General features: G+C 55.1%; 21 protein-coding genes across 21 annotated transcripts in view; 8 read left to right on the top strand and 13 right to left on the bottom strand.

The window, feature by feature from the left end:
* Positions 1-1,015, bottom strand: part of J7T54_002663 (uncharacterized protein) — a gene marked incomplete at both ends in the record, with an annotated part of 1,207 nt that extends 192 nt beyond the window's left edge. The window contains 2 exons of the mRNA XM_051509306.1: positions 1-837; positions 899-1,015. The exon at positions 1-837 is cut by the window's left edge and continues 192 nt beyond it. Coding sequence (XP_051359689.1) covers positions 1-837; positions 899-1,015 — 954 coding nt within the window. The remainder of the gene's footprint in view (positions 838-898) is intronic.
* Positions 1,016-1,936: 921 nt separating this feature from the next.
* Positions 1,937-2,341, top strand: J7T54_002662 (uncharacterized protein; the record flags this gene model as incomplete). The annotated part of the gene is made up of 3 exons (XM_051509304.1): positions 1,937-1,950; positions 2,000-2,104; positions 2,176-2,341. The coding sequence occupies 3 exons, from the start codon at positions 1,937-1,939 to the stop codon at positions 2,339-2,341; spliced, it is 285 nt and encodes a 94-aa protein (XP_051359688.1).
* A 405-nt stretch (positions 2,342-2,746) lies between these two features.
* Positions 2,747-4,069, bottom strand: J7T54_002661 (uncharacterized protein; the record flags this gene model as incomplete). The annotated part of the gene is made up of 1 exon (XM_051509303.1): positions 2,747-4,069. The coding sequence occupies one exon, from the start codon at positions 4,067-4,069 to the stop codon at positions 2,747-2,749; it is 1,323 nt and encodes a 440-aa protein (XP_051359687.1).
* A 1,381-nt stretch (positions 4,070-5,450) lies between these two features.
* On the bottom strand, positions 5,451-7,641 carry J7T54_002660 (regulator of chromosome condensation (RCC1); the record flags this gene model as incomplete). Its single annotated transcript, XM_051509302.1, has 2 exons — positions 5,451-6,423; positions 6,500-7,641. The coding sequence occupies 2 exons, from the start codon at positions 7,639-7,641 to the stop codon at positions 5,451-5,453; spliced, it is 2,115 nt and encodes a 704-aa protein (XP_051359686.1).
* Positions 7,642-8,717: 1,076 nt separating this feature from the next.
* Positions 8,718-10,444, top strand: J7T54_002659 (uncharacterized protein; the record flags this gene model as incomplete). The annotated part of the gene is made up of 2 exons (XM_051509301.1): positions 8,718-8,934; positions 8,988-10,444. 2 exons carry the CDS (start codon positions 8,718-8,720, stop codon positions 10,442-10,444), a joined length of 1,674 nt encoding a protein of 557 aa, XP_051359685.1.
* An 808-nt stretch (positions 10,445-11,252) lies between these two features.
* On the bottom strand, positions 11,253-15,078 carry J7T54_002658 (uncharacterized protein; the record flags this gene model as incomplete). Its single annotated transcript, XM_051509300.1, has 4 exons — positions 11,253-11,932; positions 12,338-14,372; positions 14,428-14,523; positions 14,584-15,078. The coding sequence occupies 4 exons, from the start codon at positions 15,076-15,078 to the stop codon at positions 11,253-11,255; spliced, it is 3,306 nt and encodes a 1,101-aa protein (XP_051359684.1).
* Positions 15,079-17,368: 2,290 nt separating this feature from the next.
* Positions 17,369-18,301, top strand: J7T54_002657 (uncharacterized protein; the record flags this gene model as incomplete). The annotated part of the gene is made up of 1 exon (XM_051509299.1): positions 17,369-18,301. The coding sequence occupies one exon, from the start codon at positions 17,369-17,371 to the stop codon at positions 18,299-18,301; it is 933 nt and encodes a 310-aa protein (XP_051359683.1).
* A 463-nt stretch (positions 18,302-18,764) lies between these two features.
* J7T54_002656 (Histone-lysine N-methyltransferase) lies at positions 18,765-21,600 on the bottom strand (the record flags this gene model as incomplete). Its single annotated transcript, XM_051509298.1, has 3 exons — positions 18,765-19,493; positions 19,544-21,144; positions 21,207-21,600. The coding sequence occupies 3 exons, from the start codon at positions 21,598-21,600 to the stop codon at positions 18,765-18,767; spliced, it is 2,724 nt and encodes a 907-aa protein (XP_051359682.1).
* Positions 21,601-26,895: 5,295 nt separating this feature from the next.
* Positions 26,896-28,468, bottom strand: J7T54_002655 (4-aminobutyrate aminotransferase-like protein; the record flags this gene model as incomplete). Its single annotated transcript, XM_051509297.1, has 2 exons — positions 26,896-28,105; positions 28,161-28,468. The coding sequence occupies 2 exons, from the start codon at positions 28,466-28,468 to the stop codon at positions 26,896-26,898; spliced, it is 1,518 nt and encodes a 505-aa protein (XP_051359681.1).
* Positions 28,469-29,818: 1,350 nt separating this feature from the next.
* Positions 29,819-32,651, bottom strand: J7T54_002654 (H(+)/Cl(-) exchange transporter-like protein; the record flags this gene model as incomplete). Its single annotated transcript, XM_051509296.1, has 6 exons — positions 29,819-29,881; positions 29,934-30,044; positions 30,099-30,476; positions 30,523-30,649; positions 30,752-32,384; positions 32,435-32,651. 6 exons carry the CDS (start codon positions 32,649-32,651, stop codon positions 29,819-29,821), a joined length of 2,529 nt encoding a protein of 842 aa, XP_051359680.1.
* Positions 32,652-34,011: 1,360 nt separating this feature from the next.
* Positions 34,012-35,856, top strand: J7T54_002653 (U3 small nucleolar RNA-associated protein 3; the record flags this gene model as incomplete). The annotated part of the gene is made up of 1 exon (XM_051509295.1): positions 34,012-35,856. The coding sequence occupies one exon, from the start codon at positions 34,012-34,014 to the stop codon at positions 35,854-35,856; it is 1,845 nt and encodes a 614-aa protein (XP_051359679.1).
* Positions 35,857-36,562: 706 nt separating this feature from the next.
* On the top strand, positions 36,563-38,893 carry J7T54_002652 (Conserved oligomeric Golgi complex subunit-like protein; the record flags this gene model as incomplete). Its single annotated transcript, XM_051509293.1, has 1 exon — positions 36,563-38,893. The coding sequence occupies one exon, from the start codon at positions 36,563-36,565 to the stop codon at positions 38,891-38,893; it is 2,331 nt and encodes a 776-aa protein (XP_051359678.1).
* Positions 38,894-38,928: 35 nt separating this feature from the next.
* Positions 38,929-39,833, bottom strand: J7T54_002651 (trans-enoyl-CoA isomerase-like protein; the record flags this gene model as incomplete). Its single annotated transcript, XM_051509292.1, has 2 exons — positions 38,929-39,559; positions 39,640-39,833. The coding sequence occupies 2 exons, from the start codon at positions 39,831-39,833 to the stop codon at positions 38,929-38,931; spliced, it is 825 nt and encodes a 274-aa protein (XP_051359677.1).
* Positions 39,834-40,178: 345 nt separating this feature from the next.
* J7T54_002650 (RNA polymerase I associated factor) lies at positions 40,179-41,594 on the bottom strand (the record flags this gene model as incomplete). The annotated part of the gene is made up of 3 exons (XM_051509291.1): positions 40,179-41,039; positions 41,145-41,348; positions 41,511-41,594. The coding sequence occupies 3 exons, from the start codon at positions 41,592-41,594 to the stop codon at positions 40,179-40,181; spliced, it is 1,149 nt and encodes a 382-aa protein (XP_051359676.1).
* A 3,826-nt stretch (positions 41,595-45,420) lies between these two features.
* Positions 45,421-46,401, top strand: J7T54_002649 (uncharacterized protein; the record flags this gene model as incomplete). Its single annotated transcript, XM_051509290.1, has 1 exon — positions 45,421-46,401. One exon carries the CDS (start codon positions 45,421-45,423, stop codon positions 46,399-46,401), a length of 981 nt encoding a protein of 326 aa, XP_051359675.1.
* A 1,507-nt stretch (positions 46,402-47,908) lies between these two features.
* Positions 47,909-50,772, bottom strand: J7T54_002648 (Serine/threonine-protein kinase ATG1; the record flags this gene model as incomplete). Its single annotated transcript, XM_051509289.1, has 5 exons — positions 47,909-47,976; positions 48,107-49,377; positions 49,681-50,092; positions 50,183-50,594; positions 50,644-50,772. 5 exons carry the CDS (start codon positions 50,770-50,772, stop codon positions 47,909-47,911), a joined length of 2,292 nt encoding a protein of 763 aa, XP_051359674.1.
* Positions 50,773-53,470: 2,698 nt separating this feature from the next.
* Positions 53,471-54,863, bottom strand: J7T54_002647 (Ornithine aminotransferase-like protein; the record flags this gene model as incomplete). Its single annotated transcript, XM_051509288.1, has 2 exons — positions 53,471-54,271; positions 54,363-54,863. 2 exons carry the CDS (start codon positions 54,861-54,863, stop codon positions 53,471-53,473), a joined length of 1,302 nt encoding a protein of 433 aa, XP_051359673.1.
* A 799-nt stretch (positions 54,864-55,662) lies between these two features.
* On the top strand, positions 55,663-57,528 carry J7T54_002646 (GPI mannosyltransferase-like protein; the record flags this gene model as incomplete). Its single annotated transcript, XM_051509287.1, has 3 exons — positions 55,663-55,836; positions 55,896-56,123; positions 56,191-57,528. 3 exons carry the CDS (start codon positions 55,663-55,665, stop codon positions 57,526-57,528), a joined length of 1,740 nt encoding a protein of 579 aa, XP_051359672.1.
* A 374-nt stretch (positions 57,529-57,902) lies between these two features.
* Positions 57,903-60,608, bottom strand: J7T54_002645 (Rho-GTPase-activating protein-like protein; the record flags this gene model as incomplete). The annotated part of the gene is made up of 3 exons (XM_051509286.1): positions 57,903-60,109; positions 60,180-60,314; positions 60,458-60,608. The coding sequence occupies 3 exons, from the start codon at positions 60,606-60,608 to the stop codon at positions 57,903-57,905; spliced, it is 2,493 nt and encodes an 830-aa protein (XP_051359671.1).
* A 1,950-nt stretch (positions 60,609-62,558) lies between these two features.
* Positions 62,559-62,951, top strand: J7T54_002644 (uncharacterized protein; the record flags this gene model as incomplete). Its single annotated transcript, XM_051509285.1, has 3 exons — positions 62,559-62,566; positions 62,621-62,690; positions 62,754-62,951. 3 exons carry the CDS (start codon positions 62,559-62,561, stop codon positions 62,949-62,951), a joined length of 276 nt encoding a protein of 91 aa, XP_051359670.1.
* Positions 62,952-63,342: 391 nt separating this feature from the next.
* The window catches only part of J7T54_002643 (Nucleoporin-like protein), a gene marked incomplete at both ends in the record, with an annotated part of 5,530 nt that continues 2,629 nt past the window's right edge, over positions 63,343-66,243 (bottom strand). Inside the window, 4 exons of the mRNA XM_051509284.1 lie at positions 63,343-64,275; positions 64,345-64,617; positions 64,745-65,420; positions 65,943-66,134. Of these exons, the coding sequence (XP_051359669.1) occupies positions 63,343-64,275; positions 64,345-64,617; positions 64,745-65,420; positions 65,943-66,134 (2,074 nt within the window). The remainder of the gene's footprint in view (positions 64,276-64,344; positions 64,618-64,744; positions 65,421-65,942; positions 66,135-66,243) is intronic.

The following is a 66,243-nucleotide window of genomic DNA, read 5'->3' as shown; positions in this document are numbered from 1 at the left end:
GGACTGGTGCATCATGGAGGCCGTGAGGAGGTGGGATTCGGGGACTGAGAGACCCCAGACCTTGCCAATGTGATCGTTGGCGATCTCGCCGTTGAAGATCTTGTCGCGGATCTGGAAAAACACCTTGCCCGTGAGCAGGGAGTCGGAGCCAGCCTGGTGAGCGTTGCCGACACGTTTCACTTTGAGTGTCTCGGCGATATTCTCCAGGCCCGACTTGTGCTCAAACTTCTGCAGAATCTCGGCAATTGCTTGGTCATGCGGTGTCAGCATACCAGAGGCATGGAGGCGTATGGCGTGCTTCATGAGGTGTTTGACGTCGTATGTGCTCGGGAAGTAGAGTTTCATCTTATGGTCAAAGTCCACTTCGTCGTTCGGCAAAGGCGTGCAAATAAGCAGTTTGGTGAGATAACCAAAATCGTAACCACCGTGGAAGGATATCCACTTGACGTCGTCAAAGCACACTAAACCAGAAGGAATAAGCAGTGCCGCAAAGTCGTGGGGGTCGATGCCGTCCCTCGCCAACTGCGCAAAGTCGATGCCGGCTTGCTGTAGGGACTCGATTGATTTCTCGTTGTACATGTCGTCGTTTAGGCTGAATTTGAAGTTGAACTGCCAGGAGCAGGGCATGGGTTGGTTCTGCTTGCGGGCAGCCCCGACATCCAAATCACTGGGTCCAGGTCGCGCAGGTGGTGGTTCGCCGTCTTCGTTAAACAAAGTCAGTCCGATCTGGATGACTTTCAGCATATCGACATTCGTCCGGAGACATTGGTAGTGATAATCGCTCTTTCCACGAAACGCCCCCATCGGCCTAGCAACGATTCCTGGAAATTCTGTGTCCTACAGTGGGTTAGCGAGGTGATTCGACTCCCATACACACGTTTCCTTCCAAGAAGCTCACCATTGCGATGTACGGGTACTTATCCACCAGGTCCCGTAGATTGGCCATCTCCTCTCTCAGGTTGTGAGCCCACACCTCCCGTATCCTTCCCCGGTTAGGATGTTGCCTGAGCGGCATAGGTTGATGATCCGCTAGGCCGTGATGTGCTTGCGCTGCATGGTGCTGTGGTTGTAGTGATCCTGCTCCTGATCCATGGGCAAAGCCCATCCGCGCACTCTGACTGCCGAACCCTGTTTCCGGGAACGCTGCCGTGGGCCCATTTAGGCCGCCAGCACCGAAAGCATTTCCGTTTGTGACGGAGAACCCCATCTGCGCATGATATTGGTTCGCGCCAAGCGGCCCTCCTTGCGGCTGACCATGACTTGGGAAGTTGTGCTGAGGGAAAGGCCCTTGGCCACCGAAGGCCCTCATACCGGGTGGCATGCGAGGAGCAATGGCTGTCGAGTCGAGTTGATGCCGAAGCTTGGGTGGGATGGGCTCGTTTCGGTCCTTGAAGTAGATAGGTCGTTGCTTGTTTAGTCACTCGTTTTATCTCTTTGCTGGGGGCACCGTCGCAAATTCAGATCATGGGTGTCTCTTTTGAAGGTGGTCCGCCTGCCGTCGCGCATTGAGGTCGCAAGTGTGGTTGATGCTGGACAGCCGGGGTGCCTCGTGATTCTCCAAAGTGCCACGCTATACACCGGAGATGAAAAGCGTGGGCGGCGGTGTGCAGTCGTTGATGCTTAGGAGCGGTTGAGGCAACTCCTTCGAAATGGCAATCTTGTTCGTGTTGGTCTTTGCTGAGAGTGCGATGGTTGGACAACTGTCGGAAAGCAAGGTCACGTCGGGTTGCACTTGAATCGATGGAGGCTCTTGGACAGCCATGGGCCCGCTGCAGGGAGGATCGTCGTGCGGTCACGTCTGGAGGTGTCGGAAAGCGGGGTCACTATGTTCCGACCTCAGCATAGGCCGATTCTCCAACGACGCCTCAATCGCCCATTGAAGCCGTCACAGCAACATATTGACAATTGCCGTCCGCAATAGCTTCAGTACGGCAGAATGCTTCCCACAAGGTTTGATCCATTTACCTGGCGTCAATTGACGCGACTGCTAACATGTCAGGATACTACGGGCGGCTCAGGGCTCCAAGCCCAACATTACGGGCTTCAACATGCGTCAGTTCAAGGCGTCCTCCGGGCAACCGAAATACGACCCTTGGGAGCGCACGTACGTCCTCGCTTCCTCCGCCAATGCAATGACGGTCGATCTGGGCGAAGAGAGAGCTAATGGGTGCGCAGTGAGGCTTGGCGGTACGAGGGTACTTTCACCCGCTGGAACCGATTCAAGGGTGGCCTTCCTGGCCTGGGCACGGCGTCAGTCGCTTTCGCCGGATATTGCGCATACGAATACTTCTTCCTCGATGACAAGCACCACGGCGAGGGACATGGCGAGGGCCACCACTAGGCCAAGATAAGGTCGGAAGGGTTGAGCATGTCAGCGGCTGTACATATACCACGCTCGCCATGAAAGTGGCATTTTCTTGTGTCGAACAGATCAATGCAACTATCCAATGAAGAACGCCCCGAAATTCGCCAATGTTTCTTCACCCTCGGGGGGGGCGGGGGGGTGGTTCATCTCCCTTTTCACGTTGTCTGCAAGAGGTCGCAGCAGGGACGGCTAATAGTTTGGCGTGACCGTCTAAAGACAATGTACAACGCAATTTATTGTGTGCCAATTCGAAACTCCGAGCCTGCCTAATACAGACAGAACGATGCTAAATAACAGACCATCCGCGACGCCCGTCCGACCTGATCAAAGCACCTGGCAGGTCCAAGCAAAACAGACCAAACCTAACGAAGTGGTCCTTGGCTACCGCCCAACGCCATTCACAACATCCAGCGCCCCCTCAACAACCCCCTCCAACTCCTCAACTCGCCCTTTCAGCCCCTTGTTCTCGTCCTTCAACAGGTTCACCGTGTCCCAGGCAACACTTGCGTCCCGCCCCTCACAATTTTGACAACTATTCACCGTTTTGACAACCTCGGCTGATTTGCCCCCAAAGAACTTCTGAAAGGTATTCATTTGCGTTGCCTTGGGCGTTGTCCGCGGCGATAGCGCCGCGGGCAGAGGGACAGGCTGATCCGCGGGGGTCCTGGCCTGCGATGTGAGGTCGGCAATGCTCACTTCGTTTATGCTCGTGGCGATTGTGGGACTGCGAGACCGGGCTGAGAAGAGACTAGCCTCCTCGACGCTCTCCTCATCAGTATCGTCGATGTCGCCGCTCCGTCGCCATTGGTACCGTTTCTGGTCCTCTTCGACTTGGAGATCCTCGGACATGCCCGATAAGCTTGGCGGGCTCCCACTCTGCTTCTGTTCCTGCTGCTGCTGCTCTAGACGGAGCCTCTTCTCATGCGAAAGCTCCGTCATGAGGGACAGCATCATCTCCTCCTGCTCGCTTGCTTTGCGCGCCATATCTTCCAGTTGCATCTTCAGATGGTGCAATTTCGTATCCGCCTCTTCCTGCTCGTCGGCCTGTGCCCCACGCTCGGCCTTCATCTCGTAGTAAGCTATCGTGCGCTGCTGATATGCGCCCTGGAATTTTTCAAGAAGACCAGCCGCGTTCTGCTGCAAGTTTTTGTATGCGGCGGGAGAGAAGGTATCGTTTTGCCCAGAGGGATACAATGCCGCCTGGATATCAAGATTCATGAGTTCGTCCTGTGCAGGGACTGCCACTAGCGAGGCGTGCGTAGGTGCAGGACTACCCTTGAACATGGACGACGTGAATGCCGCGAAGCGTGAGCTCGCTGCGGCGGGTTTTGGCGTTGCTGGCGATGGCGTGTCCATCATATCGGCCCCCTGGAGACTCCCGCTCCTCCAAGGCGTCGTTCTGCTTGAATCACCGGTGAAAGACATGGCGCCTCCGACCTTGGTGTTTGTAAAGTCAAGCCTTCCCCTACAAGTGGGCGATCGACTCGCGCTTGGCACAATGTCCTCGGTCGCAACAGATATTGAATTTCGTAGGGGTGACTGGATCTTGGGCGAGCCGGTCTCTGTGACGGTGCAGGTGGATAGCCTTGGTCTCTCTTTTGTGCCCTTGGGATTTCGCGTGTCGTTGCGCGTTTGTTGGGTGTTGTCGAGGTCCGGCGGCCCCTGGACAGGAGTAGACGTGGATACCGGGGGGCTCGCTAACATGATTGTGGAGTTGCCCGGGGTTTTATTAGGCTGCTGCGTTTTTTATCGATCCGCATGAATTGACGATCTGACTCTTGCCCTGTCCAGGTTGCTTGAAACGTCGAACTCCCGCTCGTTGGCGGTTTGGGTGGCCGTTTCCGTCAGATGCGATAGACCGTTGTCTCTGACGGATGCAGATGTTGTCTTGAACGACCGCAATAAAGTCTGTTGCGCGCGGTGGTCGAAACAGCGCGCACAACAGTATCTTTGGTGCCAGTGATTGCGTCTTCTAGTCAACGTGCAAGAGTAGCCAAGTTGCGACTCGTCGTTGACGGAGTGTATTTGTCGTTGAGCTCGCGTTTCGTCGCACCCTCGTCCCGATGTTTCAAGCCTGGCCCGCAACAGGCACGCGATAGAGATGTTGGCAGGAATGGCCCCTCATTCATGGCGCAAGGACTGCCGTGATTCGCTCTTTCCCTTGCAAGCAGATATGTACGCACCTGGTGACTTCTTCAGAGACGTGCAGCATTGTCTTCGCTTCGCTTCGCTTCGCCAGCGACACAGTCCATCCTACCTGAACATCTTGACCAGAGTGAGGGGCCTCTTTGGCTGCGGATGTGCCGGTTCACGCGATGCGACCACCCTAATGCAGTCTAGCCTGATCAATAATGGCGTGGCGCACCCTTCAGGAGAGCCTCCCGTCCAACGACAAGGATTGGACCCTGTGGAATGCGGAACCAATCACCTACCGAAAAATATTATGCTTGCAGCTGGATGCAATCATGCAAAAGAGTTGCCAAGTAGGACTAGCATGCACAGTTGTGGAAAATGTGCATTTGACGGACGAGACTCCTACGCTTTGCTATCGTGAACTGCATGAAGTGATCCGCATCCCAGCTACGTGGCTACAAAATACAGAAAGCCTGCGCAAACTCATTGATGCCCGGCCCTGAATTTTTCTATCGCGTCATAGTAGACGTTATTCAAGACAGAACGGGCGCTAATTATTGGGTGTACATTCCAAGCCCGGCCCCGGGTCTCGTCCGCCTTACGAGAGACTACCTTACCCTACAATCCAATAGAGAGGATCGTCAGCAATTGTGTTTTCTATTTTCTCGCACAGGTATCTGTCGTTGGTTGGGATCGGACTCACTGTATCGAGTGATCAAGGGTAAATTGCTTTTTGAACGATGAGTCCGTATTGTAGCATCACGGAAATTAGTCAAGGAAGCCCAGCGCCGCCTTTGCTCACTCTGATACCAGAGGGGCAGTAGTTGCTATTTCCGAGCGTAGAGCATCCCTTAACACCATCAAAGAAGAAACGCTCATTCAAGTACATGTTGATTCGTATACAAATTATGCTCCCTTTGCACCGCGAATACCCCCGTTTGTCATCATGCTCTCATCGTAGCTGTATCGAAGGGAAGAACCGAGGGCCCGCGAATCCCTTCGCGGTGATGGATTGAATATCAATGTTACAGGAAGGCTCCGTATGCGAATTCCACAGCTTGAGCAGAATGAATCTGCCCGAAACAGGGGGATCGAACCGGATTGTACATGTGCTCTTCCGCCCGTCCATCAGGAAGCGTGCGTGTGGTACGAGCAACTCGCCTGCTGGACTAGACAATTCGTCGCTGGCACCATCGGAGTCCAGGTTCAGTACTTCACGTAACGTGCGGAGCTCCGCCTGCAACACGCTATCGCGCCCGGCGCGATGATTCGAGCTCGTACGCGCCTCGGCATCATTCGCGTCGTCATCCGCTCGAGATCCTGGCAGCTCTCTTTGCAGCACCCTGGTACGCTGTGTGGTGCCGTCCTGTGTTCTATCGTTCTGCTGCGAGGCACTGACTCCGGCCCGCGCAGCGGCTCGGGCGTTTTGTTCGTTTTGCAGCAATCTCGAGAACGTGGGAGTCGGTTCATCCTCGATCAGAGCCAAACCAGCACCTGGCTCATCCAGATCCTCGAGCCGGACTCCAAACGCACTAGGCCGGATCTCAGACCTATCGATCTGCTGTCCGACATACGTGGGCAGCCTCCTGAACCGCGAGCGCGGGTCCGAGCCTAAGAAGACGTTGTCATCGCTACACTCTGTAGTCGCCACAATGTCATTCCGGGGGGCGTCGAACTCTGTCGGCATCTTGGGTGTCCGATATCCACTCTCGTTTGATTGGTAATGTGGTGCTCTCCTGATCCTTGTACTTGTCGTGCCGCCTTCATCCCGTTGCGTGGTCGCGATCGTTCTGCGCAAATGGCCTCGCTCGTCCTCATCGCGGCCCAAAGATCTCAAAGGGGCGTCGTATTCGATCTGGTACTGTGTGGTGCGCTTCAGATCATCGTCATTGTCGCCTGCGACAAAGATCATTCCCTCCCGAACACTAAAGTTCCGTCAGGACCATGCTATAGATACGTGACAGGCGGAAGCAGACTTACGGATGTGAATAATTAACAGACCTGGGTCCCTTGATGATGAGCTCTTGCAGGGAGAAGGGACATGATCCGCGATGCTGCAGCACAATATTGCACCGACTGCCCTTGGTGCAATAGACCGAGGAGTCGTTTTTGAGGATGTTGGTGGCCGAGTACATGGATTCGTCGGAAAACATGCCACCGTCGCAGCTGACCATTTCCATGCGCAACTCACCAGGCTCCACCTGCCCACGACGTCCACATCGCATGGGGGCATGGCTGTTGTCGCCCTCATCCGCCAGAACTTTCCGACGCTTCTGGCGATGGGAATCCATATCGGGAGTCTGCGAGGGCTGACGCGTCGGAGGGCCCGAATCACTCGGTGTCGAGTCGTCGTCCTGTAGGCTCTGACGCTCACGGACGGCATCGCCAAATGCTCTGCTAAAGTGTGATAGCATTCCCTGTTGCGTAAGAGCTCTCATCTCGTTGTGATGTTGAGCAGGAGCAAGGGGATGGTTCCGCGTGTGCTCCAAACGACGACGACTCTCGTCCACACGCTGTTGGCTCTCTTCAACTTGGCGCCGCAGTGCCGTCAACAGAGCCCGCGATGGCTCATCGAAGTTGGAGTCGGCTGTCCGCAGGGGACTCTCCAAGTGGCGACGACTCTCTTCCACGCGCCGCTGACTCTCGTCAACCTGGTGTTGAAGAGCCGTCCACAGAGACCGCCTTTGGTCGCCATAGTCTGCTGGCCGCGGGCGGTTCTGGGGATCGTCGTGGTGGGCACTCAGAGTGGGGGCCCACGGCAGACGCCGGAATTCGTTGACCGCCGTTGCCGTCGACTCCAGCGGTTGAGATGAGCTTGTCCCGCGGAGCGTCCTGTACATCCCGACGTAAGGTGCGCCGTAGGAGAGATTCTGGTGGTCTGGAATATCGGGGAGATTGTCGAGGAGGCTGAATCGACTCGATCGCCGCCACGACGCAGACTGCGCCGCATCGCCCGGAAGCTCGCCACCAGGTGGTTGGCGCCCTCTGCTGTTCAGGCGCTCGTGCAACTCGAGATTCGAGCCACTCGGCCAGCCACGCATATTGTTGATCTCGCTGAGTCTCCGTCTCCTCGCGCGCAGTCGACGGCTGGAATTGACCGAGCGGCTTCCATCGTTGGTATCTGAATCTTGTCTATCCGCCATGGCATCTGTCCCGAGGTAGCAGTTCGTTGTAGTTGGCCGAGAGGGCGGCCTCTCTATGCTTGACGGATGAGGTAGCCGCCAGGGCAAGCGCTCACCCCTCCGCAGAAGAGGATATGTTTTTCGGTATCACAGGGGCGCGTGGGCGACGTGTCTGTCGAGGATGTTGTCGTGTCGTTCGCGAAGAGATTGGCGTCGCTGAGGTCGGTCGAGAATCTGCTGGAGACGTGCAAAGTGCGGTTATCTGTAGATGGAAGATTGGCGATCTCGCGAAGAAGCAAAAACACACGGGGAGAGCGTGAACACAGGATGCTCTGGATATAATATGATATGTAAGGCGAAAGACCACAATGACATGAAGGCGAGGGCAGCGGTCTGGCCTAATTAATTAGAGGGGCGCCTGTCCAGGTTGGGGGGTCCAATGACTCCAGTCCGTCACTGGATATTTTAGCGATTAGTGGAAGCGCACAACACAGTTGGAGCATGCCCTCCGCAACAGCCTTCGCTTCACTGACCCGAGACCTCTATATCACAAGCCATGCCCTGATCCAGTCATTGATGCAGCGAGAACTCTCACAGCCTCCTCCACGACTCTGGTCGCATTCGCGCCAGCGTGGATCATTCATTGCCCTGTGACGTTGCAGACCAATAATTAATTACCTTAGCAGGAGATCTCGGAGCTAGTCCCGATCAAGACTAGCTTGCTCCAGCGTTGTCTTGATTCATTCACTTGGGCTTCACTCACTCACTCGCTCACTCAACTCATTCACGCACGCGATACTTACCGCTCTGCTCTGAGGGTTGAAGCGTATGGGAACGACAAGAAACGAGATCACCCATAGGTTACGCCATCATAAGCACGACACAACCACGATTGCGCCGGTCCCGACTGGAACTGAGGCTGCTTGGCCCTTCCTTGACTTCGAGTTGTTGGTAGCCAACAAGAAAAGGCGTGGACATTATCGCGCCCAGTCCAGTCTTCGCCTCTGTCACAAAGAGGCCACCTCTGGATCATGGATCCAGCACAGTCTGAGCAGCAGCAAGCTGCGCAGCCAGCTCACCTCCCCCCACAACAACCAATGGACGGCAACGGCATCAACCACCAACAGAGCATGGCCATACCTGAGATGGGCAACCAATTCCTGAACCAGGTCCCCACCAATGGCATGTCGAACGGCCAGCACTTTATGCCTGATCCCTCTGCGTCCGCTATGCCTATGCCCGGGGCCGAGCTCATGATGCCGCTCATGCTCGCCAATGGACAAGCGCAGGTCCCACCGAGCAGCCTCAGCGCTGGTATGTGGCCGCTGGTACACAATAATTTCTCACGTGGCTGACCAGCTTGATAGATGAAGTCGCGCTCTACGATCGCCAGATCCGCCTCTGGGGTGTCGCCGCCCAGGCCAAGATACAGTCGGCCAATATCCTCCTCATCACCATCAAAGCCCTGGCCACCGAAATAGCCAAGAACCTCGTGCTTGCAGGCGTCGGCTCCCTCACCATTCTCGACGACGCGCCCGTCTCGGAATCCGATCTTGGTGCGCAGTTCTTCCTCGCCGAAGCGGCGGGCGACGACCCGTCCTCAATCCTCGGTCAGAACCGCGCACAGGTCGCCACGCCGGCCATCCAGAAGATGAACCCCAGGGTGCGCGTCCAGGCCGACCCGGCCGGCGTCAAGGTCAAGGGACCGAGCTACTTTGCCCAATTTGACGTCGTCATCGCCACAGACCTCGACCTCGACACGATGAACCTCATCAACACGGCGACCCGCCTAAACGGGCGCGCCTTTTATGCCGCCTCCACACATGGCATGTACGGCTTCATCTTCAGCGATCTCATTGAGCACCAGTTTGTCATTGAGCGTGATCTCGGCAACGTGCCCACCGAGTGCCCCAAGCAGGAGACCCGCACCCGCTCCGTCGTCGACGTTCAGACCAAGAAAGAAGGCACGCGCACCATCGAGTGCGTGACCAAGCGCGAGCTCTACTCGACGTGGTTCCTCGCCAGCGACCTCGCCACCCTTTCAGACGACTATATCAAGTCGAAACGTCGTCTGCGCGGCGTCTCGCCCACCCTGTCCTGCCTCCGGGCGCTGTGGGAGTTTATGCAGATCAATGGGGGCCGCATACCAGGCAATAGGGATGACTTGAAGCTCTTCACCCAGATCGCGACACAGAAACACAAGGCTCTGTCTCTGCCCTCGGAGACGCTCACCCCAGAGTTCCTGCGCAGCTTCCTGCAGAATCTGGGCAGCGAGATCGCCCCCGTGACGGCCATCCTCGGCGGACAGCTCGCCCAGGACGTCATCAACGTCCTGGGGCAGAAGGAGCAGCCCATTCAGAACATGGTCATCTTTGACGGCACGACCATGGAGGCCCTCGTGTATCCACTACACCCTGAGGGAGTCATCGGCGCCGCTTTGTTGAGCCTGGGCGGCGGTGACGACGCGATGGCGCCCAATGGCGCGGGTATGATGATGCCCCCGGGCGGGGACATGTCGGCCATGGGCATGGGGTATGATCCGTCAATGGGCGGCATGGGCATGATGAACAACGGGATAGGTGGCATGGCGCCGCCGCCAACCCAGCAGCAGATGAATGAACTTCATCTCCAGCACGGACAACAGCAACAGCAACAGCCGCCGCAGCAACAACAGCAGGAGGCAAACGCGCGACCGCAAACGCAGATGGAGAGCAAACCAGACGAGTCCAATGTCGCTGCGTCGGGCTCAGGGGCTCCGGCAACCACCGGGCCGGATAGTGCTGCTGACAAGGCAGCCGGGGACGCAGCGTCGCGAGGCAGCTAGGCACGGTGAAAATAGGGGGTTGCAACGATACCAAGAAGACATTGTACAGTATCTAGGTAGCGCAATAGGGAAAGGCGTTCAGAGTTAATCTGTGCCACATGCACACATATGCACACACATGCACACACATGCACACACACACACACGATACACCTCTCGTTGTTCCTTGTCAGAATGTGCAAGTACGGTGAGTCAATTATTGCATTCGTTATATTTTCAGTGTCCTCCATATCGTGACCGCCCCATCGCTCACTAGCATGGTATAATACTGAAGCACGTGCAGTCATGCAAGAGGGGGATAGACATACATCATCAAAAAGACGCAAGTGGAATAAAGAAAAAGAAAAAAAAAAACTACCGTATGCGACCCAGTACGCCCATGTGAACCACGTGCTTTTCATATAATGTCGAAATAAATCAGGAAACCTTGAAACGCCTGGGATGAATGCTCCATGGTGATGAAATGAGAAGGTGGATGCTCGCAATCCACTCACTGCAAATGTGCAGTATTTAAATGTGCATTCCTCTTGACGAGAGATGCTTCGGCTCATTCCTTGATTCTTCTGGCCTTTCGAGGCCGGAGTTGTCGATCAGAAGGCGGTGGGCAAGTCGGCTTTTCCGCAATGGTACAGACTGCACCCTTGACGATCTCCTTGTCCGCACCCTCGCTTTGTATGGTATCGTGCCTTGTGCGGTCCGCCTCAGGGGAGCTGTCAATGACAATGACATCCCGCTTCTGAGGATCGAGCTGTCGAGGCGCTCCGGTCTTGGCTTGTTGCTCGTCTCGAGTAGAGGAACCGCCCTTCCTCTAGCGGGAGTCTTCCCTCTCGGGCATGCCTGCATCCTTGGGATCCCCCTTGGTGTCCCCCCGCGCCCGGCGACGGTGCTGGTTGACGTTCCAACCCCGGATTTGCGTGGGGCCCGAGCTAGGCAGGGCGGGAGCCGAGCCACCGGACGAATCCTTGTGGTCGTATGGTATCGTCTTGAGCTCCGGCTTGCTGGGCCAGCTACGGTGCGGGGGCAACGGCGCGGGCTGCAGCTTGCGATATTTCGGATCGAGCGTCGGGTTGCCACCAAAATTGGGGGGCGGTCCTCCCGACGACGTGGATCGATGACGGAAGATACCGTCTCTCGAGGATTGCTCGTGCGGATTGTGACCCATCTGTGACCCGTTCATCGGGATGTCGCTGCTGAAGACCGGCGAGCCGCTCGGGCGTGCATAACCCTGGGAAGGGGAGCCCATCATGCTCGACAGGGGTGGCTGCCCTGAAATTGTACGCTCAGTTGGCCTCGCTGGGTACGCGTGGTGAGAGTCATGAGCTGGCGCGCCGTAGCCGCTTGCCACCGACCGATGCCGTTCTGGCTGCCCGTAGCTGCTGAAGCTGCTAAAGATGCTTTGGGGCGATGGCCGTAGTGAGCCCTCCATCAGGCTCTCCTCGCCCGCAGACTGATTGCGACCGCGGGGCGGCCTCAATGGTGGCAGTGGTTCTGCGCTCGCTTGGTGAGAGAATGGAACCCTGGAGGAAGGTGGAAGTGGGGCGGGAAAAGACTGTCCGCCGCCAGGGGTAGGTGTCTGGCTTTGTGCAGGCGGCGCAGCGGCAGAGGATGGCGGAGGAGGGTGCGGTGGTAAGGCTGATCCAGGTACGGGACCAGGGCCACTAGGTCCAGGAGGAGGTTGCTGGGCCCAATAAGGACGTTGGTATGCTGGATGGTCAGATCCAAAGGCGCTCGCACGACGGTCCCCGAATACGTGATCGAATGACCGCGCAGAAGTTGGCTCCCTGGACTCGCCTGGGAGCTTGTATTGGTAGGAACCACTCAAACGAGCTGGATAGTTTGCACTTTCCGCCATTTGCCCATAAGGATGCATCGGTCGGTATTCTTGAGTCGTACCTGCATTGGCCTGCGCAGAGTAGGGCTGGGAGCGTTCGTATGAGCCCCGCGGGGGATAGTCCTGTAGCTCGCTTTGGTAGGGAGAGCGTTGATGAGCCTGGCGGGGAGGTTGCGTGAATGGTGAGTTAGAAGCAGGTTGCTCCGAGTGTAGCCGTGGAGTGTGATACCGCGGCTGCACAGGGCTCTGCTCCGTAGGCTTTCGCGACTCTGAACTTGTTCTCGAGTCCATATAGTTGCGACTCGAGGCGTACGGCAGGAAGATGGACTCGCGCTCAGCAGGCGCAGGCGGTTTACTCTGGGGTGGCTCTGCGTAGCTCCGAATGTTGGAGGGCTGCAAGTAGCTTGCTCCACGCTCAGGGGCCGCAGGCTTCTGGCTATCCATAACAGGCGTACGCCCAGGAGCCATCGAGGTCGAGTTCGAGGCCGGAGTTGCAGCTGTACGATCTGCAGGAGGACCCATGCTCGAGGACGTCGCAGGCTTCTGGCTCGCCAGACCTGCCATCTCTAGCATGATCTGTGCCGTGTCGCTCAACCGGACGTTGTCATGACTACTAGAGGAACTGGGCGTCGGGGGTGCTGCCGAGCTCTCCTCTGCCTTGCCAGATACGAAGATGTTGCGGATGGCGTCGTATTTTCTGGCCTTGGCCGGCTGTCTCGCAGCGGCGGCTCTCTGCTCTTCGTCGGCCGCAATGTGGCTGGCAGCATCGATGAAGATGCTTAGATCTGGTCGCTCCTGGACAAAACCCTCACCAAGCACGCTGGCCTTCTGCTCGTCTTCCACCTCGTCCTTGAGTTGGCGAAGGTCAGCAGGGGTAGGTCGAGCCGAGAGGTCACGCTGGACGGTGCCCAACGAGCGTTTCTTGTACTCGGCGTCCGTGGGCAGGTACTCTGCGACAGAGATCTCCTCGCCGATCTCCTCCAAACTGCAGAAACGGCGCAAGCTGACGGCTATTTTCTGGCGCCATGGACCGTCTTGGATGCGCCGCGTGTTGACTGTCGACTGATACGCCCGCGAAGCGTGGGATTCCCTACCCGAGGGGGTGGCCAGGAAGACAATTGGTTTCCCGGGCATGACATATGGCTTTTGAGGTTCTTGCTCGTTGCGAGGCAGTTTCTTGTCCTCATTGCCCTTTTGCGGGAGTGGGATGCCGTAGAGTGGGTGCACCCCATACTTCTTGACCAGGTCCTGGTCGAAATCCGCCGGGGTCAACTGCGAGTAATCGTAGCCGTTGCACCAAAAGTCAATGTGTAAACCGTTGCTGTTGGGCGTGTTCAGATATTTGCCACGCTTTGCGACAGTGTGGCCCTTGGTTGAGTCATTCGAACTGTCACGGAAGCCAATCTCGTGATCCTCGAACTCAAACGGCCGGGGCACGAAGATTCGACTGTTAAGGATCTTGTCTCTATAGGATGCCTTTTGGTTGTATGCTCTGATGCCATATTCGTCTGGCTCGCCAGTCGCTTTGGGTAATGTTGGGCTCCTCGCGCGAGCCGGTAGCCTGTCGGTGTTTTTGGCCTGAGGGTTAGGGAAGAAACTGCCTGGCTCGGGTGTTGCGCGTGGCGAATCCTCCTCCATTGGAGTCCCTTCCGGGTCAATGTCAACAGAGGCAGCGGAAGCTAGCAACCCCTTGGCGGGGATATGTGCTTGCGAGGTTTGCAAGTCGTCACTGGTGTTCCTGGTCGACCGTTTGGGTGTTGGTTGGCCGTCTGGCTCGCCTTGCGGCTTGCGCTTGGTACCAGCAGCAACACCAGCGCCAGCACCACGGCCTCGGCCCCGACCCCTTGCGCCCGGAGGAGGCGTAGGCGCAGAGGTAGGCGCGGAGGTGACATTGTTCGTAGCCAGTAGAGAGGCGTGGGATGGGGCTGGGGCAGCCTGGACGTTCTTCTGCTCCTGCGAGCGTTGCCAAGACTTTGTGCCTACAACGCCGGCTGGGTAAGGTACGAGGCGATCATCGAGATATTCTTCCCATGGGCCGAATTCCTCATCGAGATACTCATCTGTGATGGCTTTATACTCATACTGGTCGTCGCGGATCTAAGGTGGTTGGTCAGCCAGCCAGCCAATCATGATGCAGGAGTATTAGACCTACGTCAACTGGGAGATCTCTGGCGTGAAGTGCTCTCAGGATACGGAGGCGGTTCGCCTGGCCGTCGAAGTATTGTTCAAGCAAGTCTCCAGATTGCTTCTGTGGATTTCAATGTGGTTAATAATGCGTTGGTGCGCAGTGCGGCGGACAGCACCTTACCTCAAACTGTTGGTAAATGACCTTTTCTTCCGCCTCTCGCGTCTGCTTGGCCAGCTTGAGATCCCACTCAAGACGCTTCTCAGTGCAACGGTTGCGAAAGGTCAGGCGTTCTCGCAGGCCTTGCATCACTTCGTTGTACTCGGGGAAATTCTTGTAAGCATTGGGATTGCTTGTGAGAAGATCAATGCCGCGCTCTGCAAGTTCCTGCAAGATGGGCTTTAAGACCGATGCCACTGTGTTGTACGTCGTTTTGAGGTCGCGCGTGCGTTCATAAGACACTTGCACACGAGGCTCCGAAAAGGTCTTTGCCCTTCCGCGACGAGCACCTCCTCGACCACCTCGATTTGAAGTGTACTTGGACGCGGCAGCGTTGTGGGAAGCGCCCCTGCCATTGCCACGCCCTCGACCGCGCCCACGTCCCCTGCCGCGACCGCGAGTGGCCGGTGCAGGGGAGGCGTCAGGCAGGGGAGGAGAATCAAAATTCTCTGAAGGCATGATGGGTGAAGATAATCATGTGAAGGATACGCTCAAGAAGGCGTACAAACAGCGTGGGTGTATGTGATTTTGTCTGAGAGAGAGGGAAAAGACGGGGTGCGCTAGGCCGGCCTGCGCACAGAAAAAGACGTGATAGGGCGTCCTGAGCCAGCGACAATTCGGCGCGTTGGGGGGTATCAAAAAGTAATTCTCGACGTAAAACAGGCAACGGAGAATGTGAAGAGGGTATTGATAGATTGGGGACAAGCCGTGGTGCATTGACTGTCGTGGCCCAGAGCAAGGGAAAAGACAGTCCGGAAGGCTGGAGGATGAGAGTGGATGTGATGTGATGCGACCGCTATCCTGGCCTGAGTGGGTTTGCTGGCTGGCTGGCTGGCTGTGGGTGAGCCAATACCAATACCGAGTAAGAGAGTCACTGTCTTTGGAACAGCGCAGCAATGCTTCGCGGCTTGTCAGAGCACAAGAACACCACGAAAAGTGCCAGAATCTTCTGCAGAATAGACTTGCTAGTGGCGAGTCAAAGATGTTGCACCGTTGCAGTGAAGCGGGCTCTTGATGGCTACCACAAGTACGGAGTACGGACGGCTGGAAGACGAAAGGAGTCCAATTTTCCCAGTGCAGGCTGCTCCTGCCTGAGTGGACAAACACCAGCGGCACGTACCGCTGAGCTGGGTGTGTCTCATTGGTTCCTGGTGCAGTCCCTTCTGACCCCACCTCAAGAGCTAGGCTTGTTTGGACACCGAATGGTGAGTTCCATGCACTGTGATAGGCTCGGACGGCTGGATATTCCGTCGACAGGACAGGCCACAAACAAGCCTCGTGCCGCGTGCGCCTGACTCTTGCTCGGTCGCTCGGTCTATACCTTCATGTGGTTTTGGACAGAGCATCACTTCTGCTGAAAGGGTCGACGTCTTCAAGAAACCTGGTCCAAGTATACTTACGGAAGAGTTGGGAGGGCCAGGGCCTAGGGCACTAACGATAGCAACTTTGTGTAAGAAACTAGACCTAGTTCGCCCGCGTAGCGCGCGACATGAGCAGCGTTCACCTTGTGCTACCACCAGATGGCAATCCTTGCGCAATCTGCATTCAGTGCACTGTAACACCCGCATAGACGCGGCTCCTGCGTTGCATTGACGACAAAGTCTCCCTGAGTCGAGCGCGCAGGGGTTTAAGTCAAATGTCTAATGCGTGTCACTGCCAGCTGCTCCAGTCATGAAAATATCTACTGCTTCGGACAAGGTGAATGAATGTGTGTACACTCGCTCCGAAAACTCGAGTACTCTGCGTCATCCTATGTAAGCTGCTAATTATCCCTTGATTGCGATGAGTAAGGGGGGCCACGTCCCAAGTTCCAAGTTGCTCGCGGGCGTCCATCTGATGGTGACCACGAGACATGCGAAATGACCAGGACAATCAATGCCCGACTCACTCTCCGTCGCCAACCATTCCATCATCATCGCGAATACTTCTAGTGATACACATATATCTCGTATGTATCAAGCCTGGTCACGATCTCTGTTGAATGGCTTACATCACGACTGTAATGAGTCAATGTTGTGATAGATGCCTAGAGTGCGTCGATATTACTGCCTGCCCCACACCATTCTTCACTCGAAGTCGTAATCCACCATATACTACATCCAGCGGCGTTCGCCAGGACTGGATAAGACGAGCGCAGTCAATTCTGAATTTAGAAGGGGAAAAGTACAAAAACTGGGTGTAGATATATGGGCAGACATGAAGTCCTCATTTAAAAGCAATTGTGCATGGTATACCGAACTTGGCTAATGACTCGTCGGATCCGGACGGCCGGGCGACGGCGTCGCTGCCGATGCGCTGCCGTTGCCTGTCCCAAAGCGGTAAGCGCTCCCGCAAAGCCTGCTTGCTGTTAGCGCTTGTATTTGCAAGCAGGCGAGGCACTATCAGTATCATTCGGCTCAAGTTCTCTAGGCCGTGTCGATCGGGGTACGGAATACAGTACAGGCAAATGCCCAAGAGACGCCGCTGCTCGCCTTTTCCTGCATCATCGGCTGCCAACGTGCCATCCCAGTGCTTGGTCTCCAAATCTGCACACGAGCTTGTCATCAAGGAGCACTCCACTACCTTATACTTGGTATGGTAGGTCCCTCAATAAAGTGGGGGGACGGCATCTTCCCCCACGTCCGATCCTGCCTGGGAGGCTAAGAGACTTCCAAAAATTTCCCCATCCGCAGACGACGAGCAAACAACATATTTGGCCGTCATTGCGCTCAAGCATTTCGTGGCTTCACAGTCACCTGCATTCTTCAGTATGCCCAAGAAACGCACAAAGCTCGTCGTCAAGCCCAACACAAAGAGCCCCCACTACAAAAAGGGCCATGTCCAGGAGCAACAGCAACCCCAACCGCAGGCCAAGAAACCGCACCAGCAGAAACACCATGAGAAACCGACGATTCCCTTCTCCAAGACGGATCGAATTCTTTTACTCGGCGAGGGCGACCTCAGCTTCGCCGCGTCCCTTGTGAAACACCACAACTGCACCAATGTCCTCGCCACTGTATACGAAAAATCGGAAGAAGAGGTGTTGGAAAAGTACCCGCACGCAAAGGAGAACATGGACGCCATCACGACCGCCCCCGCGCCGGCCTCGGACGACGAGGACGATTTCCCATCCGACTTTGACCCGGAAGACTACCCCTCCGACTTTGAAGCGCCCGAGAAGAAGCAGCCGTGGCTCAATAAGATTCTCTACAACATTGACTCCACCAAACCTCTCCCCTCCGTCGTTGCGCGCCCCGCGAAACCCAACCGGGTCTTCTTCAACTTCCCCCACGTGGGCGGTCTGTCGACCGATGTCAACCGCCAGGTGCGCAACAACCAGCACCTCCTGGTCGAGACGTTCAAGCGCGTGCTTCCCATTCTTGCGCACGACGGCAAGATCGTCGTCACCCTCTTTGAGGGTGAACCGTACACCCTGTGGAACATTCGCGATCTAGGCCGCCATTGCGGACTGCAGGTCGAGAGGAGCTTTGCCTTTCAAGCAGAGGCCTATCCTGGCTACAAGCACGCGCGGACATGCGGTGTGGTCAAGAACAGGAAAGGAGAAGAGGGCGGTGGCTGGAAAGGTGAACAGCGGAGCGCGAGAAGCTACGTATTCATCAAGAAGGTCGAGGGTGGCAACGATACCAAAAGCGCCCCTGGCAAAAGGAAAAGAAGAAAGGACGACGATTCGGACGACGATTGACGAGACCACATGGTACCAGTGAGTACCTAGTCATACTGTTGCATAGCACGGCGTTGGAAGGAGTCGGGTTGCACATTAGATCATCGCAGAAGCTAAAATGTCTTCTTTCCACGCATTGATGAACGCGCTATTTGCCTGCCCATCTAGTTGTGCATCATCCCATGCTTGCAATTGCTGTCGACCGTCAACACCCCTGAATGGTTGACATACACGAAAAAAAGCACGCGGGCCCGACACCAGAACGCCTGTACACCGAAAACCAAGATGAAGCATATTGCCGAAACCAAGCCTAGAACCGCCGGCGGCGGGATAGATGATATGTGTACAACGTGTGCGATGATCGTCACAAGGTCCCCCCCGTCCGTCTGCAAATCGTAGAATCCCTTTTTGAACACCCCGTTTACGATGATAGTGATGCATGACGCGCAAGAGCCACTTGCTCGCCTGCCCGCCCCCAACGCCTTTAGTGACCCATAACTTCCTGATTAGATGCACCCTTCACCAAGTCAATCTCTCTCTGCATCTCGTCGGCTCTATGCTCCAAATGCTCTGTTGTAGAAGCCTCGTCGGCCATGCGCTGAGCCTCCTCGTTTTCTCTCATCAGTGCTTCTTCTTGCTGGCGGAGGACTTCCTGCTCCTCAGGGGATACATCGTCCTGCAGACCAGTAGCACCAGCCGGGGGCGGAGGCGGGGGTGGGGGCGTCGCGTCCTGCGGTCCCCCAGCCTCACGGGCACGCTTCGAGTCGTGACTGTCTATGAGCTGTGAAGCCGGCGAGTCGGCGACCGCATCGTCTCTCTTGCGCTTGCGATCTACGTCTGATGGTGTTTGCTCATTGACTTGATAGCTCATAACCTCGTCCGTTACATTCAAGACGGGCGAATCAGTAGGCGTGGCGCTGCCGTCGACCTCAACGGAGTCATTGTGGGCTGCAATGCTGGCAGGTGTCCCCGACGCTCCCGAGCACTGCTGTTCTCGAGCTTTGAAGACTGCCTTGTCGAGGTATTCCTTGACAAAGCTCTTGATCTTGTGCCTCTGCTTATCCGTCACGGGGATCGTCGGATCCACCACTTTGCTGTGCTTGTAGTCGGAGGCGATGATCTTCTTGGAGGCTTCCTTGCCGAGCCTCTTGAGTTCTTCTTTTGGAAGCTTTTTTCCGAACTTGTCTACCACAAATTTCACGTGGGGGTGTATCTGGCATCTGTTAGCGGCGTACGACCTAACTCGGCGATGCTTGGACCTACGGTTCTCTCGTAGAGTTTTTGTTGTTTCTCGAGTGGCAGTGACCGCCAATGGTCATCTTTAGGTTCCTTCGCAGAAGACTCTGCGGACTTAGGTGTGCCGGCAGCGGCCTGCTGCTTGGACGCTTGCGATTCCGTCGTGACCTTTTTGATGATATCCGCAATCGCAAGCTGCTCTTGCGCAGCCTTGTTCACCACGGGCTGGATCGACGGCTTGGAAGGTCGGACCCACGTTGTGACCCCCTGCCTGTCATAAAAGTAGGTCCGGCCGTCTTTGTCCTCAGTGGCCGACCAGCCCTCGGGCAGGACCCCACGATTGCTGTGGAAATGCCTTGGGCGTGGTCGCGGAGCCTGGAATGCATGTCCGTTGCTGCGTTGCGCCATGTTGCCGCGAGGACCCTTGGGTGCATCAATGGGCTGTGGCGTTGGCGCTGGTGCCTTCTCCTCTTCCCGCGCTGTAGCACCTCGTCGATCGTCGAAAGCGTTGACGGAAGGCGTATTGCCGTCGTTCTGACGCCGTCGGATACGGTATCCCATTTCCAGTTGACTCCATTCTTTCATGAGCTTGTCTGCCTTGGCTGCAATGTCCTCATGCTCGGACCGAACAAGCGGCTCGATGGCAGCTTCGATCTTGGAATCCTGAATCTTGTTGCGCGTGATCCGAGGAAACTTGTCCATGATGGTCAGTACCTGCAGGACAAGGTTCGCATCGTCGTAAAAGTTGTTGAGGACGGTCTTGAGAATCTGGTAGCCGTGCAGCCGTGTAATGTGATTCATCACGCGATCCTCCTCGCAGCGCTGTATACGCTCCATGAGCTTGACAGCTATCCATTTCTCCTTGCATTGGCGAAGCGTGGCCATGACCTTGGTGGCGTCCTCCTCGGTGAGGCTGCGGGGCTGCAAGCTACTGACATATTCCTCGTCGTCCTCCTCGACACGCTTCTTGCGTGGCTTCTTGGCAACCGTGGTATCCCAGCCATCGTCCGCATCGATACCGAGTGCCTCCACAGTGGCTGCTGGCAGCTTGGTTGCGCGCTCGGTCTGGGTCTTCCCGCCAATGAACCCTATGCAGTTCGACTCGCCGCAGTAGCATACTTGCGGTGTCGCGCCATAGCGGTCCACGTTGTAGTTGAAAACCAGCTCCTCACCCGCTTGGATCCGCTTCAAGGCGAAGATGCCCATCCGCAGCTTGTCGCCGACGACCCATTTGTCGACGTAGCAATTCGGGTTGCAGGAGTGATTACAGAATCGACCAAGGTTGCCCTTTTTCGTGGCGTCGACAAATTCCGACTTGCTCAGGGACATGAAATAAAAGTGCTTAATGCCCTCCTGGTCGTATTGCACCATGCGTCGGCGAAATGTCGGTTCGTTGATGACCTCGCCGATGTACTCGAAGATGAAGTCGTTAGCCTCCAACTCAGCGTCAGTGCGCAGGCCAAATCCTTTCTTCTCCGTCTTGATGACGGAGACTGCCGCGTATTCCTTGCGCTGGAAGCGTTGGTTTTGGCAGCCTCCTCCGCAGTTGCCGGTTGAGGAGCACTCCATCTTGGTGGCGCGGTTGATGCAATCCGAATCCTCCCCACAGGCATCGTTTTTCCCCTGGCCTAGAGTCTGTCAGCGCACGACGCTTCCGCCTCGCAGTTTTAGCGTAGAAAAAAAAACCTACTCCATGCCTGATTGCAATCGCAGTCGAAAGTGTCATTGTCCGTCGAGCCCAAATGTTTCGACCCGTACAAGCAATCTGGGATGACCTGAAATGTCTCGCACGATTCGTCGGTCGCATCGGCCAGGTCGGTGTAGAGGACCGGTGGTCTCGGGGGTTGCTGCGATGCTTTCCGGCTCAGTTTGGGTTTTTGCAGGGTCGTCGGGGTTTCCACGCTCTGACTGCGCGACTTGACGTCCATTGACAATGGGGGCGGCGACCTCTCGCTCTTCACGTCCTTTGGTTCCTTCTTGGGGAGGATAGCCATCGTCTCACCGTCGAGCCGCGCGCCATCCACAGCGCCATCCTCCAGCTTTATGCCGCTCATCTTGCTGGCCGTGCGGTCCTCCTCCTCCATTACGACATGGGGTCACGCGGGAGAACAATGACCACTGTCCACTCTCGAGCCTCGGTGGCGATTGTGGGTTTGCGTGGGTTCCGTGTTGCACGATGGGGGTTTTCGGCAAAGTGTCGAGCCGTCGCTAGCTGGCGCGCGCAGGGAAGGAAGTGGCCAACGCGTAGGAAATCCCTTTTGAGGGTAGAACGGCAGTGGCCTCGGCGCGAAAGTAGGAAACGCTGATGTAGGTGAGTTAGCAAGGTGTAGAAGGACCCATAGACCCCCGGGAAGGCAACCGAAGGCGTTGTTTGGGAGAAGAAATGGTGGATGCCGAATTCAAGCACAAAGTAAACCGCTGATGAGGCGCGCTGGCGTTGGTACCTCAGCCAGCCAGCCAGTCCGTGGTCGGTCGCGGAAAAGTCCATGTGGTCCGTGCGTCGCTAACAGCAGATGGGAGTTCATCGTGCAAAGACAAGCCACCAAAGCAAGCGACGTAAGCTTCAGCACTTCTGGATTTGGAAGAAAAAGGTAGTAAAGGTAGCGTCTATGAACTATTGCTAGCAGTATGTGCGCCGGAGAGGCGTGATCCGCAGAGGCTGTTGTATAAGGTAGGATAGATATCTCCGACCACATACCGTCTTTCACTCCATCAAGTCTAGATCCCAACGTCACAAAAAAGACGTCGACCGCATACCTGGCTGATGACCTCATTCTGGCCCATGTAAGGATAATAGGCCTTGGGATAAAGTGCGAGCCTGGTCGCCACCGGCCGTTTGGACCTCGTCCCAGGCTAGGTACGTACAATGCATGAGCTTGACCGCTACTCAGGGACCGGCTCATGGCGGCGGAAACACCACGTGTCCAGTGTAGTGTTAGCCGAGGATGACGGTGCCCTAGGTCATATATTTCCATGCTACTCGTACAAGATGCTGCAGTCTTTCGGTCTGGATCCTGGCCTGTCCAGATCAGCTCATCATCCGTGTATAACGGCCCAGGATAGTGAGGTCGGTCAGCTCCCCCCGATCGTCATTTGCATCCATGCTCGTTTGCAAGCATAGACGCCAACCAATAGACCCCGGTGAAGGCTTTCGGTCTTTAGTCCCTTGGGGTTGCTTTATCCAGATCTCTGATGTGTTGTACATGGGTGGGGCAGCAGCCCTGCTGTGATGCCAGCTCATTATGCATGCTCTCAAGTCCATCAAGGAAGCAGGAACAGGAATTAGTTGCAGAGTCGGCACATCTTATAAAGGAGCGGTCGATGCCGCCAGCGAGATCGGTGGCGTGGTATCTATGTTCTTCACCTCGTGTTGATTTTCATGACAACCAGAACGCTGCTGGAATCAGAAACTGCAGTCGTTGGCATTCCTTGACAAGCCTCACCAATCAGGACACCAGCGCAGCACATGTCGCCGTCCGTCACTTGTGACGAACCCGTGGAGAAAGCTGCATCTGAACGTGTCTGTGGCCTGATTGGCGAGAGGCGACGCAAAAGGCTTCGGAAGAGCTCGACCAGTTAAACCATGGGCATTCACCGGATTTGTCCTCGAGGCCAGTTATCGCGGCCATCTGCAATGCCCACCACGACACTTGCAGCGTAGGCTGCACCAGGCGGAGGCAAATGACTCAGGTTGGCAATGGAAGGGGGAGCTGGGCCTCGAAGACGCAGGCTTGCCAAGCTGCTCCTAGCCGACTGATCATGGATGCGCATCTGGCCAGTCTGGATACCCTGTGATCGACCGATACACAAACAAGCCTGGGGTTGCGCGACGCAGATTTCGAGCTACTGTCTGCAAGTCCTGCAGGCTTGTATCCAGATGGATGGAGAATGCGGTCAGGCGATCCGGAGGACTGCGGACGGGATTGGCCCAGTTCGTGTGGCAGCCAGCGGGATGCACCCGCACGTCAAGCCGCAGGATCAACAATCATCGGTAGTGTTGGCGATGCCGACGTCTGAGGAGGCAACAATCGCTTGGTGCGAGTTCCAGAACGTGATTGCAATGTACTGTCGCATCAGTTAAGGGGCGCCAGACGATCCATTGCCCACCATCCACGAACAAAACGAACGAACAGTTCGGAGGGGGAGACTGAGACACGAGAGCACTATCGACTCTTGGCTTGCGCGCAGAGCCCACCGGAGATATCAGCTGCAGAAACAGCGGCAATGAAACGGACTGCCGTCAGACGATCAGATCAGCCTTGGTGCTCGTATGGGTATGGCCGTGAAAGTTGCGTTGGTCGATGACGCATCAAGGTCGTGGAAAGTCACCCACCCGTCTTCGATCCTGTCTGCTTGTCTCAGCGAAATGCCCACTGTCGAGCGGGATGCGCCTAGACAGACGCTCGACAACACAACGCCTTGTTGGGAGCAGCAGAGGCGGCGAGGCAACCAGCACATCTCGTCTGAGCATCCGGTGCGCATGGTGCTTGCACTTTGGGTCGGCTACAACTGATGACTGGATACGGGATGTACGATGCGAAAAGTGCAGGTGTTTGGGGGAGAGGTCATGCGCGCTGTCGCGTCTGCGTCAAGGTGGTAGCGCAGCGCAGCGCGGCAGGGAAAGGCTGGACCCGCTGGCTCACCCAGCAAGCGCTACAATGCGCCAGTCCGTCTCCAGTCCATGAGCCCACGAACCCTGCTCAGGTACGTCCAGTCCTTCTTTTGGTGCAGACGTACATGTAATGCAGCAAGTCAAGTCAGGAGGACTGGGTGACTGGAGACTGGAGGCAGAGAGGACTGAGAAGTCCTCGTACGGTACTGCTGACCGTACCCCTACGGTACCGCCCTATACTCTGCCACCCCAGACGCATGTACCTTCCTCCTGGCACACGGCTGCCCAGTACTTCTTCCACTTTCTCCTCCGGTCGAGACAGCCTGAAGCTGTTATCGCGCTGCTCAGCTTTCTCTGCACGCGCCCATGATGCCGCGATGGCAAGAAAAACAGCGGCCAGTGCTCATCGACTGCAGCGACTGGAGCTGCGCCTGCTGCCCAACGACGCGCCTTCTAGATCCAGTCTTTCACGTTACACGTATCTGCATCGTAACGACACGACAGGCAATCATGCACTGCAGTCTAGACACAGCCTATCAGTGACTGGACTTTCGCCGGTACGGCTCTTACAAGCTCGCGGGGTGGCATTGATAAGTCACTAGACTAGCATCGACAGAACAGTCCCGTCTGACTACTGTACTACTTCTAGGTAAGGTACCTTGTGGTGGGATCACAGGACCCTTGCTCAGCGCCGTGAGCCCCTCCAACAAACGTACCCATCCGGCGTCGACCCGCACCCGCGCAAACACCCCAGCAAGCCTGTCTCGCGCGCCAGCCAGCCTAGAGCTCGGGGACGACTGGTCAACCTAGAGTCCGCATTCCTGCTCCTTGATTCCCTACAGCAGCCAACGAGGCGCTGCGGCTCGCGGGAACGAGTCTTCAAGGCATAACCTGCGTTGTGTGTCTTTCACCCTTCACTCACCTTTGCACTGGCCTCGATTCAGTCAAGCTTCGCCCCCTTTCCGTCCCTCGGAAGGTTCATCGAACGTGCGTCCTCCCACATACTCGCTTAGTATGGCTCCCTGGACCCCTCGCTGCCATCGACGAACGAAGAGCTAGCGACAGACCGCGTTTGCCTCCAACCTCAGACTCGTACTCTCGCGTGCTTGTCGCAAGATACTCGGCGGCGCTAAATCGCTGGACTCGATAAACGACCGCCCCCAGAAGGAGGAGGCAACAGTCGACGCCAGACAAGGCCCGTGCCTCATCTATCCCCCAAGCAGGGCGCAATACCGAGCCCGTCTACAGGCAAAGCTGTGCGCATAAAGCTTCCCTGATGCCTCACGAACAGACATCTCGCTCCCGTGTTCCTTTCAGTCATCACTCGGTCCTTTTCTGAGAGTCGGCCTGGCGCTGAAGACCTTGCGATGGAACCCTTTACAGAGAAAGAGCAGCGCTTTGTGCTTGCCGAAATCATCAAGACGAGTCAAATCAATGTTCACAGTCTAGTGGATTTCATCAAATCCCAGAACGTCGACGCCGACTGGAGAAACATGCAGATACCCCACGGTCAGCCTTCGGCGTCTGCATGATTACTGCTGCCACAGTCACTGACAATCCCTAGGTCGAACCATCCACCAGTGCGAGTCAGCTCTGCGAGATAGATATCCCACGCTGTTACAAAAGCGTCGCCTCTCCAGCGATCATGGCGAGTACCACGCAGCAAAGAGAGTCGCAGTGCCTGAGCTCCCCGAGTACGGCGGGTTGTACCGTCCCTTGCAACCACCAGGCTACCAAGCGCTGCCGCCTCAGACGGCACCTCATGTCCCTATTCTGCCTCGGCCCACGGGCGCTGAGTACCGAAGGCCTTCAAGCCCTCCACAGCCCGAGCAAAGGCGTAAAAGGGGTCGCCCTTCGAGAGCCGACAAGGCCAAAAAGGAACTCCAACCTTTGCTGCCGCGGCCAAACAGCCTTCAAGCGCCTGGCTTGTCACCGCGGCTTCAGATCACCGCTCCCCAGGCGACAGATGTTTCGCCAGTTTTGAGACCGCCTGAGCTTGAGCCGGCGGCACCTGCAAGGGCAAAATGCGCGTCAATGTCATCAATACTGACCAGCCCCTTGTTGACAGCGCGCCCGACGACCCCACCTGAGGCGTACATTGCAACAACAAGAACATCGCGCAGTCCCCGGACCCAACATGCGGTGATGTCACCAAGACAAGAGCGGCCCAGGAACGCCCCGGCTCCCATATCTCCCAGAGATGTTTCGGCATCTGAATATGCATATCAGCCAAATCTCGTCCCACGGGGAGGTTGAGACTCTTAGCCACGTGCCCCCATATAGCCCCCATATAATCTCCTACACTCCCGCGCGCCAGACACCACATCGGCTCACAGGAGCGAACGATTCTAGAGTGAGAATCCCTCCCCGGTTGTCGTGCGCACTACTGACAAAACATCATCAGAGCGTCAATCAACGGAGGAAGTCGGAGTCAAAGGAAGAAAGGCACGACAATGTTCAAGCCCTCAGTAAGGAGTACACTCCTACGGAAAACGTCACTACTTCATTCGTCTAAGCCAGGGTTCTTGTATAGGACACCGGTTTGAAAGTAACGTGTACAAATGCCGAGAGAGTTTGCAAAGCCATTTCTCAGTTTGCCTTCTCGTCCCAACAGGGCGGCTGGTAGATGCATCAAATTCATGTATGGCTTAGACCCGTCCAGATCCTGCACTGCCTTCCCAGCTGGAGAACTCAAGCACACTCCATCACTAAATTGCCAGTGTGGACCAGATCAAAACATTTGCAACGCTGGATGCCGAAAAACAAATTAGAATGATCTCGCAATCTTATCGAGCACGTCCACCAAGATGTCGGCATGGCTCTCGCGCAGTATCAACATGGGCCTCAACCGAACGGCAGTGGCCCCACTGCCTCCAATGTTGACCCCAAGAGACTTGGCCTTGACCAAGAACTCGTCTCTCTTGGGCGAATCAAAAGCGATGAATGTGCCCTGGCCCTTACCCCTGAGGTTCTGGAAGTGGTCGGGATGCATCTTTGACAGCTGCTCCAGCTGGCCGTAAAGATAGGCACCCACTTTCGCCGTGTTGTTAACGAGATCGAGCCTCTCAATCTCATCGACGATTGCGCGGAAGAGCAGCGCGCGCGCTGGGTCGCCCATCCACGTATTGAACTGACGGTAAGGCTTGTTCGGCCGCAGTTCCGGCATACGATAGTAGTAGCCCGCAGCCTGCGCCTTCTTGGAGAACGTGACCATATCAGGCGGGTCCTGGAGATTCCAGTGGTCGTGTGCCCAAAAGCGTCCCGTGGCGCCGACACCAGTCTGCACCTCGTCGACGATCATAAGCACGCCGTGGCGGCGCGTCACCTCGCGTAGCTTGCGGAAGAAGTCTGGCGATGCGTGATTGTCGCCTCCCTCTGACTGGATAGGCTCTACGATGATAGCTGCAGGAGGTAGATGCCAGGACTTGATCAAGTGCTCCACCTCGTCGACGGAGGCCTGTTCGGCAGCAGCATTCTCGGCTGCATGCTCCTCGAGGGGATACTTGAGTTGAGGGAAGGTTGCTTGAGGCCAATCGAAGGCGGGGATGTCGAGTTTGTGTATGGGCTTGGAGCGAGTCGTCGAGAGGGAGCCGAAGAGACGGCCGTGGAAACCCGTCTTGAAGGACAGAATGGAAAGCTGCGAAGCACCCGGCCCCTTGTTGCTCATGACACTTTCAATCTCCTCAGGGGTGAACTCCACATCGCGACCTCCACGCTCAAGCTGGCGCCGGTACATAAAGGCCGCCTTGAACGCGGTCTCGTTGGCATCCGAGCCAGCCATAGCTGTGAACACATTGTCCAGGCCCTTTGGCGCCGCCTTGAGGATGCCCGAGCGGAGCACTTCGGCCCAGTCGTGGGGAGGAAAGTTCCCGAGAGCCGGGCGGTTGATGATCGAGCTGACCATCTCACGGCTGGAGGCAGCTTTGGCGAGAGCTGAGTTGTTATAGCCCACAGGGATTGAGGCGATCTGGGCGTATCTGAAGCATGCGAGTCAGCTCTAAGCGCTTGACCAACACGTGGTCTGAAACCTACACATCAAGCAGCATATTGCCATCCGCATCCGCAATGTAGTTCCCGGAGCTCCGGCTGTAGTCCGTCAACATGTTCAGCGCCCGCGTGTCAAAGACCGTGTCCAGGTCCTTGGCCAACTCCTTGCTCCGCGGGCCAGGAATGGCCGTCTTCACGCTTGGCCCTGCCGGCTCGCCCGCGTAGAAAGGCTGCTGTCGCTCTGCACGGCTTGCTTGGTGCTGGGCGGTAGCAGTAGACGCAGTGGCCAGCAATCGTCGCGGCTGCCCCACGACAGTGATAGTTCGGGATTTGTGGAAGAGAGCAGTCCGCATTTTGACAGTTGCTGATGGCCTCCAAGCCATGGTAGGCAGCATCGTGAGCAAGTGTACTCTCGATTGTGAAAATCCGGAAGCAATAGATCAAGGCCCGATCGAAGTGTCAGAAGTGTGTGAGGCTAAGGTACGCCACCACGTTCTCCAACTGAGCAACGAGTCTTTTGGGGTAGGTGGATGAGACGCCAAACTTTGTGGTGTTAAATTGAAGGTGAAGACAAGGGCAGGGAGCACCTCAATCTTTATCCCCATGGGCAGAAGGCCTCTCGCCTTTCCCCTCCCACCAAGAACAGCGAAAGCTTGACAAGCGGGTGTCATATCTCGTAATGCAAACTGCACCGGCCCGGATCGTGCTTTCCCCAAATCCCAGGGTCCTTATCGTACACCGCACACCGCACGCGGGCTTGGAGCCAGCCGGGTTGTGGCGGCTTATCAGTCGCTCAGCCTCCGAGTCGGAGCTGTTGTTCGCGGGGTAATTGGTGCATTGCTTTGTTCACCACGCCCTATTGAATTGCTGTCAGTGGGCGTGGCGTAGGCCGGATTAGGCATTCTATTTTCAATCTGCTTTCCACTGCGAGTTAGCACGCAAGTACGGTGTAGTACGTGTTTAACCACATGACAGTACCGCCAACGGTCGACCATCGATTTCGACAGCGGACTTCGTAAGACGGCACTCCACAGCGGAATGTGTACCTGTGTGGAAATTAAGGCAAGGACGAGAGATGTCCAACACGAGAAAGTTCACTCTTCAACAGGAAAATGATCATGAATAGATGCTCTCGCCGGCCGACTAAGTTTTGTGCACTTGCCAGTGATACAATCAATACACGCGTTGCTCTCGTGAAGAAAATAGATTATCTCGCGCGGCGGGGGAAACTCATGCATAGGTAGTTCCACGCCACAGTTGATAGCGCTGCAGGCGTAGCGCGTCACTCACAATGCGTACATCCATTCATGTACATATCGCGCAACTAGGCCCCCGGCCCGGGTCCGAAGCCGGACCGGCAGTGGTATTACCCCGGATTTGATTGTTTGGAGAGACTTGAGCCGATAGATGTCAGGTGCTCGTCGTTGGCACCTAGCATTATGGTGCACCATTGCCCACGTTCATATCGCTTGTCATCGTCAGAGGGTGTGCATGAAAATAAATTGTCTTTAAAATGTAAGATGCAATGCAATCCGCGCGCCAGTCTATGCATGCGAGGGAGTCTAACTAGCGCCCATCAATGCGATGCTGCCAAAGCAAAGCTAAATCAATGCCGTATCAAGCAAGCTCCTGTCCACTTACAGCTCCCTGTCTAGATGACTCGTCTTCGTGAAAAGAACAAAAGCCATCGTGTAGTGATTGCATCATATAGAGTATTCCTCCTCGTGCTGCTCACGCATGTACTTGACAAATGTCTTCTTGTGAGTCTTTCTGTGTCAGCGCCTCATCGTATCAAGGCCGCTGCTTGGTGTGACTTACCATGCCTGCGTACTTTCCCTCTCTCAGTACACAGATGTATCTCAATCCAAGCTTCGAAAAGCATTCGTACACCAGATCCATTGGTGACTTGATATCAAGTGATACGGGCGCCTGCGCTGGAGTCAGTGGCTGCTCGGTCAAGATCTTCTTGTGTGTCGAACTTACCGGGTCAATGTATTTGGTAAAGTCGCTCGGGTCGTCCAAGATCTCCTCTTCTTGATTCGCGTGAGGAATTCTATCCATTACGCAAAGCGTGCTCTCCTCGTCATCCAGCTGATCCAGAGCAAACTGTAAATCGGGAGCTGGGATCAGACCAACGAGAACGCCATTGCGCAGCAGTGGCAGACCGCCATCCAGTTCACCGGCGCGATGCAACAGCTCCAATTTGCTGCGCAGCTTCGACGCTCGAATGACGGGTGAGTTGGAAATATCAATGATTCGCTCCCGGCGCACCCGTGGCAGGATATCAGACAGCTCACCCGTGAAAACTGGCTTGTGCTTGTTGTCGAGGAAGGGATACGAGTTCATTGCCGTGAGAAGATCCTAGCCAAGTCAGTTACCGATGTATCGTTATTTCTAGAGCACTCACATAGATGCTGTTGGGCTCGATTGCGTCAGCCGTCCACTTTGCCACAAGAATGCTGAGCGAAAAGGGCAGCACATAGTCGAGGCTGCCGGTGATCTCAAACAAGATTACGGCAAGTGTCACGGAGAGCCTGGTGACACCACACATGGTTGCACCGGCAGCAATGAGGCCGTATACGCCTGGCTGGATACATGTCCCGTCATGTGATGTTGAACAAGTAGCCCAGACTGACCAATCCGGGGTCTTGAGCACAGCCCATTGCACGAGATGGCCGATCATGCGGCCCAGCAGTCCACCTGTGACCATGGACGGCACATAGATACCACTAGGGACTTTGATGCCGAATGTGATCGTTGTCAAGAAGCCCTTGATCAGGAAAGCTACAAGCAATGTGACGAGGATATCGGGGATATCCTCCACAGAGCTGGGACATAATCCAAGCTCTTCCTTGCTGATGTTCGGATCGTCGCACGGAGAGGCGAGATTCAGGAGAAGCTTGGCGACAGGCAGCTTAGTGAGCACATTCCAGTAGCTCAGCAGCGCAGTCGCAAGCGAAACGATGAACACTTCGAGGAGTGGCCACTTTTTGATGACGCGAACGCGCCGGAAGCTCTCAGCCCAGAGCTTGGATGCCTTGATGAAGAGGGCGCCGACTGCACCGCCGATGAAACCAGTGAAAATGAAGCTGACGAGTTCAAAGTACTCCCAATCCACGTAGTACCGAACCTCAAACATGACGATCTTGTGCGTGCCATAGGGATTCAGGAACTTGAGGGACAAAGCCGCCACTATGCAGCAGAAGAATGTCCTGAACAAGGTCTTGGCGGGGAAGAAATACGAGACTTCTTCCAGACTGAAGAGAACACCGCCCAACGGAGCACCAAAGGCAACAGTAACACCAGCGGCCGCCGCCGCAGAGAGGACCTCGCGCCTTTTGGCGTCGTTGCGATCGTACTTGGAGAAAAGACGGCAGAGGATGTTGCCCACACACGTCGCAATGTGTACATAGGGGCCCTCTTTGCCTATGCTCAACCCAGAGGACACGCTGAGTATCAGAGCAGACATCTTGATCAAGAGGGTTTTGAGGCCCAGGAAGCCGTGCAGGACGAAGCCGCTGAGAATGACGCGAACTTCGGCAACACCGCTGCCTGCAGCGGGATAGTAGACCATCGGCGCGGGCGGCTCGGGCTCGACAGCTGCCTGTCGAGGGGTCTCGTCATCGTCGGTCTGAATGTCTTCCGCCAAGATGGGCACCCCGCTTGCGCCTAGGTTCTCATCAAAGGTAGACATGCGGTAGGCGGATGGCACGACCGTCTTGGTGAACAAGGCCATCCAGCATGATACACAGGAAAGGCCTACCACCATGGGCAAGTAGATGACGTACTCAGTGCCAACCTTACCGAAAGGGTGAGACTTGATCACCTCTGCCCAGTCTCTCCATTGCTCGCAGGGTCCGTCCGGGCAGCAGTTCTGCTCATTGAGATACCATGCCGTAGCACAGTAGCCGTCCTTCCAGTCAAACACGACAGTCTCGGCAACGCTCACCGTATATGCAACAAGCGCAATGATGAAGCCGGACAAAGCGCTGAGTATCCACCCCTGTACGCCGTCCAGCATGATCAAGACCCGGCCCCAGAAATCCTTGCGACTCCGCAACGCCTTTACGCGGTACGAGTCCGCAATGGTATCGTGAACCCAGTCTGTACTCGTGAACTGATCGTACCATACGCGGTCGTCCGCGAATGAGGAAGACTCCTTGAACGGGCCCGAAATTGACTGCTGTCGGTCGGATAGAGCATGAATGATCCTGGAGCCCCAGGATGGATGTCGGCTGTGATGACGTGAACGAGGGCCATGAGGGCCACCTGTACAAAGGCGTCAGCGCTAGGTCTTCCCAATGACTTGTAGCATATACCTGTGTATACCCCGTGCCTCGCAATATCCCCCGCGCGTTTAGGCGAGGATGTCTCACTGCGTAGGTCACTGCGTAATCGTATCCTGGACCTCGATCGACCGAGCAGAGCTGTCCGCTCATCGGCTCCAAGGGATACATGTCGCTCGAGGTTCGGTCGCCGCGATGAAAGAGGGGACGTCGGTTGGGAGAAGGAGTTTTCCCTGCTGAGACCGGACATGGTGGCAGTTGGCGGCGGCTGGCGGTTATCGAGGGAGGAGAGTGCGCCGTGAGTCGAGCAGCAATGGCATCGGCAAGGTTTCGGTGGAGGGGAATGAGGTCCTAGCGAAGGGTGCCGGATATCTGAAGAGGGACTTTTCCTCCAAGTTGGGGACCCTACGGAGGGCGTGCTAAGCTCGACACCACGGACGAGAACCAAAAATGCGGGCAACAGTAGGCCAGGGTAGGATTGCTCACGGGGGCAGCAAGCTGTTGTAGATGCTGGGATGAGCCCGTGAGACCTCACGAGGGGCGTGCCTCAAGACTCGTATTTGGCCCGACGATCGTGGAGGCGGACAGGTCTTGGAAGGCTGTTCACGTGGGCGAGTAGAGTGTGTCAAACGACCCCAGATGATGCACGCCGCTGTGGAGCCAAGCTGTCGCCGCGGCACCCTCGAGGTTGGTGTCTGCCAAAGCACTCGGGGATAAGGAACGAGGGGAGGTATGAAAGAGTGTGGTCTCGCGTCTTGATAACACGAGCAAGTGTGCTGACTCGCCCCCTTCTATCCGGGCCACTCGAAGGAAGACGGACACGACGAGGCTACGTATCCCTTGAGTGTGGAGGATATCGCGAACAAGGGCAGTAAAGAAAGTGGTCGGCTGATGCCAATGGTGCACTGGGCAGGAGGTTGGACTTGGCGCGCTGGCCAGGCGGTGTCAGCGGGCGGCTCCACAGTCCGTGTCATGTCCAGTCGTGTCCAGTGCCAGCCCCTGGAATCAATGAGGGACGCTACTTTTCAGGCACAGACATTCAATTCACATTCAGGGTCCATCGTCATCCTAACTTAACGTTGACGACTGCGTACGTAATGTTGGAGTGCATTGCAAGTGTTGTAGAAACGTGGAATTCTGCTGCTCGAGGCACTTCCAGGTCAAGAACTAGCGCAGCATTTCCAGCTTGTTGTTGGACAGCTGCTTGGTAAACGCAGATCCCAGGCATCCATGCGTGCGTGCGCCCATGGGTCACGTCACTTGCCGACCCATTTTCCAGCATGCCAGTGTTATGCGCACCAGGTGGGAATACTTCAGAGCGCGGTAAGCGATGAGCTTATTGAGCAGGAGCTCAAGAGGCAATTGTTACCTTTGTACATGTTGTCTATAGTACTTATCGATGACGGATACGTCGCTCCAAACAAAGTCCCCCCAGCCCGAGTCCGCCTTCTCGGCCGGCGTTCAACGTTGGAGTGGGGGCCCATCTGCTTATCGCGCCGCCGTTTCTTATCGCAGCTGGAAATTTTCTGAATCCCAACCGCCAGGCTTGTCCCACCCACGTTATTGCCTACGCGGACTTGGTGATTCAACAGCCACCACAACCGACCAACATGGCGAAGAAAAGAAAGGCTTCTGGCCGCAATACGCAGCCGACAGAGCCTCGCGACGTCGACGCTGCAGCTGCGCGTCTCGGGCCCATCACCAGCTACAAAGATGTCGCAGACTCGGAGGACGAATACTTCATCAACCGAGACCAGATCATGATCGATGATGAGCCGAACATGAAGCGCAGGAAGAGGGCTGGCGACGACATTGAGCTCTCGGACGAGGACCTCGACGATCTCGACGATGATTCCGAAGAGGCGGATGGAGTAGACGACGTGGATGTCAAGCAGCTGGCCAAGTCCAAGAGGTTGACAAAGGGAGTCCAGTCGGATGAAGAGGATGGTGACGGCGAGGAGGTGGGCGACGACAGATGGTGGGGGTCTTCGAGGAAGGAGTACTACAACGCCGACATGATCGAGACGGAGGCGGATGCGCTCGAAGAAGAAGCCGAGGCGAAGCGTCTGCAACAAAAGAAGCTCTCCAAAATGGCCGACGAGGATTTCATGTTCGACGGTGATGAATGGCTGGCGACTGAAGGATCAAAAGAGGACGAGGCTGATCAGCCTGTTACCGAAGTGCTGAAAGAGATTGAAATCACAGACGACATGGGCACGGACGAGCGCCGGCGACTGCTGAGGATGCGGTATCCTGAGTTTGGGCATATCGCGACTGAGCTTGAGCAACAGACTGCTGCTCTGGAAGCACTCAAGCAACAAGCCCAAGCAGGTGGCAGCAAGTCACTAGAAGCTGTCCAGTACTGGGTCCTGGGCTGCTACGTGGCGGCGTTGGCTGGGTACTTTGCGATCCTCTCCTCGCCTGCGCGCGATTCTAGGAGGCAGCAAAAGGCCCTGGAGGCATCAGAGCTACGCGACCACGACGTCATGGCGACTTTGGTCGATTGTCGCGAAGCATGGCGCAAGATCAAAGACCTCAAGTCGGTACAAAGCGCAGAAGCAGAGGAAGAGAAGGTCGTCGCCCCTTACGACATTGAGGAGCCCCTCGATCAGACTGAGAAGAAGCTTCGGAAGAAGCAGAAGAAGGCCGCGGACAAGGCCCTGTCTGAGAAGAAGGCGAAGAAGCTTGCCAAGGCCGAAGCAGTGGAAGACAAGCTCGCTGATCTCGACGACCTGCCGCTCGTCGCCAAGAAGACCAAGAAGAAGGAAAAGAGTTTTGCCGCCCAGGATGACTCTGACTCCGACTTTGGTGAAGAGACGAGCCTCGATGCGCGCACCGCTGCCGACAAGGCCGCACGCAAGAAGAGTCTCAAGTTCTACACGTCGCAGGTTGCGCAAAAGGCCAACCGTCGCGCTGGTGCCAGTCGCGACGCGGGTGGCGACATGGACATTCCCTACCGCGAGCGCCTCAAGGACCGACAAGCTCGTCTTCTCCGCGAAGCCGAGAACCGAGCCAAGTCCGGCTCGAAGAAGGGCGCCGACCTCGACGACAACAGTGACAGCGAGGAGGAGACCCAGGCCAAGACGATGCGCAACAACGAGGACGAGTACTATGACATGGTCAAGCACACGTCCGACAAGAACAAGCAGGACAAGGCGGCTCGGTACGCCGCGTTTGCCGCTGCCAGCAAAGCCGATCGGGTAGTCGAGCGTGAGGAGGTCGGCCAGGACGGCAAGCGCAAGATTACCTACGCCATTGAGAAGAACAAGGGCCTCGCCCCAAAGAGGAAGAAGGAAGTGCGCAACCCCAGGGTGAAGAAGAAGATACAGTTCGAGGCCAAGCAGAAAAAGCTGGCCAGCATGAAGCCGACCTGGAAGGGTGGCGAGCCAAAGGGTGGCTACAGGGGAGAGGTGACGGGTATCAACACTGGTGTCATCAAGAGCACCAGGCTATAGGCAGTAGCGTGCAATTGCATATATCAATATTTCTCGCCTTGTACACATATGGTTTCCATTAACCCAATCACGCCGGCTGACAAGTGCGTGCCTGGCTGTGTTTTAGCCCAGCCAATTTGGGTTGTATGAAGTATAGAGGAAGCTAAATCATGGACTGTCCCTTGTGCGTCTCGGTTCACGGAGAATGGATTATCAGAGCTTGTCAAGCTCGAGACTGTTCCTTGTCTACTATGGAAGCTAATGTTTATCAAATAAGCTCATCCCAGGAGTACAAACGGATCAAACCCCTTTGGTGTAGGGTATGCCGGTCGGCAAAGGAGAGTACACTCGTGCGTTAACCCCAGTCGCCCTTCACATCCCAGGTGTCTACTGTGCACCATCTCCGACCATTTTGAGTCAATCCGGTCGCTTGAATATGTGCGGTGAAATTGGAGTCCTTGCCAGGGAGCGCAGTACTTATTTTCACGATGTGCTTTGCGTTCAAAATGCTGGAGTTGGAGAATGAACTATGAAGCTTGCTAGGGAGCTACCCCACAACGACTGTCGTGGCAGCTAACACCACCTACAATCTTTCTCCCAACTTGACATTGTGCCATTGCGACCAACTGCAGCTCAACACGTTCTTCAGATCAGAGCTTTGCAAATGTTATCATCACCGATGCGCATCGAACCCTAAGCGGACGCAATCCGTCACCCATACCCCATTATGGCGACTCCTGACCCATCGACCCTCACCTCGTCCGCGGACATCTTCACGTCAACGCACACGCTTCCTCAGATTCGCACAATACACCGATCCATTCTCAACGCCGTCGACGACAAAGCCCAGCGTCTACGCACGCAGGTCGGCTCCTCGTATCGCGAACTTCTCGGCACAGCGGACACCATAGTCCGCATGCGCGATGACAATGAGAAAGTCCAAGAGCTTCTGAGCCACATGGGCGCGCAATGTGGGCGAGGCATTGTCGGAGGCAAGGTCAGCGGATTGGCCACATTTGTGAAAAAGGAGGCGCATAATCAAGAGGAGGAACGGTTGATTAGAGTGAGCATGTTGAATGCGTGCGCAATGGTCCTGGAACGAGTCCTGAAAGGCGGTGGCGGGCTGGAAGACAGCGTCTCGAGGGGCGAGCGCTTGGTACTCGCGGCAAAGGTGCTAGTGCTGTGCCGACTACTGGTGAAGAGCCTGGGCGACGTTGCTGCAAACCCTGGGATGCACCACGACATTGAGGCGTTGAAGAAGAGCTTCGGTGCGCTGCGCCGGCGACTACTCCGGCACATTGAGAAATTACTTGGCCGAGTGACCCAAGACAGCGATCGTGAAGATGTCACCATGGCATTATGTGCATACAGCCTCGCGACCAGTTCGGGGGCGCGAGACGCTGTTCGCCACTTTCTACACGTTCGGGGCGAAGCGATGGCTGCGGCCGTCGAGGCAGACCACCCCACGTCAGGCGACCGGAGCGAACATGTCATGCAGAGTCTACGGCTCTATACGCGGACCTTACTCGACGTCCAAGCTGTTGTGCCGGCGAAGCTGTCGCAGGCCTTGCAAGGCCTTAAGGCTAAACCCTTGCTGGCCGACCCAGCTTTGAAGCAGTTGCATGGCTTGCGTCTTGATTTGTACGAACGATGGTGTGGTGAAGAGATACAGTACTTCACGCCATTTATCCGGCACGACGACCTGGACAGGACCATTGCCAGAGATACACTCGCCAAATGGGCAGACAAGGGCGGTCAAGTTCTTCTGACTGGTCTCAAGACGGCCTTGAGTAGCATGCACGAGTTCAAATCCGTGATGGAGCTTCGGACCAACCTACTGCAGCTCTGGATCAGGGAAGGCGGGAAAGCCCGTGGTTTCGATCCATGCGAGATGCAAGACGACTTTCGCGAGGTTATCAATGGTCGCATGCTAGCGGTGCTGGAGAGCAAAGTCAAGAAGCTCAACCTTGTCGGATCGGAAGTCAGGGCAACATTGGAAACCTGGCAGGATGGGTTCACCGACAAGAATCGAGGCCTGTGGGAGGAAGAAGGCTACGATACCGCCTTGCAGCAAGGCGCTGCGCCTTTCGTGGAGGAAGTCGTCGCGAGGGTCTATGGACGCAACGATGCCGTGTCGAAGGCGTCGAATTGCTACAAGTCCTGGTTCCATGTGATTGACGACGTCAAGCAGGTGGTAGAGTCACTGACGAAGCAGCGCTGGGACAACGACTTTGATGAGGTGGAGGACGAAGAGACAATCGAGGCCAGGCAGCAGGCGCTTAGCAGAGATGATCCTCTGATGTTGCAGACCAAGCTCGACAGTACTCTTGATAAATCGTTTGAAGAGCTGGAGATCCAGTTGAAGTCCCTGTGGGCGGAGAATGCACCGCCATCAAATCGAGGCCCGGTGGCCATGTACTTCCTGCGGGTGTTACGAGACATTCGCCGACAACTACCTGACCGCCCTGCGACCAAGTCGTTTGGTCTCGCCATGGTGCCTCCGTTGCATCAGCAGATTTCCATACATGTGGTTACCGCACCACTACGGCAATTTGGTGAAGCGGGATTGTCGGAGCGATCGGTAGCTGGTAGGCCTCTGTGGGAGGGTGAGCCGCCCATACCAAACCAACCTTCGCCAGCCCTTTTCCAGTTCCTGCGGAATTTATCAACAGATATGGGAAGTGCCGGCATGGACCTTTGGAGTCCGGCAGCGGTCAAAGTGGTCAAGCAGCACCTTGACGAGAAGCTCTCGCAATGCTGGAAAGTCGAACTTGGCACAATCGAGATAGAAGACTCCGACCAAGATGAGCAGCAAGACGAGAATGAGACCGAAGTGAAAGAAGGCACGTCAGGCGCTCAGAGAGAGCTGCTCATCCAGTGGCTTTTCGATGTATCATATGCCAGGACTTGCCTAGGCAGTGATTGGAAGGCGATGGAGGATCTGGAAGAGGCAATGTTCAAGGCGACAGGCCTAGAGGAACAGTCGCGCACTCGCATCAGCAAGGGTGCCGACGCATTCTGGCAGCGTACAAGCTTGCTATTCGGACTTTTGTCGTAGACAAGGAAAAAAAAATTGTACAATCTATCAAACCTCTACAACTTGTGCCTCTTCTCACCCGATGCAATCTTGCGGAACTCCTCCTGCGGAACACCCGAAGTGAAGCGGTCTAGACCGGCGAACACCTCTTTCACATTCTGCGCGTCAATGACATCCAGCTCCGGCCGACGAATGAGGGCCTTGATACCGATCAGGCTGCTCCCAATGAGGTGCTCGCCCAGGCGGTCATCCACTTCCTGCAGCACAAGCTCTCTGAACTTGGCATCCTCGCCGTTGCCTGTCTCAAAGATCTTGTTCACGTAGCCGCATTGGACCAGCTCTGGGGCCGTGATTCTCTTGCTCATGATCAAAGCCTCGTTGGCCCTCGCAGGTCCCAGTCTCTGCACCAGGGCCCGACTCGCGCCTCCCTCGGCCACGAGACCAAGACTCGAGAAGGGGGTGAGCAGGAACGTCGAGGGGGCGGCGTAGATAAAGTCGGCAAACGCAGTAAGGGCAGCCGAGAGACCGATGACAGGTCCGTTTAGGCCAATGACGAGAATCTTGGGGTGCGTGCTGAAGGCGTGGCAGATGTTGAGGTTGAAGGCCACAAAGCTCTGGAGCCAGTGCTTGTGCATGTCAGGGTTGTCAGCTGACGGGGCTGCTCGTGTGATGGATACATCGGCGCCGCTGTGAGAGGAAAGTGTTAGTACAGTCTGAACTCGATTCCCTTCGTCTCTAATCGTCTGGGGCGAGCAGGGAGGACCTACGCAGAGAAGAAGCGGCCCTTTGCCAAAATGACGGTGATGAAGACTTCGTTGTGTGTGGCGATTTCTCTCAAACTTTGTGCCAGTTCGTAGTAATCGGGTTGGGACAAGGCATTGAGCTTGGATTCATTGGCAATGGTAATAATGGCGACACGGCCGCGGTACTCGACATTGATGACCTTGTTGCTTGAAGACATGATGATGGTGGTTTTGTTCTACGGGGACCGTGATCAACGAGCGTGGTGAAAGGACTATAATTCGAAGGCCCCACGGTTCTTTATAAGATATTTGACCGGCAATAGGTGTAAAATGTTCATCTGGGGTTGGAGTTCAAACAATGTACCCCAGGCCAAGCCCGGACGGGTGGCTCCCCCGAAGATGCCTCGGCATGAACCTGCGGGGAATGCGAAGCTCGGCTGGTCCTTACCACACGCAAATCGTTCACCTCTCAGTGCTCACATACGCTTACAGTGCGATGCAAGTGATATTGAATTGACAGACTCCTGCACTTGCTATGCTGATAACCATCAAAATTCTATTGCCTATCGCTTCTTGGGCGCCAAGTGTCGCTGCTTGGGGAAATCAAGCGGCAGCGCTAAGCGGCCTATTTGCGCAGTGCCGTGCTCTGTCTTGACGGGCTTCACCCGTCCGCCAATCTCATGGAAATAGCCATTGATGGTCTTCTGGTCGAGTCGCAGGTCATCTCGCAATGCCTGCGTGTCGGACTCAAAGTTGTCCACGATGCAGGAGAACACGCAGCAGTGCGTCATCAACAGATCCATGTGGAATTTTCGCATGGTGCCTGCATCCGAGAATTTGCGACGGATCGATTCGACGACGGCCTCGGGCGCGGGATCGAGGGCTTCGCGCAGCTTGTCCCGCGGCGGGATGGACCGCGTACCGCGTTCGCGACCAGGCTTAGTCGACATGTAGAAGATGAGCACAAAGCACAGGTACCGCAACACGCGTAGGCGGAGCGTAGCGTCGGCATTGATGGCGATGGGTGCCACGCGGGACACCACGAACCGCGATGGAGCCTGGATACTCTCCTTGTGCTGCGCCTTTTCCTGCCACTCGCGGATGGGCACCTGGTTGAGAATGTCCCGGCCAATGATAACATTCGGATCGTAGACGTCGAGGATATCGGTTGCATCGAGGTTGGCCTTGGGCACAGGCTTGGCTTCGTCCACCACCGCCTGCAGTTGCTCTTTTGACGCCATGGTGGACGTAATCGAGCCCACGGAAGTGAGCATGGCCTTGGATGCGGCGTCCATCGGTTTTACGGGTTCGTCTGCGTCCCTGCGAACAGGACCAATTGCATTGAGAGTGACGTCTGCGAGGGCCTTCTTGGCCTTCCTGGTGCCGAATGTCTGGCCCAATTCGGTTCTGCGCTCAAAGTTGGTCTGCGGCTCGTTAGCCACGGTATCAGCAAGCATTCAATCGGGGCTCCTTACTGCGAGTGCTTTCTTGGCCGCAGCTTCTTTCTCAGCTTGCTGCTTAGCTCTTACTGCGCCGCGGACAACCATCTTCTTCGCCTCGATGACCTGCATCGTCCCCGTCTTGGGGTCGTAGACTCCGACATAGTGGTTGACCAGCGGTTTCGATCCACGTGAGGTTTCCTCCTTGGCTGTGTAGTCGAGATTCGGATGTGACGTCGAGTGTAGCAGGAGCTCTTGCTGTGTGGATTTGGACTTGTTTTTCGCCGCAATGACCTGATCTTGGGGAACATATGATTGAAATGTCGAATCAGACATTACGCTTATGCCTGGGGCAGTCACTAGTCCAGAGTTAGATCACTGACAGTTACTGAGGGCTCGTGGCGCATCTGTACCTATCACTGGTGGAGAGGACTTTGGTCGCAGAACAGATGATACCTTGGCCTGCGGTGCATGTGCGTCAATGGCGACCTTCTTGGAGGCCTTTGCAGAGCCCTCGCCCTCTCTCTTCCTTTTGGCCATAATGCAGGGCTGTGAGTGTCAATCGGGGTTTAATTATTGAGTGGCGCCTGGGAAGGTGGGATGTTTCTACTATTTTTTTTTCTTCCGCTCTGCAGCGATCACGGGCGGCAGAAAATTGATTGAACCGGACTTAAGCCGGGGCGGTGTGCCAGCACTGTGTGCCAGCGCCGTGTCAAGCAGCTTGAGCTGGACCGATCAACCCCACCCCACCGAGTCGCGACCGTTGGCGACGTCACTGACTGCCATGCGCGTGCACACAAAAAGGAATTCGAGCCTGAATTGAGATGGGGTGGAAGGCGCATGATTGACGAGGGCATTGAACCTTCCGGTAGAGATAATTGGCATGGCAAGTCAAAAGATTTACGCATTCATTGACAAGCAGAGCGTGGCGCAGTCACATTGGAAACTGGTGGTGGTGCACGAAGCGTCTGATTGAATTGTCAAGTAACGTTTTGGTTGGCTTCCAAGCCTGCGTTCTCATGGCAGATAGCTTCAAATCGATGGTCGCTCCTGCGTCCAGCTGAGTGCCTGACCCTCCGTTTGGCGTAATAAGTGCATCTCTCATTCCAATCTCACGTCGTCATCATCCAGGCTCGTCAGGGTTGCGTCCATGTCGTCCTCCAACTACATCTGGGAACAGAGCGTCGGAAGCATTGCAGGTCGTCCTTCCCTGTGTCGGCAAGACTCAGGCGCGAAAAGGTGTCGTGGGTTCTCGTCAATCATGAAAGATGGTTCAGGTCAGGTTGTCGCGTGACACGCTTATTTGCTGAAGAACAGATTAGATACGACATTGTGCCGGCTGTGTTGTGTTGGATGTAGCTTACGAGCGAGCCCTCATCTTTCTTCTCTTACGCTTGAGGCGACGAACGCGCTTCTTCCTCCATTTGGCTCTCATCTTGAACGAGTTTGCTGCGTCAATGTTAGTCAAGACCAATGGTAACCAAGCTTGCGCCGGCAACGCAGCTTGCCACCACAACGGCAACCTCCGCCATTGGCTAGGTAGGCGCGTGGTGATGACTTGCGAGCATCGCAATGGCAATGGGGACTGACGTACAGGTTCGTGGATGAGAATCGTTGTTGGATAAAGAACAATGTGAACGGTGGGCGGGGAGAAGTGTGGCGGTTAAGGCAGGCCGAACTAGTAGGGTTAGGTTTTGACCAGTCACGTGTGGCTTGTGGACTTTACGTCACTCCACCACAGCGCGAATTTCGTTCCCAAACTATAGATCACACCGTGTCCCTGCAGCAAGCTGTGATCCACATTCGAGTACAACCTGAAGCTGTCACGACTCTCTTCAAATGATGATCACTCTGGGCCATTGGTGTTTCATTTTCGCGTGGTGTCATCCCGACACTCGCTTGCATGAGGACGGCCAGCCTTTTGACCCTCTGGAGTCCTGGACCCCAAGGTGGATGCGACCGTGTCCCTGCTTGCTAGAGTCCACGCGCGGAAGGAGCACCTGGCAGGTTCCTGTTCTTGCTGGGGGCACATACACAGGCAGCGTGTAGCAATTCCAGTCAAAACTCAAATACCCCTCTCTCTACACCGTGAATAACTGAATCGTGTTCTCTTGGACAATCATATTGATCACGATGCTTTCAGATTTGCGCCCCAACAGTAAAGGCGAGCCAGTAGCCATGCTTCAATTCTTTGATGTCAGGAAGGGGCCTGGGCCTCAAGGTACCCACTGTGATTGCGATTGAGATATCTTTACTGACCCTGCCAGATACGATACTGATTCAGAGTCACGATGTGTTCAGGATTGGGCGCTTTGCCACTACGAAGTGAGCCCTATCTATCCAATATCAAACGCAATGCTAATTCCAGCAGTGACTTGGTCATCGGAGGTGGCACCAATGCCGCAGTATCTCGCAATCATTGCGAACTATACTCCATTGTGTATGAAGCTAATTTGTGCCATGTCTTCGTCCGAGACCGCAAATCTGTCAATGGAACCTACGTGAATAATACTCTTGTCGGCCATGGCCCTGATATCACGCCTGGATACCTGCTTGAAGATGGCGACGTGATCGAGATCAAGCCGTACTGGAAGTTCCTGTACCATCAGGTTGCCCAATGTATCGAATCGGATCTTACCCCAGTCCAGTCAGGGGAATGCGAGGTTAGCATTACTGAGTCTTTCGCTATCTGATATTGACAGCACCCAGTCATTCTCTCATCAATACAAGGTCACTAAACGATGTCTTGGTCAAGGTAGCGACGGGTCTGTTTATTTGGCGCTTGACACGAAGACCAAAAAGCAGCTCGTTTGCAAAGTTGTTGATCTGGACAGTCTCCAGGGAAAAGGCAGGCGTGGCAAAGACCAACGCCGTCGGAAACTTCAAGAAACGGACATACTTCGTCAGTTGCAACATGTAAGTCAAATCTATTGTCCGATGCAACGCTTATGGCTAACGAATCTCAGCCCAACATACTGGCTTACGTGGACGCTATATGCTCCCCCCATACACTGTGAGAAACTCTTCGTGCATCAGAAAATCGTCGCTAACGTCTGATAGCTACACCTTCACAGAGCTTGCGTCAGGGGGCGATCTCATGTCGTTCTTCTTCCGACACAAGCGAATTCCCGAGTTTGGCACCCGAATCATAATTCGACAAATTGTTCGTGGGCTATCGTACCTTCATAGCAAAGGCATTGTGCACCGCGACCTGAAGCCGGAAAATGTTCTTCTGGCATACTCGCCAAGTATATCACATCACCGGATTGTGCTCGCAGACTTTGGTGCATCAGCAGTCTCCTGCAGAAGTCGTATGCTGACCTCGGTAGGTACGTTGATCTATCAGGCGCCGTAAGCTCCCACGCATCCCATAGCCATATCGTCGGCTTGTCTAACGTGACTAGTGAAATTGCAACCAAAGGGGTACCTCAAACTAGCGCTGTCGATATATGGTCCCTAGGTGCCATTGCCTTGTCAATGGTCTCGGTCGAGCATGGCATACCTCAAGACCTGCGCTGTCAGGGCCAAGGAGTTTTGGATCGTTTCCTGGAAGACGCTTTCGACGTTGCGAATCCCGCGGCGTCTTTGAATGCTCGCAAATTTGTTCGGAGCTGTCTGAGTATCTCGGCAAAACAACGCATCAGCATCTCAGAAGCGCAATCTCATCCTTGGCTCTGTACACCCGACAAACACGTCGAGTTCTTTGAGCGCCTTGACAAGCGAACGTTGTCAAATTGGCACGCGAATGAACAAATTAGGCCGCTTCCATGGGATCTTGACAATTTGATAGATGTTATCGCGAGCCATGCGGAAATTGGCGCCGCAACTACGGTTGATGGTGGTGTCATTGACATGCGTTCTACAGCCATCGCGAATCAGAGCTCCAAGCATTTCACATTGGGTGATAGGGAAGACCAACAACAACATTCATGAGCCGACACCAGCCGATATCACTCGGCCTAGAACTCAATTGTGCACATTCAATTACGAGTGCCTAAATAGGTGCACTTTCGAACGGTTTTGACGGAAGTAGTTGGCGAAGCTTCCGAGCACGTGCAGCGGTTCACTCGGCCCTGGATCCAGGTCCTGTAATGCCGACTTACCAGGTACCTGATCGCGCCATCGGAGCAGCAATATTCTTGATGAGGTTCTCATCATCTCTCGGTCGCAGGATGTGTCTTTGTCGCTTATTGCTCCGATCTGCGCTGTCTGTGCGGCTTCATTGTTCAAAAGTGGCTGAAAGGAAAACAACACTGACAAAGCCGTGTACATCAGCCTTTCATCAATATAAAGCTAGAACTCCTTAGCACCATTTTAAATCCGAAACCTTTCGTTATACTTCAATACATGGTTTCTCCAAGAAACGATGCCCGATCTGAAAGCCACCCCTGACGTTCAGTTGTCCATCGAACTCCTCCCACCCAAGAAACTAAAAGAGCCGCTACCACCATTGCTGAGCAAGATCTTAACACTGCGGAATGACCAGCTCGTCAAGAATGCGTCAAATTCAGACGCAGCTACAGCTCGCCGTGCAGAGCAGCGAAGTGAAAGGGTGCAAGCCGAGATGAAGCATCTTTTAAGGAAGGAAGAGGCCCAGGCGCAGTGGACGATCAAATTTGACAAGCAGCGCGAAGCCCAAGAAGCAAGCAATGCTGCTCTCCAAGAGAAGAGACAGAGAAGGAATGTAGAGGACAGAGCTGGCATGGGTGAGCTCACCGAGACAAGAGACCATTTACAGGCCTGGGCGCGCGAAAGGGGTCTGTTACGCAAGGCGAAGTACGAGAGCGACGCAGACTTCAGAGCACGGATAGACAATCTGACAGCCTACCTTGACAAGATGTTCCAGACACACAAGGGGAAGATCGAAACAGAAAGTCTGAGATACGTCGAGGGCTTCCCTGTCCGAGACCGCATGAAAAGGCCGGCGCTTTTCCCAGACAGGCTGACGGGCTGTCTCAGGGCAAAGTGTCTGCAGTGTGATGTTCGTCAAATGCGATGCTCACTCGAGATGGGCGGCGTGAGAGGCGAAGCTTGCAGCGTCTGCAGGAGACACGGCGAAGGAGACGAATGCTGCTTTTGGCAGCAGAACTACGGAAATCCTATTGACAGCCGCTTTATATTGACGAAGCAGCAGGCAAGTAAAACCCAAAAGGACGTGGATGAGGTAGCGCGCAAATGGCATAGAGTACGCAGCTGCATCAAACTTGATGCCTTCAACGGGGCTCTGCAAGAATGCTGGACAGCATCTTTTGCTTTGCCTCGGTCACAACACTGGGACGATGAGCAGACGGATGATCTTGAAGATGACAGACAGAAGACAGGGGAGGAGGACGTCGTGTCAGTATAGGGTAAGCGACGTCTATAGCGCGGGGGCAGATCCCGCAGGCCACGAGCTTCCCTCATGGAAGCACAAAGATCAAGTGCGTGCAGCTCCTTGCGAATTTCCTTAGATAGTCTCTTTCCCAAGGACGCCATACAATGTCACCTCCTGATCTTGTCTCATACCGTCTCGAAGCCTCTGTTGCCCAAGAAATCTTCACCACCCAGATACTTCCCGCCGACATCCTCCCTCACCCGCCTTCACCATACCCTACGCGACCACTTGCTCTCTTGATACTAGGACAGACCGGCTCAGGCAAGACATGTCTCGTACCCAAACTTCTCTCTGCGCTTCGCGCGCAAGACCGGAGTCCCGTGCATCTTATAGCGGACGTATACAAGAGGTTCCATCCCGAATATGCCTCGCTAGACTCAAAGATAGCCTCCGCTGCAACCGGGAGCGACGCCAGGCTATGGCTGGAAATGGCGGCCAGTGAAGCGAGCCTGAGGCGTCAAGATGTCGTGATTGAGTCGGCATGTCGACATCCCTCTGATTTCACCAGCCTTGTACGGATCTTTCACAGACAAGGGTACACGATCAGCGTGGTTGTTCTCGCGACCCCGTACGCGTTGAGCCGATTGGGGATTCTGGTACGGTTTTATGAAAAGCTACCAGAAGCAGCATCACGTGGGTTGCCGTTGCGTTTGACACCAACAAAGATACATGATGATTCCTACAGAGGCTTGCTGGAGGCCACTGCTTGGCTCGACGATGAAAAACTGGTGGACCGAACGATCCTGGTAAGGAGAGGCCACTTGGTCGCCTTCGTCTCTGAACGAGATGAGAACGGCAAGATCAAGGGAGGAGTGAAGGAGGCGCTTGAGCGTGAAAGGCAGAGGCCACCGAGCGCAGCTGAGGCTGCGGTTGCAAGAGCTGGGCTGGATGGACTAGAGAGAATGCCAGCTGCAGAAGGCCATCATGCCGAACTGGAGGAGCTGTTGTTACCGATGCTCAACACTGACGATGCGCAGAGTCTGGAGAGCAATTATCCAGTTCTGTATCCCCTGGAGTTGCAAGATGATGACAACGTTGTGGGTTTGGGAGCTCCTGGCGCAATTAAAAACTCTAGAAATCATAAACAAATAAATCTGGGCTAGAGATTTGGCCATCAAACAATGCGCATCTAAACGCCAGTCCATGCCACTATCATCGATGCGTGCCGTCATGCCTGGCTGGGTCCTGCTCAACAAGCTGTGCTCAGTTCGTCCTCTGTCCTGTGTGCTGTGTATCCACAAAGTGCCATTGCCATATATGCGGGCAGAGTGCCACTTTTATCCAAGACTGTCATCAACAATAAATATCCCCAACGCCATAAATCAAGCCATGTGACACTCTTGCTTGTTCCTAACACCGGCTCCATGTGTGGCAAGATTGCCAAATTAACAATTAAAGAGACAATAACAATGGTATCAAGAGCACCCGTCATCCTCACATGTGAAAGGACGACGGGGCTCAAATCGGCCTCGGTGATGCCTCAAGATGAGGCACGCTGCGTGGCGTTACATCTCCGCTCGCCCCTCGTGTCGATGGCGAATGCGTTCTCTGGGGCTTGTTCGCATCCGCTATCATTTGTTGCTTTTGGCGAACCTTTGCAAGCCTTCCCGAGATCATCTTGACCACTATAGGTAATTAGAATTGGGCATCATGAAAGCACTTGCCAGGATGGACTTACTCTTGCGAATATGTTGCTCCTCATCACTGTCAATGTCGGGCGCAACATCCTTCGCGGGTTCTTTGCCAGCCATGATCTTCTTCGAGCTGTCTTCGTCACTGTCCACCACGGCCTCCAACATGCGAATCGCGGTCACATATGACAGCTCGCAGCCCCCCAAGTTCTCGTTGGTTACTTCGTCGATGGCTGCTGCTCGGCTCATTTCAAGAGCGCGGTCATACATTAGCTTCTCTGCACTGATTCCGGGCGTGAGGTAGACGTCCTTGACCCCTGTACTGCCCGCGGCCGATGTGGCGGATTCGAGTCCTTGGTTGGATGGATGACTGGGATGGTCTTCAGGCAATCCCCGCTGCGACTCGGTCAATCTGAGACGAACGACTTCGGACTTCTCAAGCACCTCGTTGAACCGTTGCCGGACCCATTGCACAACAGCGTTGATGCGCTGCACGATTGTCTGTGCGACAGCATTGCTAAGACCACTCGATGTCTCGCCACGACTCCTCTTTGACCACCACACGCTAGCAATGTCCATGGCTCGGGCCAGAAGAGTCAGTGACTTGACATAGAGAACGAGAGCCTCTTCGGAAAGTGACACGACGGCCTCGACAGTTAGCCCATCCTCAACCGGGTTCAGCTGGTCAACGTCGGCTCCGCCTAGGCCGCGCTCCGCCGAAGGAGCCATGGGAACCAACTGCTTGTACTTTACTTCGGCGAACCCGTATACACAGTCGCTTCGCGTCGCTAGCTCCTCGATGGTGTGCGCTGCCATCGCATCCTCGTCGGCGGCATGTGACGTCCTGACGTCGCCGATGAGCCCCGTTGTTGCTGGAGCGGGATAAGCAGGGAAAGCCTGATACATAGGTGGGGATTGCCCCTTTTGTCCCAAGATATGAGGTACCTTGAACCCAAACAGTCGCAGGCTCGCGTCTTGGATAGCCTTTGATATGGCACTTGATGCCGAGCCGGGGCTGGAGGACAATGCTTTCTCATAAGATGATCGCCGCTCGTGACTTGCGTGACCCCGAGCAACGAGTTCGGTGCGCGATGGCGTCGGAATAGCCCCAGTAGTCGAAGTTGGGGTTCCTTGTTGGGTCGAGCGTCTCGCCATTTGGCCAGCTCGGGGACTCATCTTCTCGTTCGCTGCCAGCTCATCTGCCAGGGCGTTCACCTCAACATGTCTTCGCTCAACAACCACATAGTCTCGCTCAAACATAACATCTTGGGCAGCCTTTTCCTCCTCAGGCGTGCGGCCAGTTGGGATTTTGCGAGCACTGTGGGGTCGCATGTCCGGATTCACAGTATTGCGACGCGAGGTCGTTTCGGCCGGGCGTGGTTGTGCAGGCATTGTGGCGGAGTGTTGTGGAACAGGCCTTCGAATACCCAGACCTTCCCCATCTTCACGAGGAGATGAGCGTGGAGGCCGTTCTTCTGCTGCCTTGCCTGTGTTCGGCCGTACCTGACCAGGGCTGGAGGAGAGCGGAGTTCGTTCGTGAGAGACGGTTTCGCGGGGTACATCTCTTTCAGTGTGTCGGCGAGAGCTTGCTCGCGACAAACCCCCGGTTGGCTGTTCATACTCTGCTTTGGGTTGCGGTGCTACTTTGGGGAGATCATCTTCCACCAACCCTGGGATGTCGGTAGTGACAACGGGGTGCTGAAAGAAATTCTCAAAACTCAGACGCTCGACGGGGTTCCTCTTCAACAGTGCTCGTACAAGGGCCTTCAGGTCAGCAGTGACCGTGACTTCGCGGGGAAACTTGATGACGTCCTCAGCAGCCTCTATCTTCCTCAGAAGTTCCACGTGGTTCCTTGCCTTGAAAGGAGGTCGTCCTGTAATCATCTCATACAGCACGGTTCCCACGGACCATAGATCAGCCTTGGCGTCGTATCTCTCATAACGAAGGATCTCTGGCGCCATGTACAGCGGGGAGCCGCAGAGTGTGTCTGCTAGCGATGTAGATGGCAGAACTCGGGCAAATCCAAAGTCGGCTAGTTTCAGCATCGGCAAGGACTCTAACCCCGCGCAAGGTATTAACGAATTGTGGCTTCCCTCCATAACTGGCATGTTGCTATGCTGACGGGCTGATTTCGCGGGTAGAAGCAAGAGATTCTGAGGCTTCACATCGCGATGAACATAGTTCTTCAGTCTTAAGAACTCAAGCGCACTTGATAACTGCTTAAGAAAGTGGCGGATGACAACTTCGTGGAGACCAGAGTTCGGAGCACTAGGGTACTTCCGTGCCATGTCGTGGGTAGCCGGGTGTGTAATCAACTTCTCCCGCTTCTTGATGAATAGGGATAGATCCCCGAGCTCGCAATATTCCATGATGAGGTTGATATGTGTCGATGACTCCACGCAGTCATGCAGGGCAACGATATGTGGATGTCGCAGGGTCTTGAGTATTTGGATCTCGCTGTAGAGGTTCTCCTTGAGCTTCTTGTTCAAGCGCTCCAGCTCGACCGATTTGATGGCTACAATTTGTTTGGTGTCCTGGTATTGTCAGCACAGAATACGAAACTGCGAGAGTGGCTGGACACACCCTATGTAGGCCCTGGTATACTTGAGCGAAGCTTCCTTTGCCAATCTCCTTCTCGATGACGAACTGCCCAACTGTCGTCCGCCTCAGTCTCCGGATGCCCTGGGGACCGGCATCCCGGGCGCTCGCCATGGTGTGGTCGAGGTATGTATTCGTTGGCTGTCAAGAGACGATGCGAATTCCACCTCAGCCCGAAGGCTAGATCGTCTGACGGGGGGCGAACGGCGAGACCGTCATGTATACGCTGTGGGAAGGTGTAGAGGAATTCGGTCGACAATGTGACGAGGATCGGATCGGGCGCAGGTACGCAGAGCGGTGAAAGGGCTGGAGGGCTCGCTAATAGACGAGATGGCAGAGGCCGTGTGAACGTCGAACGGCCCGTTGTCGTCTGCGAGAACGGCAGCGCTCGGAGTGACGCGCAGCGACGGATACAATGGAGGCTAGGGAACGTCTGTCAGCTAGGCCGTTGCCAGACGGATGACAAGGAAGTTGACGATCTCGTGCGATGTCCTAGAGAGTCCGTGGAAGGTCGAGGAGAAGTATCGATGACTCGAACCATGCGCGCCCCAGTGTATACATGCAGATGAGCAAGGGTATGGTATCAGTCTGGGGATGGAGGGTGTCCAGGCCTCGGCGAAGGGGCTTTCGACTAGAGAAGCTCGGAGCTTATCTATCGTCCCTCGCCAAAAAAAAACACTTTTTGATTTGGGTCTTCCAGGCTAAGCCAGCCAAAGTCCAAAATCAATAGCCTTCGGATCGCAGGGGGTTGGATGGTGCTGTTGCGCTGACAAGAAAGAGCCCCAAGATGGGCTTTAACCGTTTAAGGCGGTGGCACAAGTGGAAACGACGTCAAGATGTGGTGTAGGACTCAAGGGGACCGCTCGGGACTTACTCCGGGAATGTGATCCTGAAGTCAGATAATTATAGATTCAAATCCAAAGATGCCGAGAGTGCACCCTGATGGTTAGAGGATAGATTCGTCACTTCAAAGTGTCGTAGGAGTTGATGCTCATGGCAAAGTAAGTAGGCGCGTCTCGTAGAGTCGAGTCGTCGTGAGTATCGCGAAAGCGGAGCCAAGTGATTGGGGGAGTGGAGTCGGGCGTTGGAGGAGTCTCACCGCGAAACTAGCCTCACCATGCGTGTGAATGCACGAGAGAACTAACAAACAAAGGCGAAGCTTCGAGCACAGAGAGAAGTCCCCAGGAAGATGACAGGACAAAGTCGACAAGGAGCCATGGAAAGCCAACGACGATAAGACAGGCCCGCACTCGACATGGAGACAGCTGAGGTGCGCAAGGCAGTATCAGATGGATGCGCCTTCCCGTCTCATTGATGAGCTCGTGATGCGATGCGCTGCCAGTCCCCACCGCTCTAGTGACCACTGGCACGACAGCGCATGCAGTTGCTGCAGGCTCGAATCCCACAGGGGCTCGAAGCACCTTGACCAATCGAGGCGCTCACTCATGACGCTAAGCTTTTCCGAGAGGTCTCCAACTTGTGTCGTTATGGTACCCTTTGCTAAACCCCATCGCATTTCACAATGCCGACGCTGTGACTGTTTTGGAATGTGCCTATCAAAGGTACTTCTTGATCTAGATGAATCACCAGGATGCCGAGCCCCGCCGGGCCCAGTCTTGACGTTTATCGCCAGGCCACCATGATGGCGTCGTCCTCGACAGCTGATAAGGCACGTTCGAGTCACGATAGCGACCTGGCCAGTCGCACTCATATTGGCCCTCTCCATTTGGATGGTCGCTATTCAACTAATTAATCGCGAGCGTTCGGGCACACCTTGCGCATTCTCGGATATCTGTAAGCATGACAGCTTTCGTGATGTTCCTCACTTTCCACTTGCACATGTGACATGGCTACATGTGCAACTGCCAACTGGGAATGGAGATTCCAGGCTCCAGCCCTTGTCTGACCTGATGCCGCTTTCATCCACGATTCGACTACTTCGTCTACGAGGTTGTTTGGATGTACAGCAACTGTTCAGCAGCATTGTTCATGCCTGACTATGCTGTTCCTGGGCAGCCCGTCTAGGCAGCGGTGCATCAATACACCCTCAATATGACGACGTGCAGGTCTGTTCCCCATCCCCTATCGCCTCAGCCTTGCTGATTGCAATCAGATATCTATCCTCTCTTGGCTTGACGGACTCGGATTTGCAGAAGTGGACCGCTACCCTGATAGGCTCTACCTACTTACTACATTTCCAGCCAACCGTCGTTACAATGTGAACACTTTGTTGGTTACCTTGTGCTTTTTGGAAGCCTTCTCCAGGTCCTGTCATGTTCTGGGCCAAGCCACCTTACCGCTGAGCATCGACCTAGCAGACACATGCGCACGCCCAGCCTGTTCGGTGTGCGTCACGACTACTGCGCTTCGATACATCTGGACCATCGTAACACACCGACAACGACACACACTGATTGCCGTCGCCATTGGTAAAAGGTGGATGCTCATCAGGATGTACAATTTTCAACCTCGCTGCCATTGATTGAAGTGTCGATCTCGCCCAGGGCCACAGAAGTCCCGCAATAATGGACTACGTACATGATGCTACATACGTAGGTGGACACCCGGACCCTTGGTCCCTTGGGACATCAATAGCGTCTTGTGGAGATCATCGCTGCTACGCCGACATACACCTGTGTCTTGCCCAGGGCTCGAGTGTTCAGCAGACGCAAACTCCATGGTATCATTTCATTCATGCATTGTCTTTTTTTCCCAACAAAGTCGTCCAGTTTCATACCAAAATCCCTACAACACCGTGATTGCAGCAATGCTGAATGCCTTTTTTCTCGTGACTCATGCAGGACAATCTAGTCTAGTGACCACTAGCATTCTCCACGCTAGGCAGTTCCTTGATGGCCTCAGCAATGATGTTCAGACCCTTCCTCAACTCAGCCTCGGTGATGACCAAAGGCGGCGCAAAGCGGATGATATCGCCGTGGGTAGGCTTGGCAAGCAGTCCCTTACTCTTCAACAAGAGACATAGGTCCCAAGCCGTCCTGCCTGACGCAGCCGACTCATCGATGACGACGGCGTTGAGAAGACCCTTGCCGCGAATCACCTTGATGATGGGCGAGTTGAGAGCCTTAATGCCGTCGCGGAAGATGTTGCCCAACTTCTCGGCCTTGGCAGTCAGATCCTCTTCCTCCATCAACTCCAGAGCGCGGATCGACACGGCGCAGCCCAACGGGTTGCCGCCGTAGGTCGATCCGTGTGTGCCAGGCTCGACTACCAGCATGACCTCCTTCCTGCTGAGCACGCAGCTGACTGGGTACATGCCACCTGAGATGGCCTTGCCCAAAGTGACCATGTCAGGCTTGATGCCAGCCCACTCAGAGCAGAGCATGCGACCTGTGCGGCCGATACCCGTCTGGATCTCGTCGCAGATGAACAGCACATTGTGCTTCTTGCAAAGCTCCTGGACCTTGGCCAGGTAACCCTCATCCGGAACCACGACGCCAGCCTCGCCCTGGATGGGTTCACAAATGAACGCAGCAGTGTTCTTTCCGTGTGCCTCGAATGCCGCTTCTAGATCCTCGATGTGGTTGTAGCGAATAGAATTTCCGGTCGAGGGGCACGTTGCGCCGATGTTGGGAACATATGGGCCGTAGTTGTCCTTGGAGTCAGAATCGGTTGAAAGTGTGATTGCGACCATCTGTCTAGTCAGCATTTACGTACCACTTGCTCGGTTCTTGACAGGAGCTTACCGTGCGTCCATGGAAGTTGTCAGTCGCGGAGAAGACCAAGGCCTTGCCAGCCTCAACACCCTTGACCCTGTATGCCCACTTTCTTGCGATCTTGATGGCGGTCTCGACGGCCTCTGCGCCCGTGTTCATGGGCAGCACCATGTCATAGCCAAAGACGTCCTTCACCTTCTCTGCCCACCGGGGGAACACATCGTTGTAGAAGGCTCTTGAGCTCAGCGTCAAGCGACTAGCCTGATCGGTCAGGGCCTTGATGAGTTCGGGATGGCAGTGGCCTTGATTCACGGCGCTGTAAGCAGAGAGGAAGTCGAGATATTGCTTGCCTTCGGGGTCCCAGACGTGGACACCTTGAGCGCGAGCAAAGACCACAGGTAGAGGATGGTAGTTGTGTGCTGCGAACTCTTCCTCAGCCTTGATGGCTGACTGCGTGGAAGAAGCGTGGAAGCGAGGGGTTGAAGCGCTGCCCGTCCGCGGGGCACTGTTGTCGTCTGCGTGGGGTGCCATGATGTTGGCGATTGATGTCAAGGAGGTAGTCTTGGTTTGGGATTTGAATTGTTCTGATCTGAACAGATGTCAGTACAGCAATTACACGGACATGTAGCCAAGCGGGCCATTCGTAAAGACAGTGCCTTGGGTTGGAGCTTACCTGCCCGTATAAGTGACAAATGACGTCGCTCCCTGGGGACAATGGATAACTGGACAGTTCTGAAGTTAGTTGTTGTGCGAGCGAAGCAGAAGACAAAGACCAGGCGATATTCCATGATTAGGAATTCCCCTCAGTTATTATACCCGTCGTGATTCAGGCATGAGCCCTCCTCATTGAAAAAGTGGCCGACGCTATACCCCTAAGTGCAAGTGCTCCTTGTTGTCACGAGCCTGCCTTGCTGTGATGTCGGTCGAGATGCTGGAGGCGCCAGATAGCACCAAGCCGAGAGAAACCGGCCCGGCTTAGGCCAATCAGTGCAGCGTAATTACGTACAGTGTTGGCGCTCCAGTTAGGTCCCTAGGGGCCATTCTCCCTGAGCCGCCTAACACGTGAGCTGACAAGCGCAAGCTTCCCTGCCACCACCACAACTCACAAGGTGGGGCTTTCCCTATGTCGTTGTCAATCGCACCCTGCGCCCAGGCTCCATTCATCGCCGCCAATGATGTGGCGCCCCGCTAAACGACCCTTGGGGCGCTCCAGGACCCCCTTGGACCACTTCCAACGAACGCATCGAGGCCGGCGTCACACATCATGTAAAGAACGACGTGTTCAGGGGTCCACTCGCACATCGATTGGAGCCGTCCTCACTCTGGCAACATGTCTGTCACTTCAATCAAGAAAAGTTTTGTCTTTCTGCGCGCGATCATCATCATAAGACTTATCAATGCTTTTTGGGTGACAACCTTCTTCCAGCCAGATGAATACTTCCAAGCCTTGGAGCCCGCCTGGGAGCTCGCTTTTGGGGCCCGTAGCGGCGCCTGGCTGACGTGGGTAAGAAAACAACAAAGACTTCTTTTCCTCGCCTCAATAGCAATGCTGAACGGATCCAGGAATGGCGTCACCAGCTGAGGTCGTCTCTGCATCCAGTCGTCTTCTCGGCAGCCTACCTGGTAGCAGACCATGGGACCAGATATCTGCCTATCGGCTCGACCGCGAAGACGGCGGTCATTGTTGCTGCACCACGGTTCGTGCAGGCTATCATCGCGGCCCTGGGGGACTTCTTCACCTGGAAACTCGCCATGAAAATCTATCCAAACAGCAATGATTCCTCCTTTGCTGTAAGTAACTGCCTTGGAGAGTGAAATTTCACACTGCGCTGGACCACTGCTGACACCATGCACGTAGCTCTTCCTCCAGCTCTTCAGCGCATGGCAATGGTATTGTTCCATCCGCACCTTTTCCAATTCACTTGAGACCACCCTCACCATCACGGCTCTGTACTACTTCCCCTGGCGAGACCTGCTAGGCGTGGCAAGGACAATCAAGGAGAACCCCAAGATGGCCAACAGCATCCACCAGAGGCCAGGCGCGCTTCGCCTGTCAATTATCTGCGCTGCTTTTGCGGTCCTCCTGAGACCTACAAACATGCTCATATGGTTGGCAATCATCTTGGTTTCTTTCACCAGACTTTGCTTAAAGGGGCCGAGTCCGCTATCCCAGGCCAAGGTCATCGTCCTATTCAGAGAGGCTATCTTGTGCGGCACCGTCGCTCTTGGTGTCTCCCTGATCTCAGATCGTTTGTATTTCGGGTTCTGGACGTTTCCGCCTTATAATTGGCTCTACTTCAATATTTCAAAGTCGCTGGCTGTCTTCTACGGCCGAAACCCCTGGCACTACTACATACTGCAGGGAATCCCTCTTCTGAGCACGACATCTCTCCCCTTTGTGCTCATGGCGCTGTACAAGCCCTCAACGTCAACAGAGGAGCAGTACAACATTCTAAGGACAATGACCTTGGCTGTTGGTATTACCATCACCGCGCTCTCCCTCATCTCGCACAAGGAGGTCAGGTTCATTTACCCTTTGCTTCCAATATTCAATATCCTCGCGGCACCTCTCGCGGCTCGCTTCTTCACCATCCCACCGCCCACCACGTCTCAACCACCTCGGCTCAAGAAAAAGATGTGGCTTTACCTCGCTGTGGGTATCAATGTTCTCGTGGCGGGCTACCTCTCCCTTATTCACCAACGCGCGCCTCTCGAGATGGTCTCACACCTTCGGAAATCCTACCAGGATTTCCCCGCAGCGCAGAAGGATGACCTGTATGTACTCTTTCTCATGCCATGCCACTCCACACCATGGCGGTCTCACCTCGCGCACGACTCCATGAACGCGTATGCCCTCACGTGCGAGCCCCCGCTGCACACGGCGCCAAACACGCCGGAGAGGGAGTTGTACCGGGACGAAGCAGATCGTTTCTACGATGACCCTATTAAGTTCTTGTCTACAGAACTTTTCGCCGGAGAGGGACGCTCTCCCGTACCAAGCTACATTGCCGGATTCGAAGGCATAGAACCCTGGTTGCACGAGTTCTTCGAATCAACATCCACTGGCAGGAATCTCGGTGTCACCGTGAAGCCAGTGTGGTCCGCATTCAATGGATTTTTCAACGAAGACTGGCGGAGAGCTGGTCGAATGGTCATATGGGAAACAGTGCCAGTGGAACGTCACACAGATCTGTGAATGTATTGCAAAATGTAGAAAAGAAACAACTGGGGATATAAATTTATAGTGGCGCCGCCCAAATACAGGGCCCAAATTCATTAAAAGCCGCCGCCCTCTATGCGAAGTAAAATAGACATAACGCTCAGACGGGGTACATTACAAGAAAGAAAGAGGGCATGTACACATCTAGCCCCTTTATTCAACATATCAAAATTTTGGGTAGCCTTGGTCATCCAGGAAGATCTCTCGGCGATAAAGTCATCCTGCATTAAATAGTGAGACATCCGCTACTCCATGATATGAGACCCTCAGAGAATTGTTCAAACGTGCCTGCCCATCAACGACAACGATAACGCCACCTTTTGCCTTGTACTTTCATTGCTTCATCATGATCATTGTTTGGGAGCCTCGGTCGCCGCTGTAACAGCAGCGACACCTGGGGTCGGAGAGTCGACATGGGCTTCAGGGTTAGGAGCTGGCTCCGTGTGAGCGACTTCGACGTCCGGCTTCTGGCCATCCGCTGGCTGCTCAACAACGGTGTCGATGGTAGGCGCATGCGGGGTGGGCTCCGTTGGTGCTCCAGGCGATTCTGCCGGTACCGTCGTAGGCTCCTCCTTGATTGTCGTCACTGGCGTGGACTCGGCCGGAGCTTCCGCCTCGCGATCCGCGGAAGGGCTGGACCCCTCAAGTTCAACGGCCGGTTGCGCAAGTGACTGCTGAGACTCTTCTGCGATGGCCTCATTGGCCTTCTCTGTACCAGTTACTTCTCTCCTCTCGGACCCAGAGGGTACTCGTCTCTCACTCAGCGGTTCCCGCTTGATGTCGACACTCTTGCCCCTTGACAGAAAACTAGCTGCTCCATTGTCGGACGGCGGGGGCGATTTGTTGCGTCGTTGCTCGGCTGTCTCTTTGGCCTCGCGGTATTTATGGCGGATCCAGCCCAGGGGTCCTTTAGGCTCGTCCCTGCCAGAGTCCTGAGTGTCAGCGCTGGCTGCTGCCGCCTCTGAAGACTCTCCAGTGAAGCTTTCCTTCGGTCTTCCACCAAAGCTTTGTAGAGAAGTCTGGCTGGTATCGGCGTGCTTGGAAGGTCTGCTGTCGGTCGATTTCCTGGGATGGGTGCCTTTCCTGTCCTCGCTAGATCTGCCATTGAGCAGCCCTGTTCCCTTTTCTCGGTCGGATGTGTCATTATAAGAGGAATGCAAAGAAGTGGAAGGCGACTGCTGGGACCTCAAAAAGTTCTCGGTGCGGGCGCTCTCGCCCTGGGTAGAGGGCATCACAGGGACGTCACTCGACGCCTCGTTGACTGGGTGAGCCGCGAGTGGCTGGGGCTGGGAAGGCTTCATCTCAGAGGTTGCCGTCTGTTCTAGTGGGTTGCTTTGCTCTGCAGTGGGCGAGAAGGGTGGTCCGCTCTGAGGTAGCGAGGTGTTCGAACTTTGGGCGCTTTGGCTCATGCTGCCAGGTATCCTCTTCTTCTTGAGCTTGTTGGGCTGCCTTCTACTGTCATCGGTTGGAGACCTGTTGAAGAGGCCAGATAGATTGCGCTCCTTTTGAAGTACGCCCTGATCTTGGGGTACGCTCAACAGTCGCTCTTGACTGCGGTCAGCATCTTGAGAAGAGTTCGTGGCTGTACCCACTGGAACCGCGAGACTCGACTGCTCGGACATCCGGTGCGTGTCCAATGGTGGTGACTGGGTGAGCGGTTCCAAGGCGGAGGGCGAATGGGGGCCAGCGCTGTTGTCTGGCCGCCTGAATTTGCCTCCGGGAATGGCTGGTGACTTTTTGGATGGAACAGTGTTGCTTCTGCCCAAGCCACCAGTCGGCGTCATGCTGAGCGCCGGGCTGTTAGGGCCAGTGCTGTCCTCTTTCCTCGAGTGGCGCGAGTTCACTGAGCGGTTGCGCCGAATCTGACCCTCGCGACGAACACTAGCAGCGCCAGCACTCGCGTTTGAAGCAGATCGCGTGACACCAGCGGAGGCCGCAGTGGGTGTCACAGGGGGGACCCCGGGCCCGGATTCAATTTGCCGGCGCGTGGTCTCGTCCGCTGCGGTGCCGTGCATGCCAATGAGGAAGTGATCTTGGTTTTCGATGAGGAAAATGATGACGCATTGGTTGAGACGGTATTCCTCGGGGGCCATGGCATGGTCAGGGTGCGAAAGCATGCCTGGCTGGAAGATGGCTGCTAGGTTCTGGGATGTCATCCGATTCTCCTCAGATTTCGCTGCGAACACGGCGAGCAGATCAAGAATGTAAAGGAGCAGCTGCATATTGAGCGGAGGCAGTTCCGTAATCAGCTTCTGATACTTCTCGATGGCAGCATTCTCGTCGAAATTGTCAATGTATTGAGGTCCCTCAGCATCGCCGACGGCTTGCTTTGTAGCTCCGCGCAGTGGCTCGCGAAATTTCTCGTAGAGATCGAGCGGAACAACAGGTTCTGGGAGATCGTTCAGATAGCGGCGGAAGACGTTGGCTGCGTCGTGAACGGTGTATCCGTCCCACGAGAGCCCCTTGCCATAACGATCGGGTGAGTCAAAGACGGTCTTGAGCTCTTTGATGCGCTTCTCCGAGCCGCTTAGACGGAAAATTCCTTCGACGCCAGTTGCTAATGTCGATTAGCCAAATGAGAATCAATATGATCATGGGAAACACACCCTTCTCCTTTAGGAACACACCACATTTTGCGACGACGATGGGTACGTAGCCGTAGATGTAGCTCTGTCCATTCTCCTCGAGCGAGATGGCGACGTTCGCGTACTGGATGCTCTGTCGTAGTGGGATGCCGAAGATCCCTGGGGCTTTCTGCATTTCTGATGACTGTTAGCAACCGTTTGGGATACCACGGAGCTCAACAAATGATTGGTGAATGTGGATTCGAGTATTCGTGAGATCTGTTGATCTGGGTCCCAAACGGACCGCCTGTCATCGCTGACGGAATGGGCCATGCACGTACCAGTCTGCTCCTGATTCCTGCGCGGCAAAGTAAAGTTCTTCCACCAGGACTTGAGGTCACGCTTCGCGGGGGAAGAGGAGGGATTGACGGGTGCGCCTCCATGTTGCGGTGGTGAACTGGCTGGGTGCGCCGAAGGCGTCGCGGACGCCATGGCGAATGACGACGGTGGTCACGGTCGGAAGTCAAGAGAGGGTGCGCAACGACGAAGGGCCGCGTTCGAAAAGACAATCAGTACTCTTGCAAAGGCAAGAGCAACTTGTCTTTGGTTCGGACTGCCCTCGACCCCAGCGCCCAATGGAGATTCGAGAGGGGTCGGGACGTGCGCGGCGGGCGCAGATCGAATGGGGGGAGCAGGATGACTGACTGCGCTTGCTCGACTCGCGCGATGCGACCGACGATGATGGCAGGCAAGGTCGCAGCGCTATTCCGAGGAAGCGGACGTGTTTCGACTTGGGTGTGTGTGCTTTGGTACTAGCCAAAGCAAACGATCGAAAGGTGGTCGCAGTGAACGGCGGCTCGAGGAGGGAGGAAATTAACCTGGCTGTAACCAAGTAAGTAGGTCGTCAAAAGGTCAAGGTCCAGTCTAGTCCCGGCTCGGTGCAAGAGGACTGGAGCAACAGCGGTGCATTTGATGAGCATGGAGCCCCAAGACGCTGGGTGAGACGACGCCATCGGTGGTTGGCGGCTGGCTAGACTCCCTTCTGGAGGCCTTGGCGGACGCTAAGTACTCTATCACTACCTAATCACTAACTACTTTCTTATAAACTTACCATGTACTTTACTCGTCGTTGGGCTTTCAGCGTTTGATGGGAATAACAAGTAAAACGGTGCATCACTCACTCGTCAGGGCAACCAGCTCTTCTGCCATCATACTGCGGCGGGTTGCTACACCCAACACTCTGCTTGTCGAGAGCCGCACTTGGCCGGCGCCTTTGGTAGACTACGGATACTGATAAGTAATTATGTTTCTGAAACAAGTCGGAGGACGTGGTGACGGGCGAGGTGTGATGGGGAGTTCAGCCAGGCCGCGACGCAATCACACGCATAGGCAGGCAGACAGACACAGATATTGGGGGGTAATCCTCCAACCCGGTATTAATAGATCAACTGTTTCCGCCTTTGTGTCAGCACCACTTGCCAAGATAGGTAGTGAGAACCTAACAAGCTCAGCTGGTCGTATCATAATTGACTGGCGTGGACACATTGCAAACTCAACGGGCGATACCTCGTAGCTCGACCAACTAGAGCGCTGCGCGTGTGATGTTCTCTCTCGACTTGATCTGAGGCGGTGCTCACCACGCTGTTTGCATTGTCAGTCAATACCTTACCCACCGCCCATCTCATCTCGCAGGAGGAGATACCACTCTACCAGAGCAGTCAGCGCACGTATCCCTCAAGTACTGCACCGTACGTACTGGTAACTTCAGGGACGGGACGACTGCCTAGCGTCAGAGCAGGGTAGCGAACGTGGCTTGGCGTCCGGCCTGCCAAAATTCACCTAGACTTTGCCGCTTGTTTGCCTGCCTGCGCCTCATTTCGAGTCGCAAGTCAGCACGCATCTTGTTCTTGAAACACAGTGAGGTCATTCTCCTGACAGCTTTCAAAGGTCTAGCACACGTTGCGCGTGTGACGTATGAAGGCCAGGGCCTCGCATTCATCGACAAGTCTACATATGCGCGGTACAGAGACTGGAGTGGACTGTCAACGGAATTGCGCAATTCCACTTGATGTCGGCAGTTAGACCTACCTACAGACATATTGCTCAGGTACCCGAAGCTTCGTGAATAATACGTGTAAGATGAATATCCCTATCCGAGTACGTTATGTAGATCGTGAACCCAGCAGCGCGCCTCATGTGATCTTTTGATTCGACGTCAATTCCCAGTGCTCTCCGTAGCATCAACGATAACCCGCGCCGGGCTTATCGTCACTGCCTGTGCCTTATCTTATCGCCAGAGCGACTGGCGTCTTATCGCTGTCGCTGCCGCAACCTACCGCCAGCGCGTCTCGAGCCTCTCTCTGTCGTAGCCAAAATTTACAACATCAGCATTGACGACATCATCTTCCAACTCCATCAAGACAACCCACACAACCCACCATCATGGATATGTACGAATTGTGCTGTTCCCAACTATTGCGCCACCACTGACAATTCTTCCAAAGGTTAACACAAGCCGAGCAGCGCCAGCTGGAGCAGCGCATGCAAAAGCGCCAAGTCCAGGAGTTCATGACTGTCAGTCTTCCCTCCCGCCCCTTGCTCCTCCTGACGAGTAGCCCATACTCACGTCCAATGCAGGCTTTCGGCGGTCTTGTTGACCACTGCTTCGTGTCCTGCGTCGACGACTTCACCTCCAAGGCCCTCTCCACCCGCGAAACCGGCTGCATCAACCGCTGCGTCCTCAAGTGGATGGCGACACAGCAGCGCGTGAGCGACCGTTTCCAGGAGCACAACCAGAACCTGGCCCAGCAACAGGCCAACCAAGCAAGCCGATGAGTTATTCACAACAGTCTGTCTGCTTTGATGAGATGCCTGCGCATGTATAAATATGACTGGGTTTTTGAGTATGGAATGTCATGGTTGATCTAAAGGAAAACTTGGCACGGATAGCATGCAAGTTACTGTTGTACTACCAATGTCGATGTATAGAAAGAGGTTTAGAGAAAATCGCAAACCGACCTATATTGCAAAGGCCGTTCCACATACCTTATTCCCCTGGCTTGCACTCTCACGAATCAACCTCACAAGGCGAACTCGTCAATTCAACATGCTTAGTTGTTCAGCCGATGGTACGCCGCAATTGCATCTATCTTATTTACCCGACCGCCCAACAGATCTGATCCAACGCCGGCCAAAATGCACATGTAGTCTGAATTTTGGCACCTCCTTACTCGGTCTCCAGGCTCTCGCTCAGCACGTCGCGGACTGCTTCTAGTTGTGAGTAAACCTTCTGCTCCAGGACATTATCCCCCCGCTCGTCCTTGCTTGTCCTCTTCATCGATCGCCACTCAATCTCGCGCGGCCCTAAAGGCAGCAGGCCATCTTTGAACATCCTTTCCGACGCCAACCACATCTCGGTACTCTCGAGTACCGATGGCGCGTTCCAGTTCACCTCGGGGATCTCGCGGCCTAGATTGATACGCAAGGCATTCAGAATCCGAGTGATCAGAGCCAGCGAGTGCACCTCCGAAGTGCCCATCAGTGTCAGATGTTGCGTAGACGATCTTAGTTGTGTGCGACTGGCTCCCGGTGCCTCGAACCTATTGACGCTAAGCTCCAGCAGCTCTGGGAACTGGTTCAAAAGATAAGCCACCTCGGGCGCCACAGTGCCGCCAAGAGCTGTGAGAAGATTAAGCATCAGCGGTAGCAAGCCCTTGACCCAAATGCCGTAGCAACGCTGAGACATGGGCGTCTCAGCGTACGGTGACAGCCTCCCCTTAATCATGAACTTGGTCAGGTTGGCAGTCAGCAAGATGTTGAGGATGCCATCGCAAGCCAGCTGTTCAGCGACTCCGGGCAGTGCTGAAAGCTCTAGCAAGAAAAGCATACTGAGCTCGCCGTAGACCGGGTCACCCTGGTCGGTTAGTTTGTCGGCCCAGGAAAACAGTGACGTAGCCGCATAGAAGCAGTTATGCGACGCCATGATGTTCAGAATCTGCGTTTGAGACTGCTCCATTCCGGGCATCGCAAGACAGGCTTGTAATAGAGCCGTGATGAGACCAAGATCGCCCTGTGTGACGCTTTGCGTATCGTCATGGAGCAGGCTCACGAGATTGCGGAAGCCTTGAGCCACAACCCGGTCCAGTATGTTGAGGATCATCTGCGTCACCTCGAGAGAGTGCTTCCCAGTCGATTTTTCCTTACTGGCGCTTGTATTGTCCAGACGTACTTGGTACGCGCGCATGGAGACATACAGCGTCTGCAGCAGCTTTCGATAATAGAGCGCAGTCTCCGGAGCAAAAGACGTATCGCAAACACTGATAGCCAATGTCACAGCCGCAAGAAGCTCACGATGGTCGTCCACCGACAATGGCATCTTCTCTAAACGCTGCACGAGGACCAGCGCCAAGTTGACCCGAGCATCCATCACTCGTACGAAGACAGCGGGCGCCCCTTCAGCGTCTCGGTCCGCCTTCAAGCATTGCACTGCCACCTGTTGCAGCTGTTTCGCCAGAACATCGTGCTTTGGAAGGCAAATACTTAATTCCAATAGGAGAGATTCCCAAGCATGGAATAGTTCCTGAGTGGTCATGTCAGTATGCGGCAGCTATGTATGTGCTTCCACTCACTATTTGAGCATCGACCAGCGATAGATTCGAATTGGCGAGCTCCATCTCCGTCTTGAATCCATTGTCCTTCCGCCCCAGCCATCCAGGATCAAAGGCGAGCATGCTGTTGGCGCGGTCTATGTCGTAATAGAAAGCAGTCCCGAGCTCAGAGGGCTGGAAGCTAGTCCGTCTAAAGTCTTCCAATGAACAGCCGCTGTATTTGTTGGAAAAGTTCTTGGCGAAGTTGATGTGAAGCGATCTGTTGTAGCCAGCCACCTCGACGCCGTCCCGTAGATAGTAATCCATAGACTTGTTGATGAGCTGCTGAGCTAGTGTGCCTGCCTCGGAGACAGCCAAGTGTCGCGAGTGATACAACTGCATAGCAAATATCTCCGCAATAAAGGAGGCAATGCGAGCTTCGATAGCAGCCATGGCAACGCTGTTCCTGCTTCGAGTGTTGGATGACTGAAGCTCACTCATGTACGATTGCAGGCCCTTGAGATAATCAAAGTCCGTGTCCTTGTTTAGAGTGAAGACAGTCCATGGCCAGTAGTTTTGAGCTGAAGAGACAAAATCCAGAATGACCACAGCTTGCAAGGGGTCAAGCTCCTTGAGATTAGACAGTTGGTTCAGCGCGAGAGCAAATATGGAATCTTTGGCAATCCCGCGATGCTTCGGGTCGGTTTTCATTGCTTCTCTGGGAGTACGACCCGTCAGTAAGCAATTCGACATCCATTGCTGGCGATTGCGAAGGATGGCGACAAAGAGATCCCACGTAGCTTTGACGCTAGTTGTGAGTTCGAAAGGTTTGTCAATGGTTGCCAAGACTTGCAGGAATGACTTGGAGATGGGAGGTCCGAGGTACCCTAGCAACGACGGTGGTTCCCCAGTGTCTGACCCAGCGACGACTATGAGAGCTTCAAGAAGCCGAAGGCTAGGCTCAAGAAAGCTCGTAGATGCTGCGCAGCAACGTGAGATGAGGCTGCAGCATTTGAAAAGATAATCCTGGAGAACGTAGGATGGTCTGCCGAGCAATGTTGCCGCCCGCAGCAGGACTGTGCAGAAGCCCAGTATAGTGTGTACTTGACCTCGCAAGAGGCGGTTTGACGTGGTGTAAAAGGTATCATGCGATGAGCTGCTTGCCGCAACGCACGACGTAAGGATCGGTCGGTAACGTAAAGTCCCCGTCGATGGCTGCAGGAAACAGTCGAGAACGTACGAGCCCGCCTCATCAAACGCAGACGTCAGTTTGCTCGGCGTCAGAGGGTTGCCCATGCCGTAGCGGTAGTTCACCAGCTTCTGTAGAATAGGCGTGACCTTGGCGAGCAGGGCCACTCGCCTCGAGCCATTCTCAAGCCTCCACGTTGACGTGTTTTCGAACACGTCAATGGAGATCTGCGCTATGGAATAGCTTACCGCAGATATCAGCTTGTCAGAGAGCCCTGCCCAGGGATTGCTTTGTGGCCTTTGTCTGCCCAAATTATGGTCGCCCATGCCTCGCTGCACAGCGGACGTTGAGG

The sequence above is a fragment of the Emericellopsis cladophorae genome (assembly GCF_022114955.1).
Source record: "Emericellopsis cladophorae strain MUM 19.33 chromosome Unknown NODE_58_length_127558_cov_119_251112, whole genome shotgun sequence".
NCBI classification, from domain to species: domain Eukaryota; kingdom Fungi; phylum Ascomycota; class Sordariomycetes; order Hypocreales; family Bionectriaceae; genus Emericellopsis; species Emericellopsis cladophorae.
The sequence above is the reverse complement of the archived record's forward strand: the minus strand, read 5'-3'. Positions and strand labels throughout refer to the sequence as shown.